The 60,948-nt window shown below is 39.8% G+C and overlaps 2 protein-coding genes across 2 annotated transcripts; both read left to right on the top strand.

Annotated features, from left to right (window-relative positions):
- Positions 1-15,494: 15,494 nt before the first annotated feature.
- LOC149383239 (agamous-like MADS-box protein FUL-L) lies at positions 15,495-17,834 on the top strand. Its single transcript, XM_089628640.1, has 8 exons — positions 15,495-15,967; positions 16,061-16,145; positions 16,405-16,466; positions 16,570-16,669; positions 16,767-16,808; positions 16,925-16,966; positions 17,079-17,167; positions 17,526-17,834. The coding sequence occupies exons 1-7, from the start codon at positions 15,783-15,785 to the stop codon at positions 17,127-17,129; spliced, it is 567 nt and encodes a 188-aa protein (XP_089484766.1). The 5' UTR covers positions 15,495-15,782; the 3' UTR covers positions 17,130-17,167; positions 17,526-17,834.
- Positions 17,835-47,198: 29,364 nt separating this feature from the next.
- Positions 47,199-48,143, top strand: LOC149383238 (uncharacterized). The gene has a single exon (XM_089627721.1). The coding sequence runs from the start codon at positions 47,199-47,201 to the stop codon at positions 48,141-48,143; it is 945 nt and encodes a 314-aa protein (XP_089483847.1).
- The last annotated feature ends 12,805 nt before the right edge of the window (positions 48,144-60,948 follow it).

The raw sequence follows: 60,948 nt of genomic DNA, 5'->3' as shown, positions 1-60,948 counted from the left end.
CTTCATAAAGTCCTCCTCAAGGAAACGAGCATTCGTGCTAACGAAAGTCTTATCGTCCTCGGGACTATAGAAAGTAAAACCTTTGGTTTCCTTTGGATATCCAACGAACAGACACAATTCTGACCGACTAGCCAACTTGCTAGTCTTTTGTCTTAGCACGTGTGCGGGGCAACCCCAAAATTTGATGCGGCCATGATTCACTTTACGGCCAGTCCATCGTTCATAAGGAGTACTAGGAACCGTCTTGGATGGAACTTGGTTCAGAATATAAGCAGCTGTTTCGAGGGCATATCCCCAAAAGGAAGGAGGGAGTGATGAGTAACTCATCATTGATCTAACCATCTCCATAAGAGTTCGGTTCCTTCTCTCTGACACTCCGTTTTGTTGAGGTGTGCCAGGTGCGGTAAGCTGAGAAGCGATACCTTCTTCTTTAAGAAAGTCATCATACTCTCCAGACATATACTCACCACCTCAATCAGATCGAAGAGTTTTGATCACTTTGCCAGTTTGCTTTTCCACTAAAGCCATAAAGACCTTAAATACGTTAAAGGTCTCGGATTTGTGTTTGAGAAAATAGACAAAACCATATCGCGAGTAATCATCAGTGAAGGTAGCGAAGTATTCGTATCCTCCACGTGCTTGTTGGCTGAGCGGACCACATATCAGAATGTACTAGTTCCAGCAACTCAGTGGCTCTTCGACCCTTATCGGAGAAAGGTCGCTTAGTCATTTTTCCTTCTATACATGATTCACAAGTAGGTATTGAACCTATTGCAGAGGCTTGGAGTGGACCGTCCATCACAAGTCTCTTAATCCTATCTAGACTGATATGACCAAGTCTTAAGTGCCATAGGTATGTTGATTTTGTTAGATCGGAGGATTCAGAAAGTTTGATCCTCTTTGGCTCCCTAATTAGATCATTATCTATTTCGGTGTCTAAGATGGAAGGTTGAGTGGGATAAATGTAAAAAAGACCATTCTTCATACATGCATCAGTGACAAAAAGAATTAGAAAAAGAAATACGAATTCCATTCTTTATAAACTTTAAATAATAATCTTGCTCTAAAAGTTGAGCAACAGATATTAAGTTTTTCCCAAAGGAAGGAACATAATAAACATTATTCAAATTTAAAGTGCGATCTTCAAAAGATAGCGTCACGGATCCCACAGCCTTCGCAGACACCACGCTCCCATCACCCCACTTGAAGCAGAAGTCGCCATCCTCTAAGCTTTTGCTTTTCTTAAAACCAGTTAAGGAGCAACAAATATGGTTAGTAGCAGCGGAGTCAATAATCCACGATGATACATTATCAACTACTAAACAAGCTTTAGTAATAAATACAATACCTTTTACTTTGGTTTTGAGGTAGGCAGGACAGTTCCTACGCCAGTGACCAGGCTCATTGCAGTGGTGGCATTTGTCATTAGACTTATCCACCTTCGGAGTCTTTGGTGCCTTCGTCTTCGTTTGAACCTTAGGTTGTTCTTCTTCTCGGCCTTGCGAGGTCTCTTCTTAGATCCAGAGGTGGAGGCAATAGCATGTACCTCTCCTAGAGCCCTCTTTTTCTTAGTGAGTGCCTCAGCGATTTGAAGTTCCTTTATGAGCTCGGTAACAGTGTACTCTAGCTTGTTCATGGAGTAATTCAACTTGAAGGTATCAAAGGTTTCGGGGAGAGTTTCTAAGATCATATCTATTTTGGTCTCCCCATCAATCTCAGATCCAAGGATCTCCATTTCGTTTAGATAGCTAATGATCAACATCATATGATCTCTAACGGGAGTCCCAGCCTTCATGCGACAGTTCATAAACTGTCTGACCGCTTGTTGCCTAGCTTGACGTCCTTGCCCTCCAAACATCTCATGGAGATTGTAGAGCATATCAGTGGCAGTTTCGTAATCACGATGTTGTTGTTGCAACACATTGTTCATCGATGCCAAAATATAGCACATCGCAATCTCCTCGGATCAAAGCCAGGCCGCCAGGGCGTCTTTTTCCTCTTGCGTCGAATCTTCATTCGTTTGAGGACAGGGGGTGGTGAGAACCCATTTGTGCTTGTCGACAGTAAGGACTATGTCGAGGTTACGTTTCCAGTCGACGTAATTGTCGCCTTCGAGTTTATTCTAGGAAAGAATGGTTGAGAGAGGGTTGAGAGACATATTGCCTATAAAAGTTGAAACAAGTTTATGATTAGTCTTTGGTTTAGGATTTAAGTTTTATTTAAGACTTTGATAAAATCCAAAGGTGTTATAAACCAAACGATAATTTACTCCCTCAAGAGAAGGCCGCAAAAAATCTCCATTTATAAGTAAATGACACATCATTAATGCTTAGCCAAGATGTCAATACATCAATTTTGACTAGCCACCTTTTAAATTGGTTTGATCACTCACATCCTTTCGCAGAGCCTCAAGGGAGGATTACTAGGGATTGAGCCTAAGTGTGCAACCAACCACTTAGTCCAAAAGATCAACTTTGAAAAACAATCCCCCAAGGGGAGGCCTTGTCATCATCGTCTCACTCTCGGACGTAGCTCATTGAGCAATGATCGAAGCAAAAACGCTTTGGAGTACTCCTATTTAAGAGAGGGTCGCAAGAGCGGCTCTTAGTCTCACGTTAATTGCTTCTTTCATTAGTGTTGGGGATCGTGGGTTACAAACAACAAATATAACCCTCCCACTTAGTTTTTGGAGTTGGTTCATCGACTCTTGTAAGTTCGGAAACGGATTTCCTAGTTAGAGAGCGACAGAGCGGACAACTAGAAGAGAATCCTAGATCATCATGTTCAGAGCAGTGTTAGTGCATAAAGGCACAAGCTACATACTCGATCTTTTCCTATTTTCTATTTCGGGAAAGTGCATGAGGGAAGTGTGAACTTCAACTCACTCGAACACTTGAAAGTTTGAGATTACACATCTTTTTATTTTTCGGCTTGTCTACAAGGAGACCTCCCAATCAAATTTTCAAGAGCATATACATTTTGAACATATGTGATATAGATATAGTTTTGAAAACATTTTGAAAATTTATTTGATTTGGATGACAAAATATTTTTCAAGTTTGAAAGCGAAAACGGTTTTTCAAAATTCAAACTAGTTTTGTAAAAATTCAATTTCAATTAAACTTTCAAAAATCAAAACATTTTAATCTTACACATCATGTTTATAATCTTATGAAAAACATTTTTGCTCAAGAAATTTTTCTCATTAGAGTTCTATAACTCATGGTAGTGGGGCTGAAAATCCGGAATTCTAAAAAACTGCACTTTCGGAACAGCCGCGCACCTCGGAGTAAAATCGCCATAACTGGCGGCTCCGATGTCCTTTTGACCTCAAACTGGTGACATTGGACAGAGGACAGACAGAGCTTTAATTTGATTCAAGAATAATTAAATTTCGATTTTTGAACAGAGAGTTATGCCACTTTTACTGCGGGTTTTACTCCAGCTCGAAGAAAAAGAAATAATTAAAGCTTGGTCCTTTTAAGGTGCGAAAAAGAATCGAGTATAACCGAACATTTTAGGATGTTGTTAAAGCTTTTATTGGTGTTTTATTAGCAAGGTGATAACACGATATAAAAGAAATAACAACATGCATAAAACGATTCAAGTAAATAAAAGAAACTAGTAAGACAAGAAAACTAGTCAATATAAAAAATTAAAAACTTTTAGAACTGATTCTAATGTGTTTTAATAACATCCCAAACTCAGAAAATCAACATGATTTTTAATTTAAAGGCAAGAGCAATAAATTAAAAAAAATTTAAGAAAACAATTCTAACTTGTCACAAAATTAGTAAACTTTCGAAAACGATTTTCAAGCTCATATTTTTAAATACATGTACATGCATAACTTTGACCATAGCTCTGATACCATTTGTTGGAATTGATCTAGGGTTTAAGAAAAAGTTTAACGCTTCGTTATGCGGCGGAATTTTAAAAATTTTCTTTTTCAAGTGAAACAATTTTTACTAACCTAGACAAAGTACAAGCACATGTAAATAAAACTATTATGAGCATAGAAGTTTACTAACCTTTTTAGACGCTTGAATGTTGAGAAGCTTTTGGAAAAAGGTTGCAACGTTCGTCTCCCCTCGCAGCACGTCTCTCTTCCTTCCTCGCCAACTCGAGCAATCACGAAAGTTTCTATCACATGAATCACTCGAGAAATAAGGAATTAGTGAGTGGGCACTTTTAAACACGACTACTTAAGAACGAGTCTTGAAGTCGCAGAGCTAAACACTAGGTCAAATGAGGACCTAGGTGCCAAAACAATAAAACGAAATTGACTAGAGAGAGAGAGAGAGGCGGCACAAGGTCTAGAGAGAGAGTCTCTCAATCTCTAACTTATGCGGAATGAATGAAATGAGAGGAATGAGGTGGGGTATTTATAGGAAGAGGATTACCTTCAAAAGGTAGTTTCCTCATACCCCTTGCACGTCCAAATGAGCTTCTAGAAGCTTTTGGATTTGTTTCCTCATTTGCTTTCTCTCTTAGTTGGCCGAAATTGCACTTTCCTTCTAGAGGAAATTTGTTTCCTCTTTTTTCTTTTGGCAAGTATCTTCATACATTAATGCACAAAATAAACTCTCTTTCCCACTATGGCATGAACGAAATTCAGCCTTATTTTCCTTGGGTTGGACGAAATTTGAGCTTCTAGAAGGAGCTTCTAGATGTTTCTTCATTTTTTCATGACAACATAAGAAAAGCCCATTAAGAATTTTCAAGTAAAATTCTATGAAATGAAATTAATCCTCAAGGCCCAATAAACTATAATGGCTGAGTGTTTTAAGTTTCATTTGTCATCAAATGACCTTGTCAAAAAATTTATTGACATTCATTTCGTCCTATGTCCAAAAGGACAGAAATACCCTTTTGACAATTTTCGTAAAACTTGTCTCGTTCTTGTTTTGACTTAGCTTCTAGTTTAACTATTCCTACTCGATATGATTTGTGACAGAGACCTCATGGATCCAAATGAACAAAGCTTGAGCTAAACACTTGGACTCAAAAGTTCACAAACCTTTTCCAAGTTTAGCTTAATGTCAACTGACTCCACTAAAGAGTTGACACTGAAAATCTCTCGGTTCAAATGAATTTATTTTCTACTCAAGAATTCAACCTAATTGTAATGAGTGGATCCACATAATATTATCAGTGTTTACCCTTCATAAATATCATCAGCTAGTCGGGATTTACAAAATTACCATTTTACCCTTCTAGCTGTTATTTCCTCAACTCCTTTGTCGCTTGTGAATAAGTTAGAAACAATGTATTGACGAGGAGCTAACAAGTCACATTGTTTCATCCAAAAGAGTCAAGACTCAATTTGGACACTGGCCAGTTCATTTATTCACACTCCAAGAAACAAAGCAAGAGGTGATATACATTGCATTTCAGCAATCTTGTACAGGAATTCCATATCTATGAGAACTTCACAAAGTTACTCATGACATTCTCACAGCTTAGTACTTCACCAATAGGCCCTGTTCGGAATCACATAGTGAGTCCGAACTCTGACTTTCTCAAATGAGAATACGTAAGTTGTGAAATGGCATGTCTCATTTCAGGATTAAGGTAAACACGATGCAATTCATATGTAGTGATTTCGAGACATAAGAGGTTAAATGGTTTGTTCTTATTTTGCCTCTAGAAGTGCACTGGTCAATTCAGTACCTTCGGTAGATACCTAGAAGAACTATAGAGTCTCGAACTCTCAATGCCCCATAACCAGACATCATGGATTCTCTTAACAATCGTACTGAGGTCAATAGTCCTTTGACCCTTAGATTGCGAATATATCGTTTTAAGCAAACTACGAAGAGTTTGTTCATGCAAATCTACATTTGTCTCTTCGTAAGTTGTTTAGTTTGTTTATGGACTAAAGACTAATGTTTTATCATAAAGCTTCAGACAAGGAAGATTGAATGAACGTTTCAACATTTATTAATAAATAAGCAGTTACAAGCAAGAATCTTCGTAAGAATATATGACATCAAATGTACATAAATACACACTACAACTCTTCTTGTGGGCACCATTGACAACATTATCTTCCTTAGCAGCCCTTGAATGATTTGAATTGATCTTGGGCACATAGACTGGTCAATCCATTCTAAAAACCCGCATCCACAATTTTATAAGACAATAAACATTTAATTCTGAATTCATTACAAATTCTATTAAAAACGGTTATTAACATCGTAACACATTCAGTTCGTGACACATGTGTCATGAAGTGAATCTAGTTCGTGATACATGTGTCACGAAGGGAATCCAGTTCATGATACTTCTGTCACGAAGTGAATCCAGTTCATGACACATGTGTCACGAAGTGAATCCAGTTCGTGACACTTCTGTCACGAAGTGAATCCATTTCCTGACACCCTGGAAAAATCGGGAAATCAACAAAAAAATGCCATTTTTGACAAACAAATCACATCCAAACAGAATGGAACCTATTTCAACATGAATCAAAACAATTAAACATGTTCTTATATGTTAAAAATAGGAAGAACTTACCAAAATATGTTTGAAGAAGTTTTGGATCTAGGATTTGCAGGAAACCTCCTCAGCACAAGAAGTAGCAGAAGAAGAACCTTGGATTTGCAGGAAACAAACCGTCATTTGGATTTGAAGGCAAAAAATGGGTTTACGATTATTGCAAAATGGGTTTAGGATTCAAACCTTGGATTTTCCGGAAAAAAATCATCATTTGGATTTCGGAGAACAAGATTCCGGCGACCCGGACTCCGACGACCCTCGTGAAGAAACCTCCGGCGACCCACAAGCGGAGAAGGAGTGAGTGTTTTTTTTTCACACGGTCTGAGTGAGGAACTGAAGGCTAGGTTCTGAAGAAAAAAAATGCAAAATGGAGTTAGTTTATTCATTAATGGTCTTGAGGGTAGTTGAGGAAAAAAATAAATTCTCTCACCTATATATTTGTAGTAGTACTTTTGTCAATTTTTTAGTTTTTGACTACATTTGGTAAGTGAAATTGAGATGATATTATTAGTGTCAATTCCCCTAACAAATATTTGAGAGTTCATCTACCGAAATGAGACAACATAGTACGGGAGAGAACAGTGTCGTTTATTCTAATACTTATTGTTAGCATTTGTATTCTATTTCTTTGGTGGTTGGATAATGAGGTCACATTTTGCCTCCGCAAAGCTGAACTCCATGATTCACGAACTAGGTTCCATCTCCTCCAATCAAGAAACAATTTTTTTTTTTAGCAATCTACTATAGGGAAAAAGGCAACTATTAAGAACATGAATAAAAACCAAATATATAGCCGAGTGTCAAGCCCTGATTAGTTTCTCCAAATGGTTATATAATGTTATCATTAATACCGTTTGACATAATTTTTCTTAATTTTTTTTTTAAGTAAACAAACTATTGTTAAATAGTTGTAACTCAGATTTAGTGTTTGGTAAAATATATATTAATATTTGTAAGTAATAATTATTCATATAAAATATAATTAATAATAATAATAAGATATTTTATGGTATATAAAAAATATATTAAAGTGGGTGTTTATAGATAGTAAAAAATAAATTTTAAATTTTGGTGACTTCAAAAAAATTATTTAATAAAAGCATATAAAGATAATTATAATTTAAAATAAGTTTAAGAGAAAATACAAACAAAAAACAAAAGCTAAAATACAATACAAAAAGCTTCAAATTGTAATTTTTAATTTTGTAGTTAAAATATTCAAAATCACTTTTCAATTTTTAGATTTTTTTTTTTTTACCAAACACTTAAATATGATTTAACTTTTAGAACAAAAAACAAAAAACAAGCTTAATAAGCTAAGTTAAACATACCCATTATTCGAATTACTTAAAATTCAATGCTAAAATAAACTCAAAATTCAAATGTATAATCTTCAAATATAGCATTATGCTGTTATTTCATTATTTTTTTTCAACTAATCAGTCAACCGTAGAACTAAGAATGTTGATAAATATAGCTAAATACAACACCATGCATTCCGAAATTGTTATATTGCTGCTACCACTTTGAGAGATAGAGCTAAAAACTATAAAGAAAAAAATATTTATACTCATTCGATTTATGGAGGGTTTTGTCTTTGTCTTTTCAAACATATAATTCTTAACTAGCTAAACCAGTTAATCATCAGGGCAAATGCCTCTCTAAAATTTTGAAAATTGTAATATTCGCCTCTAAGTTGTTATTAATCTTTATATTTTTTTTAGCTTGAATTTATATATATATATATTTTTTAATTTATCCTCCTATTTTTTTCCAAAATTACACCTGTTGACTGTAATTTTTGGGATGATTTGGTCCATCCATTAGTATTTAAGAGTATCATGAAAAGTCATGAATGGTTCCAAATTTAGTGTGATCTACTTTGTTGTTCGGCGGAATCTCACACACAATGTGCTATCATATGATTATAGCATTGAATCATATTTTGAAGTTTTTTCTTTCTTTGTTGGAAGATATATATGATATTTGTACTCTTTGGTTGTTATATTCGTTATCCATTGAAAAAAATCTCGAGCTTATTATATAAAAAAAACTCATTCGTCTGATGATAATTATTTGACATGTCAATAATCTAATAAGATATTAAAATAATTACTACGTAAAATAATGAAGTTTAATATTGAAGTTTTTGCTAAACTCGCTTATTGAGTAATGTTTATTAATTATCTCATTTTCTAGCAAATTATGAATATATATCGTTTCGGGATAATGTCAAGATTTTTCTATGTTTAAAATTGAAGCGTTTGGTTTTTGTTATTTATTTACATAAGAATTAATGTTTTTAAATTTTTATTGTCCCTCCTTAGTCCTTAGATTGAACAGGGAATTGTTGCGGAGGATATAGATATTGAGAATTCATTGGTGAATGATTCATTTGTTAGGAAATCGGGGGCTGAACATCATGAATCAATCAGGAGATATTGGAACAATGGAGGAATATATTGTGATGTATATTCAGTTTTGCCAGATTTTTGGAGGTTCATATAGGTGGTGGTGGAAACTTAAGCCGGTTTGGTGCTTTTGCAATATATAAATTGGAACAAATTTAACCAATTTTGTGGAAATTGTTACCGGGAAGCTGGGATTTTGTGGTTGTTCTAAAATTTTGGGTGATGAAGGTGTGTTAAAAGAACTTCGAAGAGCAGACTACATTTACAAAGTATAAATTACAAACTATGTATATATATATATATATATATATATATATATATATATAAAAGTATGATTTAAATCTATATTTTATATATTTTAAATCTATAATTTATATATTAAAACTATATATATATATATATATATATATATATATATATAGAGTAAGAATCGAAATATCGTTACCGTTACCGTTCTGATTACTGGTAACCATTGGTATCCGAAAGGAATAACCGTGGAAAGCAGAAAAGGAAAAAAAAACTGTACCGTTGAGAATACCGAACTGTCGAGGAATACCGTCAAATACCGTACTTACCGAGAAGAATGTAGTGAATAAATATTTTTAAAAAATTCATATATAACATAGGATAAAAATAGAAAAAATCTACAATACTAGCTCAACAAAAATCCAACGCAAACTTAATGACATAGTTCAATACAAAGTACAAAATCAAAATAATGATGATATTCATGTTAAAAATCAGTTAATTATACATAAAATTTCATATTCTACAACTAATTTAACAAAAAAGTCAAAAACACATTCAAATCTAAATCCTATTTTCTAATGTAACCAAAAAATTGAAAAAAAATTGGATACAAACTCCAATTAATCACAATAATGAAATTAAAAACTATAAATTTGAACTAGTTATGGTGATCCTGCTACTGTGAAAAAATATGCTAGACGTGCTCAATTGGGAGAAATTTTTGAATTAGATCGTGCTACTTTTTAATCCGATAACTAATGAACCAATAAAGGTTATGACCCCAAAGAATAGCAGCATTCAAAGACATTCAAAAGCCGTAGGATGAATAGTGCATTTAAGACCGATGACCGCAGAACAGAATTAACTCGCCATAAAAAAACTAACGACAAATTTCGTGAAGAACACTAAATATCATCAGATTTTAAGAGTTATCGGTATTTGACCACTTATCGGTAAGTTTTCGTCGAAATGAGTGAAAATTTACCTAAAGACAACCGGAAAGTGGACGGATTCCTCGGAAAACACCGAAAACCGGAACGATTTCCTCGGAATCCAAGAAAAAAAAAACAGAAAGTGAACGGTTTTGTACATACCGGTACCGGGACTTTGAAAAAAACGGTTTCCGGACCGGTTTCCTCGGAATTTCAAATTGTGGAACTGTGAAGGAAAAAAGTTGAAATGGGATGTATTTATAGTATAATTTACGAGCCCCAATGGGCAAAAACGATCAAATAATAAGGGCCGTTGGAATGCCTTATCGCCCACATTTAGAAGAAGGAAAAAAAATGAAAATGCATAAAGCATGACGGCACAATTTGGAAGTCCCATATCGTAGCGTTGAGTTCCAGTTCCAAAACGGAATAGAATTTCTGAGCGAGCAAACTCACCATTACAAAATTTTGGGGGGTCCCCTTTCGGCGGTCAAAACCAAAAATTTAGATCTCTTCTAGTTTCGACTCCTATAATAATCATATGCTTAGTTCTCTATAAAATATTTACATGTAATATACTTGATTTGTATATTAATTAAGGCAAAGTGGTAGAGTAGCCAATCAAAAACTCAATTTTGACAAGTTAGCCAATGTTTAGTTTATTTTTTCGAATAATTAATAAACCACATTAACCGACTTGATCATACTATTATACCCACATATACACTGCAACTGCATTCAACATGAAATAAAAGGGAAAAAAGTCATCATCATAAACCACATATACGAAACTTGAGATTTGACCTTGCTGTTGATTTTGCTCGCCCTTCACATTCGCCGCCGCAAACAAATACCGATCCGAATCCGCCGTAGTATGAAACAAATTTACCAACACAAATAAACAATGTATACAACGGAGAACACTAAATAAATATAAATATGCATAAATTAACACAAATTTACATACATATATTGACATTAACACAAATAACACAAAAATAATAAGAACAAACAAATTTTCAAATAGAGGATTACCATTTTCAAATTTTCAAATGAGACCAATGAACAAAGAAAAAGAAGAAGAAGAAAATTCGTTTTTTAAATTAATAAAGAAAAAAAATGAGAGGAAGCAATCACTTGATTGGAGCAGCGAACTTCTTCATATTCTTGCTCTCGATTCCGATCCTTGATGACGAAATCTAGCTAAGCAGCTGAGCGAACAACACGGACTGCCTCCGATTCTTGCCGTGGCCGATCATCGTCATCGGCCTCCCGTGATGGCCGTCTCGCTACCCGGATTTTCCGGCGCATGATATCACGACACTCTCCCTGATGCGACTCTACCTCTTCATCATGTTCTTTGTCGCCTTGGCACTCCTCGGATCCATCCTCTTTGGCTACGCCATCACTGACAAAGGTTCTAGCCACTCTGTCCCCGACCGAGCCTACTGGGACTATTATATCTCCGATTACTCAGGCTGTCTCGAGGAGAGAGTTTCTGATCTCTCTAATCGGGCAAAAATCGCGCGTGGAGATTTGCCATGGAATTTTGCGGCGGCAAGACGGAGGACAGATTTGGCATGAAGTTTTATACAATCCTTTAGAAAAGGAAAAAAAAAATCAATTTTCAACAGAAGAAAATGAGAGAGAGAGAGAGAGAGAGAGAGAGAGAGAGAGAGTGAAAGAGAGAGAGAGAGAAAGAGAGAGAGAGAGAGAGAGAGAGAGAGAGAGAGAGAGAAAGAGAGATGAGATTTAATATACAATCAGAAAATGTTTTCATTAATTATTTTTACTTTAAGAAAAGGGAAAAATTGTAAGAAATTTTTTTGTTTAATCGCCACATCATCAAAAATGGCTATTTAAACAAGAAATTTGAAACGTTGACTAATTTGCAATTTTAACGTTTTAAGTGGATTAGTTCGTGTGATTTTTCTATTAATTAAGTTATTGTTGACGCTTTGACTATTTTGTAAAACTTTAGTCATTATTATTTTATTACTCATAATCGCACTTTTTTAGGGGTGGAGAGGTTTTAATGAGGTCTTAATGTTTTTAAAAAAAGCTAATTGTATACTTATTTTATTTTTATACAAGCAGTATGTCACGCGTGTTGCTACATAATAATTAATATATTTTAATCAGGAGAAAGAAATATCTGGAGACATGTTCAGAAATATGTAGGTTTGAAAAAATGAATCCAAAGTTTTAAGGAGACACTTTTTTCTTTCTCGTCAAAAAAATTAAATCATGTAGTTTAGAATGAACAGTACTTTGTGCTAGAGTTCACTACTACAAATTTCATTTTCTGGTGCGGAAGAGTATCCGGTGCGAGATGTTGTACCTAAATGGGCATTGGGTGCGACATATCGCACTGAATACCTTTCCAGAAAACCAAAAATTTCGGTCATTTTAAGTGATATTGGGTGTAACATGTCGCACCTAATGCTATCCGATGCGACATGTCGCACCTAAAAGTTTTAAAAAATTTAGACGAGCTTAAAATCCCTTCTCTTATTTTCACTGTCCTGAATTGATTTTTGTTTTAGTATCCGATGGGACATGTCTCACCTAATGCTCATTTTTAGGTGCGACATGTCGCACCCAATATACTCAATAGGTGCGACATGTCGCACCTGATAGTATTAGGTTAAAATTACAAACTACCGCTCTTTCTTCTTCTTCACATAGCCTCTCTCTCTCTCTCTTATTCTCTCTCTCTCTCTCTCTCTCTCTCTCTCTCTCTTATTCTCTCTCTCTCTCTCTCCTCTCTCTCTCGTCCCTCTGCTCGCCGCCCCTCCACCACGCCGGAGCTCGCCGTTCACACGTCGTCAAACACGATCTCCTCCTTCGACACCTCCGCGCGCCGAGCACCTCTGCCGCCCAAGACCACGACCTCTTTTGATCTCCACCCTCCAACAGAGCACCTCCGCCATCCAAGATCGCGACGGCCGTGTCTGCCCCGTCATAGCGCCAGTCTCGCCCTTGCCGCCCCTTCTCATCACCTTCGTCGGCCTCAGCCTTCGCCGGTCTCGTCGTCGCCGGCCCCAGCCCTTGCCGGCCTCAGCCCTCGTCGGCCTCAGTCTTCCCCGGTCTCGCCCTCGCCGGCTAGCTCAACCCTCACTGCAAATTTGTAATTTTTTTTAATTAAAATAACGCGTTAGTCGCAGCTAATACTCGTTTTTTGAGATTTTCTGAAGCCAAATATGAGTGACTTCTGGTGCGACATGTCGACCTTAAAAGTGTCGCATCTAATATGCGACACTTTTAGGTGCGACATGTCGCACCCGAAACCTTTAGCGACGGATTTTTGTGTGCAAAAATGTCGCACCTAAAGTCGTATCCGAAGAATTTTCGGGTGCGCATTCTGAGCATCCGGTGCAATGCCTATATTTGTAGTAGTGATTCAACATCTTCTTTTTTTCTTTTTTATTAAAAAAAATGTGCAATGTAAAATGAACAATAACATATGAGAGGGTATATAATAATAATAATATCTTTTGAAAGTAAAAAAACTATTGAAATAAAACTGAGTTATCTCCTCTTGTCCCATATATCATGTCGAAAGACTCAAAACTGAGCCAGAATCAGGTACGAGTAAGAGTTATTTAAAATATATATATATATATATATATATATATATATTTCTTAAAAAAAAAAACTATCTTTGGGTATCAAAAAGAGGATTTTTCAATCAGCCTAGGTCTCTTGTCCCATATATCATGTCAAAAGACTCAAAACTGAGCCAGAATCAGGTACGAGTAAGAGTTATTTTTATTAAAAAAAAAAAAAAAAATTTATTTCTTAAAAAAAAAAACTATCTTTGGGTATCAAAAAGAGGATTTTTCAATCAGCCTAGGTTTCCAATGTATGATAACATGAAGTGGGCCATACAAATAAGAACTTAAAAAGTATTCTTCCTATCTTGACTTATCTTGTCTCTAAAAAAATGTCAGAAAGACCCACTATGATGCTTAATAGCTAATATTTCATTTTAGAAAAACAAATTATTCATCTATGTTTTATTTATATTTTTCATCGTTTCTATGTTTTATTTTCTTCCTTTTTTTTTTTTTTTTTTTCCTTTGCTGTCTTTTAGTTCACTTTTAGTGATTCAATAGAGACATGATGGGATTCACAAATTTTTCATTTGTGCTAACAAACTATTCGTTAAAGTCCAATCGCAGCATTGTGAGATGTCATATAAATCAATCAGGACACTAGAGTCGTGTCGATTTCTTATTCGCGCTCACACTGTCCTTTTTCATCTGACCTAGGACGCGTGTCGATTTCTCACGCATTCTCATCCCAATCCATGTACAATTTCATAAGCATACACCTTCATAGTCTTCTGATCAAAAAAGAAAATACATTGGCATTTTTAAGGCTGACTGTGTTGATGATAGTTCTATCTATGCATATTATACATGCTAATTGTTCTTGCATTTTTCATCAATACTTTCTTCTTTCTGGTTCTTAAAATACTCATATACAATGTATATTTTTCTTCCTAGTTTAAGCTGTCTCTAATTGATACATTTGTATGTAACTTTAATTAAGATAACTGCAATTTTTATCTCATAAAATATTATCACTTCAAATATTAATAAGAAAATATTTTATTTTCTACTTCATTTCTCGCCTAAAATTAAGCACTTTTTTTGTTAGTTTACTAAAATAGTCACTACTTGATCTCTTATGTGTATATAGGAATATATATATACATATATATACACATGTAAAAGTTCAGATTCTATTCTATTTCATCAGTATATATACTTGTATCTTTCAAATTCAAGTACTAATAAAATGTAAACGTTTTCTTCTCCATTGTTGGCGTCAAGTTTAAGCCTTTTTTAATTGACTAATATAGTCTGCAACTACTTATTAATGCTCATATATTTATATATATATATACATATATACATCTATTTTTATTTACTCATAACGCATTAAAATGAATACTATAGGGCAGGAAAAGTTGCTATAAGTCGTATAGGGTACGACCTTGCGTTTTAGGATGTTGGAGATGATAGTGAAATCTGCAGTGAAATTCAGGACAAAAATAAACCCTATATATGCGTGTATATTATTTATAAAGCTGTATACGGACACACACACACAAATCCATGTACCATGCATGTATATCTTACATATAAATATAATTATGTATCTCCGTGTCACTTTTAGTAAATAAATATGTGCGTACTTAAATTATTTTTTTGAAGACTTTAGTTGAGTCTCAGTCCCACACGGTTTGATTTCCACCAGACAATCTAAATTTGCATCAGTAACGATGTTACTAAACTTGACCATAATTAGAGAGATAAAAAGAATTTCCAAAGAATATATATATATATATATATATATATATATATATATATATATATAAGTCTGTGTGTTAGCGAGTGACTTATCGCATAGACATACATATATAGTACTACAACAAACACCATCCTCCAACTGTGGAATTATTAATCAAAATATGAAGAAGAACAAGAAAAATAAAACATCTTTTATATATATGTATATGACATCAACACACACATGTATATAGTCTTTGCCTTTTTATCCCTCTCTCTCTCTCTATAAGCTCATAAGCATACATAACCACATAAACCTAAGACTTTACGTTATTATAGCCTGCAGAAAAAAAAAATTTAGAAATAGAAAGAGAAAGAGAAGGCAAAATATGGGAAGAGGCAAAGTTGAGCTTAAGAGAATAGAGAATCCGACAAGCCGTCAAGTGACGTTTTCGAAGCGGCGAAATGGCCTTCTCAAGAAAGCCTGTGAGCTCTCCGTTCTCTGCGACGCTGACGTGGCTCTCCTCATCTTCTCTCCCTCCGGAAAACTATTCCAATACTCTAGCCATAACGAGTTAGCATATCTATTTATATATATGCATTTTATTTTGATTTGCATAATTAATGAGTGTTTTAATTTTCAATTGTGATGTTCATTAATTTGTAGTATAAATCGAATCATAACAAAGTACAAGAGCGAAGTTGGGCTGCCTGTAGGTTTTGCTGATAGACACAGCTACAGAACCATAGAGGTATTAATTAATTATATATTTATTTTAATTCAAATCTACAGATATAATATTTTATAGTGAATAGGATCTTGAAAGCTATTGATTCATAAACTTTGTGACAAAAAAAGATAATAAAACATGTAAACAAATTTTATGCTTGTTCTGCTCAAAGTAGATATAAATATATCGATTGCTTTTTTTTTCTTTTTTTTAGTACGCTATTTAGTACTATTTCTCTGTCTTATATATATTGAGATCTTATTTCATGGTGTTGATCAAGTTCTGGAATAATGAGATGGAAGAGCTTGAAAGATCGGCCGCGAGTTTGGAGGAAAATTTGAGGCGAGTGTTAATATGTTATATGATCACATATAATTTTGGAGAACTATTTTAATTATCATAATTTTCCTAGTTTATTAAAACTAATTTTTATTTATTATTTCAGGCACTTGGGCGGCGAAGATCTGTCGACGTTGGGCTCAAAGGAGTTAAAGCAGTTAGAGAAACAACTCAAGATTGGAGTGGAACGTGTTCGTAGCAAGAAGGTATTACCGGGAAAATATTAATTACCTAAAATATGTTTCCTCACTATGTATATACTACATGTATTATTCATTCCCTAATTAATTATTTGATTAGCAGAGAAGGATCGCCTCAGAGGAGATTAACTTTCTGAAAAGAAAGGTGAGATCTAAAACAACATCTAATTTCTGGCACAAGTATAGTCATTTAGATTATATTGATGAAAAAAACAACAAGAATTTTTTTCCTAATAATATTTCCCGTTTGTTTTTTGGCAGCGGAGAGCCTTAATAGAGGAAAACGCTCACCTTCAGAAAAAAGTGAGTCTTGAATTTGTATTACATATTTTTATCCAATTACATAATGTAAGTTAATTCATTGTAATGTTATTATAGCTTGTAGATAATTCACATGTAATTGTCTTAATTGTAGCTTAAGTTGCTGGAGCACCAAGATGATGACAATATTGTCAACATAATGTGAAAGACTCTTTCTTTCTCATGCCAAATTCAAGTTTGAAGGTATAATTAATCAGCCTACTTGATAACTGAAATGCTTATATAGAGTTTATTATATATATATATATATATATATATATATATATATATATAAATGTGAAATACTCTTTCTTTCTCATGCCAAATTCAAGTTTGAAGGTATAATTAATCAGCCTATTTGATAACTGAAATGCTAGTATATAGAGTTTATTGTGTGTGTGTATATATATAAATATATATATATATATACACACGCACACAATAATTACGGGCTTATGCCATCAGAATTTTCTATCCTGGAGATTTCACTTTATCATGCTATATCAAATAAACTTTCGTTGATTCAATCGTATTGCTTAATATATTACTTCTTGAAATGCAGAGTTCGCCAAGATCACTAAGTTGATTTACGACTCAAGTCATCTGCACTAAAATATTTCACGGAATTTGTGTGTGTATGTACGCAATATACTTTATATATATATGTACGTATGTGTATGTACATGTATGGATGTGTGTGTGTATGTATGTGTGCGGATGTGTGTATGTATGTATGTGGATGTAAGTTTGTGAGGGCACAAATAAGAACATGATATTTTAGTTCGACAGTGAAAAAAAAGTCAGTTTCTGATCATTAGTTCTATTTGATTAATACAATTTATAACAAAAACCATGAAGATATCAAAGTTGGCTCAATGATCAGAGAAATTAAAAAAAAAAAAAAATTATTAGCATAGTATATTCGCTTTATTATTATTCTATATATTGTAAAGTTATTTTAGTCATTTCATTTTTTTTTTTTATTGTTTTAGGGTTATATATTCAGACAATTTGTATTTTCTCACTATCACGTTATTATTCAGAATCTCTATTTTATCTTTGAATCCCTAATTCCTCATTATATCAGATATCTCCTTGAATCCCTAATTCTTAATATCTATTTTAATTTTGTAATTTTCTTCCAACTTGCAAATCGTGGTTACATTATCTCCTTTTAATGTTTTAATTTTCTTTCCAATTTCTTTTCATGTCATCTTGTTTTTTTTTTTCAGCCCAAAATTTTCATTATGTTTATATATATGGGGACAAATATTAAATAATTTTTTATTTTATTTTATGGCTATTTGTATACAGAAATAAAATTAAAGACAATATTTAAACATTTTTGCAACAATATAAACAGAACCACGCTACATATATGGCTCAGTACTATTCATTCCCACTCCAAAACTATATATTATGGAGTGGGTTATGTCGCTCAATAGTAGCGCAACTGTAGAAGTACAGTACAGTTGGAAGTTGGAGATGGCCTTAAGATGCTTCTTAATCACTAAAATCTTGGATGTATTTTTGGAATAAAAAAAAATTAGGACCAAAGTGCTATCCATGAATAAATATAGAAAATGTAACTATATATAAATATACTTGAGCTGTGAAATATATAAATACATATACGATAAATATATATATATGCATATATTACTATAATTACAAAATTTATATTTGTACCATCATGTATATATCTCAATGTCATGTCTGTAGATGACGAAAAATAACTATGATTAGTGGTATAAAACTGATATACATACATTGAGATATATGAATTTTATAATATTAGTAATAAAAATTGTAAAAAGAGAGGAGATAGAGAATAAAAATTAAAAAAGATAAGAAAAAGAAAACAGTAACTAAAAATAAACGGCGTTCTAAAAATATGGTCAAAAGTAAACCTCTTTTTTTGGTTTTAGCCAATGTTTGTCAAACTTTATGAATATAGTCAAACAGACTGATAAGCAAAAAAAAAAAAAAGGTCTGATTTGCCCTTATCTATTAACAAATTCGTCACTTTCTCTCTCATATTTTTTTCCTACACTTTTTTTTTTCATAAAAACTTCGAAAAACCATATCCATCTCATATGAACTCGAAATTGAGTGATTCCAAATCCTACGGATTCGTGACGCCAAGATCTTGAAAAATAGATCTATTGTGTTTGATGAAAAATCATGTTTAATACCATAGATGTAGAAAAATCACATCACTGCCTAAGACATGGAAATAACTGAAAATTTTCGAAAATCATTTGGAAATAAATGGAAATGTAAACATGATGTATTAAACATGATTTTTCATCAAATACAATGGGTCTAGTTTTGAAGATCTCGGCGCCACGAATCTGTAGGATTTGGAATCACTCAATTTCGAGTTCGTATGAGTTATAAATGGATTTTTGAAGTTTTGATGCAAAAAAAATGTTTGAAAAAAAGTAGGAGAGTGAAAGTGACAAATTAAAAAACAAGAGAGAAAAAGTGATGAATTTAGAAAAATAAAACATTATATTTATTTAAGGACAAATATGAAATTTTAACACATTACTTTAGTGCCACATAATATAATTGGCTATTTTTCTAAAACTCTCTAAACGTGAGCTAAATCCCAAACCTTGAGTTTAAGGTGATCTAGTTAGTTACAAAATTAAAAAATAATTAAATTTGTAAAATATGACTCACATGTCATTAAATTTTTGCCTAAGTTTGTAAATTTTTTGGATAAACGATTGTTCGGTCCGAAATACCCTCGCAAACTCAACAACTACGAAATCTTAGAAAACAAATTAATGTTCACCTTACCTTGTCCACAGACACGCCGCAACCCCTCTTTCCCGAATAAAAACCCTTAATTTTGACCGAACAAGAGAGAACGTGAGTGGGAGATTTGACGGCAAGCATATGTAGTTTTGGTTTTGACGAGTGAATGTGAGTGAGAAATTTGGCATTTAAGGGCAACTCTAACCCTAATACTAAGTTTTGTGTTGAAATCACACTATTTTTGTGTGTTTTTAGCACCATTTTTTTTCAAATCCAATTACAATACTAAAGTTCACACTAAAAGCACTACTCTACATTACTATATTATTAAAATCAATAAAATAGTATAATCACTACTACAAATGTTGGATTATACAACCCACTTTCTACAACGCTTAACATATGCGTTGTAGAAACTAAGCGTTGTAGAATCCAGGTGTTTCTACAACGCTTTTGGAAAAGCGTTGTAGAATCTAGGTGATTCTACAACGCTTATGTAAAGCGTTGTAGAAGAACTTAAATTTCAGATTTCCCACAACGTTTACACAATCCGTTGTAGAATCGTCGCCGCGGCACTATGTGATTTTCGCCGCGGCGAAACCTTTCTACAACGCTTTAAAAAAGCGTTGTAGAAGGATGGATCCCGCCGTGGCACGATTTAAACCTCGCCGCGGCGAATCCTTCTACAACGCTTTTTTAAAGCGTTGTAGAATCTAGTCGCCGCGGCGATAGTCATCTCTCGCCGCGGCGACATAATCTCGCCGCGGCTAGAAATATACTCCGCCGCGGCGACAAGGATATCGTGGATAAGCGGTTTTTTATGAAACTGCCTCGCCGCGGCGATGAAGGAATCCCGCTGCGGCGAGGTGATCCTACAACGGTTATAAGATCCGTTGTGGGATTTTCTCGCCGCGGCGAAGACATATTCTCGCCGCGGCGAGGTTTTTAGGTTTTCACTATATAAACCCATTTTTCAGTTTTTTTTTTCTCATTCTCCTCAAAATACAAATGCGAGACAACCATTTCGGCCGAGTCTGTCTTAATTTTCTCTTCCAAATTCCCTCGCCACGTCCTCGCCGCCGCGATTTCTCGCCGTCGCCTTGTCCTCGCCGCCATTCTCGCTCGCCACGTCCTCGCCGCCCAACTCTCTCGTGCCTCTCTCTCTCTTGCCGCCTCGCACTCTCTCTTTAACATAGTAAGGTATGATTTTCTAAGTTTTTAAGGTGGTTATTGATTTAATTTCGTGTTGTTGATATGGATTTCGTGTTTTTGAATATATGGATTTCATGTTATTTCCCCGAGTTGCATGTTGTGGTTATTGATTTAACAAAATTAGTGTTATTGATTTAAGGTGGTTATTGATTTAACAAAATTAGGGTTTTTTATTTTATTATGAATGAATTTGAGTTAGAATTTGTGTTAGTTAGAATTTGTGTTAGAATGAATTTGAGTTAGAATTTGTGTTAGAATGAATTTGAGTTAGAATTTGTGTTGGAATTGATATAGAATTTGTGATTGTTGTGACATTGTTAGTATTTAAAATGGTTATGTTGATTGTAGATGTCGACATTGTTATCCTCGTTTACCGTAGAACGAAAAACCTCACCATGGTAGTACCATCTTTGATACGAGGTCATTATTCCATATACAAACAAATTGGTCCGAACGACATCAATCGAAAAATGTCTATGATTTCCACATTGAATACAAGGACAACGCATAGATTTCACATCTACCATGTTCTCTCTAGCAAAATCACAAAACTCATCTACACCTTTACGATATATCTCGTTTAATCTATTCTCTCACATCCACTTTCTCATCTTCATAGAAAACCCTAATTATATAAAAAAAAAATAAATAAATAACTCATTCTAATTAGTAAACTAACAAGAGAACAACATTTGGAGCAAATTAAAGAAGAACTTACTAGATTTGGATGTATAGATGAGACTTGTAAATGAGAACGGAGTAGAATGAGTCGAAAAGGTGCTGAAAATCTTTTTCGAGAGAGGTTATGAGAGTTCTAAGTGAAAAAAAGAGAAATGAGAGTATATAACATCAGCCTCGTGTTTCTCGTCGCGGCGCGAATATGACTTCGCCGCGGCGAGGACTTTCTACAACGGTTATTATAAGCGTTGTAGAAACAACTCGCCACGGCGGAAATTCGACGTCGCCGCGGCGACTTCCAACCAGTAAATTCCCGCCGCGGCGATGTATAGTCACCGCGGCGGGAAATACATTTCGCCGCGGCGAATAACTTACCGAGAGGATGCATGTTTGAGATTATGATCTCGCCGCGGCACTGTACCCATGTCACCGCGGCAAGATATGTTCGCCGCGGCGGGAAATACATTTCGCCGCGGCGCGAAACTTACCGAGAGGATGCAATTTTGAAATTCTGTTCTCGCCGCGGCTAGGAATATTTCTCGCCGCGGCGTAACTTTTCTGGATTTGACTCGCCGCGGCGAAATTACATCGTCGCCGCGGCGAGACTTCTACAACGGTTGTTAAAAGCGTTGTAGAAACAACTCGCCGCGGCGGAAATTACACGTCGCCGCGGCGAGGATATTTAGGTTTAGGAATTCTGTACTCGCCTCGGCTAGGAATATTTCTTGCCGCGGCGTCACTTTTCTGGGTTTGTCTCGCCGCGGCGTGGTATACACGTCGCCACGGTGAGACTTCTACAACGGTTATTATAAGCGTTGTAGAAACATCTCGCCGCGGCGGGAATTACATGTCGCCGCGGCGAGGTTTCTACAACGCTTATAATAAGCGTTGTAGAAGCGTTTTAAAACCAAAATTTTTTATTTTTTTCAAACGTCCCGCCTATTTTTTCAGACTTAAGCGTTTTTTTTTTCATTGTTTCATTTCTAAGACTACTCTACTCCTCTCTTATTCTTCTTCTCTCTCTACTCCTCTTTCTCGCCGTCGCTCTCTCTCTTCTCGCCGTCGCTCTCTCTCCGGCCACCACCCTCTTTTCTCGCCGCCCCTCTCTCTCCGGCCCTCATACTCTCTTTTCCCCGCCCCTCTCTCTCCGGTCCTCACCCTCACTCATTGCCTCCGCCTTGACCCCACCCAGCCTCCACCTCGCCCCTGCCCCGCCTCCACATCGCTCAACCCCGCCTCCACCTCGCCCAGCCCCGCCTCCACCTCGCCCCTGCCCCGCCTCCACCTCGCCCAGCCCCGCCTCCACCTCGCCCCTGCCCCGCCTCCACCTCGCCTCTCGCTCGCCACGTCCTCGCCTTCACCGGGTATGTTATTTCCCAACTTGTTTTGAATTTAATTTGATTTATGTTATTATTTAGTTAGAATTCGGTATTTATTCGAAGTTAGGAAGAATTTGTATTGGATTTTAGTATATTGGATTTGAATTCGTTGTATTTGAGTTTGATATTGATTTGAAGTTGTATTTAAGTTGGAATCGGATTGGATTTGAGTTAGAAATTGAGATTATGTTTTGAATTTTGTATATTAGATTCCATGTCGTCCACTACTACTACTTCTAGCGGTAGTGCTAAAAGAAAAATTAGAAGACAACTAGCGCTTAACTCCGATGAACAAGGAAAACGAAGAAACACTCTTATGGGTCGGGTTAATAAGGCTAAAACACTTGGTAAAAAAATCCCGGTACAATTTGATGATAAAGGGCAACCAATCGGTAAAGAGGGTGATGAGTTGTCGAGTTACTTTGGCGTGTTAGCAAGAGAACACGTTCCACTTTCGATGCGTGATTGGAGATGTAAAGACAACGCCCAAATTAAAGAACGGATTTGGAACGAAATGCAAGAAGGATTTACGATTCCTATATATAAGTATCACCGAAGAAGATTGGATAGCATTTGTTGAGTATAGACGAACCGAAATGTTCAAACAAACATCGGAACATGGGAAATCAAATATCGAAAAAGTGTGTACAAATCTCGAACGGGCCGAAATGGATATTGAAAGCTTGATCAAGAAAAGGTTAGATTCATTTTTTTTCTTTTAGTTATTCCAAATGTTGCAATTATTTTTAATTTATTATATAATTACTTCTTACTAGCATGACGATACGGGGGAATGGCCTACGAAAGAGGAACTTTGGATTGACTCGCGAATGAAAGACGTAGATAACTACAAGGATGAGAAAGACAAATTGATGGGAGAAAAAATAGCCATGTTTGGTATTCCTCTCAAAAACAATTTTTTAGTTTTTGAGTTGAAAAAAATTGAAAACATGTTTGGTTTAAGTTTTTGGAAAAAATTTTCAAAAAATTTTGAAGTTGTTTTGGAAAAAAGTAAAGAAAACTGAAAACAAATAAAATGTGTTTTTGAAAAAAAATTTCTTCTCTTCTCTCCTCTTTCTCCTCATCTTCTTTTTTCATTCTTTCAAAAACAAAAATGAAAACTATACCAAACACTTTTTTTTTTTTTTTTTTTTTTTTTTTTTCAGTTTTTTCACTTTCTCAAAAACAAAAATGAAAACTGTACGAAACAGCTTTTTGAAAACAACTACAAAACAGTTTTTCAGTACAACTACAAAAATTATAAAACAGAAAACAAAAACTTTTTGAGTTAACTACCAAACACGTAAGTTCTTTACCTTTATAACAATTAACCTTGTAATTTTATTTTCAAATAATTTTATGTGTAGAAAACGTTATCACAACAAGCATCGCAAGGGACATGGTTGCCGGAATCGGGAAAGAGCGTTTTGCAAGAAGCTTTGGGAACGTCGCGAGTTTGCGGTCAATCCAAACACATGTCGCGTTTTAAGTACTTTGTTCCTCCAACGCCCAACGAAGAAGTAATGAAGATGCGTCGGGAAATGAGCGAGTTAAAGTCTTTGGTAATGAAGGCCTTCGGTGGAAATGGTAGCATTAATGTCGAGTCACCTAGTGTCGAGCGTGTGGAAGAGAATCTCAACGCGAAGGTTGTTGATGATAAAGAGATGGCAAATGTTGAAGAACACGTCAATGAAGCGGTCTCTTTAGGTATGCTTAATTTTTTTTTTTTATCTATTTATTAATAAAGATAAATGTTTTGGTATTAAATTATTGATAATATTCTTGATTCGCTTAGAACACGACGATGTCGATGATCGTCCGAAGATCGATCCTATTGTTGTGGAAAAACCCAATAGTGTTCGTGCTAGTTGCTCATTGAATCCAACCACCCCGGTGACACCGACTTCGGATGAAAGCGTCGAGTGTCTTCTTTTCATAGATGATGTTCTGAAAGGAGGCATGATTCATGTTGCAAATGGGCGAGCATACTTAAATGGCAGCGTAGTTCACTCATTACCTTTGGAGGAAGGGAATGTACGTTTGACCGTTTTGGGGGTTTTGATTAAAAAAGAAAAATTGCCAATTCCAACCGAAGAAGCTCAAACCATTGAAGATGCCATAGGAGGATTTGTCTCGTGGCCGAAGAGATTGATCGAAATGGACACGGGAATAGAGAGTCGCGGTCCGGTTGTCAAACAACTCTCAAAGCTCGGTTTTAAGAGTGAACCTAGCATCGATGATGCTAAGAAGATTCCGTACAAGATGATTAATCCAAAGTTTCGATTGCTCGCTCAAGATGCCAACAAAGTAATGTTACCGGAAGGGGATGTGATTATGGTCAATGTTAGTCCAAGTCTCGCGGCTATCCCGATTCCGGTGTCATTTGAAGATGTTTCCGACTTTTTGCAATACTTGGAAATTGGCGCGGGGAGCATAACGGTCTATATGGAGTAAGTGTTTTCTTTATATGCGTTTTTAATATAAATATTCAAAATTTAGTGTTTTGATCAATCAAATACTTGTTTGTCATAGCTATCTACGCTCGAGGCTAGAAAAGGTGAAGAAGAGTCGAGACTATTGTTTTATAAATCCGGGCTTAAGTTCGTACATCGAAAACAACGACGAGGACGCTTATTTGTCAAAACGAGTCAAGGACGTTGGAAACATAGTACGAAAATGCAAATTTTGTGAACTAGCTTTGATGCCGTACAATAAAGGTGCGCATTGGATGCTCGTTGTCCTCGACCCTTGGAGAGATAGTGCTATGTTCTTCGACCCGTTAAGAAATAAAATTCCAATCGATTTAACTCGATTGATAAAAATGTAATATTTTGATTTTTTAAACTATTTTTATTATAAATCATTGTAGAGGTTTTTTCTCTTATGATTTCCGTGTTATAGGGTTTTTGTGGATTTCAAGCTCGAGCACCAAAACGCCCATAATAACGGACAGTCAACGTACATCAAGGCTTGGAACGCTCCGAGACAAACCGGAAACACGGAATGCGGGTATTTTGTTATTTCGTATATGCGCGATATAGTCGCAGGAGGTGTAGGAAAATTAGAAAGTAAGAAAAACTATACAAAAGAGGATTTAGAGAGAGTTAGGGAAGAATGGGTAACTTATGTACAAACATTTATTCATTGTGATGATTATTTAGTTTTTGTATTCAATTTTGGATGTAAATATTTCTTTTGAATGTTTTGAAGATGTAGATATTATTTTTTGGATTGAAGGTTATTTTCAGGTGCCATATTTTTTACACCGGGTTTTAGTACGTGTAAAAAATGATTTCGGCTTCAAAATGAAGCCTTCGCCACGGCGACTTAGACATTTCGCCGCGGCGAATAACGTTTGCCGCGGCGAAAAATAAGAGTCGCCGCGGCAAAAAAAGATACCAAGAGCACATTATTCATACATCTAAACCTCGCCGCAGCGATGTTTTGGTTTCGCCGCGGCGATATACAACACGCCGCGGCTAAGATACAACGTCGCCGCGGTGGGTTTTTTGTAAAAAATAATCAGAAAGCTTCTACAACGGATTGTCAAACCGTTGTAGAATCCCCTCGCCGCGGCGCAAAACCTACGTCGCCGCGGCTAAGTATAATTCCCGCCGCGGCGACATGATTCTACAACGGTTTGACAATCCGTTGTAGAATGATGTCGCCGCGGTGCGGAACGTACTTCGCCGCGGCAAACAACTCGCCGTGGCGAAATATAATGTCCGCCGCGACGAAATGATTCTACAACGGGTTGAAAATCCGTTGTAGAATACCTCGCCGCGGCGAGGTATTTGAAAATATTTAAAAATTACACAATGGATTCAAACCGTTGTAGAAGCTTCTACAACGCTTAAATATCCGTTGTAGAAGCTTAGTTTCTACAACGGATAATTAAGCGTTGTAGAAAGCTGTTGGATTCTACAACGGATTTTTAAGCGTTGTAGAATATTCTACAACGCTTGAGAAGCGTTGTAGAATAATTCTACAACTGTTTTTAAGCGTTGTAGAATCCTAGTTTTGTAGTAGTGAATAAAGTTGGTTTGGTAGTAGAATTGATAATCAACTAAAGCTAAAATACTAAAAAAAAAATAAAAAAATTGCCGTGTAATACAGTAATACACCAAATTTGATATAATAATGTACATATACTAAAATATAATGTTGTATTTGCAGTGTGGCCGGATAAGATTTTGCACTAGGAGTTGGTCTTAGAACAACAGGGCGATGATAATATTCCATATTTACATATACTTTAACGGCATCGAATTCTAAGTCAATGCAATTAAATTATATGTGAATGTGAAGCATTATTAGGAAGAAGAAAAAAAAATCATATAATCGGTATGGAAAGGTCATGAGTCCATAATATTAATAATAATAAAAAAAAAATTAATAACATTAATGTAAGCTGTAAGAGTTAATCTAATGGTTTTGTATATAATACATGCACGGATGTACCCGTGAAGGGGAACAGATTTGTACGATCCCATTGAAATCTGTCTATAATTTTATTTTATTTTATTTTTTTTGGCGGGGACAGAGACACGATGGCACTAGTGTGCGAGTGTACGTCAATTTGTTACTGGCATGCACCACAATCCCGATTTTCATTAGCACAATTTTTTAATGCAAATTAATGGTATTATGTTTTATATATGTTTTAATATAATATGTCGTACACTGCATAAAATGATGTGTATTTTCAAAGCATTGAACAAAACAAACCATATAAAGCTCATAACACACATACACAATATGTACATATATATATATATATATATATATGTATGTATATATAAAGATTAAGCATAAAACATTCATGAAAATAAAGTTCGTCAACTTTAATATATTGAGCTTCCACTACATATATACAACTACAAGTACAATAATTAATTAGTATCTGTTACAGCTACGGACTTAATCGTCCCAAAAGACAAGAAAATTATAGTAAAAAATTGGAATATAAAGACACACACGTGCGCGCGTGTATATATATATATACATATATATATATATATATATGTATATATATATAAAGAAAAGACTTATTAGAGAGCAATGAATATTTATATAACTAAACAACCCTTCCAAGCCTGAAACGTTCTTGGACAAGTAAGATATAACTCGCAGCTTTGGCATCAATAAATTCATCGTCATGACCTCCATATAAATTATCCACGAATGCGTTCGAAGCTTTTGCCGCCGGATTCTGCAGATTCTTGGCCTTGTTCAAATTTTGAACGAGTGACGATGATGATTGTGTTGACTGTTTGACTTTTGTGGTCATGTAACCTGAATCCATTTTGGTATTCAAATCAAGACTATTTTTTTTTCCCTTTTCGTTTATTGAGAATTCAAGAAGAGATAGGTTGCATAATTGGACAGGTCTCTTTGCAAAGTCTGTATTTATAGTAGGTCTATACTTGGTTAAAAGTGGTCCATTATTGAACATAAGAAAATATGCTCATATCTTTCTTTAATTACCTTAGATTAATTAGGTATAAGTTAAATCCATTGTGATGAGAGAGCTTTTGAAGATATTTTCATATATAAAGTGGTATGACAAGAAAAAAAAAGTAGCTCTATCTAGATATTAGAATATATCAGCTTATTTTAATTTTTTTTTTATTTAAAATAAATTAAAAAATAACTTGTATGCGGATTTGCATTGGGCATATTCTTATTGCTAGATAATTCAATCCTTCCCTCAAGTTGAAATTTGAATTTGAATTTGAATTTATTTGATGATATATAAGACAAAAGGTTGAAAGTTGAAACTGAATAATCAAGAGGAGAAAAGGTACCTCCTTATATATCACTTCCAAATGCTTATCTTATACATAAATATCTAGAAAAAGAATACAATTTTTTTTTTAACTTTATCCTTCATTTTTTTTTTCCTAATATTCCTTTTGGGGAACAAAATATGTATATCTTCGTAATCTTACTTTCAGAATCAAAGATTATAGATCTCTGTCAAAGATGCTTTGAAGAAAATATATTTCATGTTACTGTGAGATATTCTAAAGGGTACATATGCAAGTTGGCAAGGAATCTCTTGAATGCTATTCCACAAGTTGTCAATAAAAAGGTCACCTTGTTGAATTCATCGAGTAGAGAATCGAACATATATATCACTTGAATTGACAAAATAAAAAATTATAACAACTTTTCATACTATACTTTATTTGTCACTTTCTTTTTTAAACTTTGAACATAGATTTGCTTAATTGAGTGTATCAATAACGATAATCCATCAAATTGAATTAGTTTATCTTAACAATTGAAGATTTGATTATAGTAAAAAATGATAGTTAAAATAACATAAATACAATTAGTTGTAACTCCATGGTATCAATCAATCATGGTACAAATTTTCATAAAACTCAAATTCATAAGTAGGCAATTAATAATGAGCTAGAAACAAATTCAATGACCTTAATTATATATTATATAAAGTTAGATTAAAAATCGCCGATCGGTAACCCCGGGAATTTGAACTACTGCAATATCCTAAGATAAAGTTTGATATGTTTGTTTACTTATTTCTAGATATGTTTGTAATTTACTTATTTCTAGATTAAGACGAGCGTATTCTTTGAAGTTTGATATGTTTTTTTTGTTTGAAACCACAAGTTTGGTATGTTTGTTTACTCAATTATAGATTAAGACGAGTGACTTTCTTTTTAGTTAAAACAATGGCATCAGCTAAAATCACGTATCGCATAAGGGGTGAAACCTCTCTAACCTTACGGGACTCACATAATTCAAAACTATAGCCAATTGATACAAAACATGGGGAGCTATGTTTCCGGTCCTCGGGCTCCAAGAAATGAATATTTTCAAACTTTTTTAGCATCATATAAAACTACTTATACAAGTAGATGAAGGGTGAATTGGACTCGTTTTGTTTAAGCTTAGACAATCTAGAATGTTTTCATTATCTCCCTTAACCCCGATTTGATTACTAATACCAATTTTTGCCAAATATTATTACGAGGTAAATAGATCGAATGTAATGTGAAAGTACCATGGAGTTTCATTTCAAAACCGTTTGACAATGAGAGGAGTAACTCATGTTATTTATAAACTATTTTTAGTTTCAATATTTTTTTCAATGTGGATGAATAACACACCCTCTTAAGATGACAGTTCTTTGCATTTGCTCATCTTGGACCGAATCAACAACGTTTCATGCTTTCAGGGATATGTGATTTAGCAACGACACTGTCACTTTTATTCTTTGACAAAAAAAAAAAAATTGACACTTATTCTCGAGAAATTCATCATCAGGAATGTGACAACAGCGAATGTCTCTGGATATTAAAATTTAAAATTATTGTTGAGAATTTTGCAGCGATATTGTTGTCCAATATCATGAATGCTAATTCTCAATCATTGACAACTTTTGAAAATAATAATTTTTACTCTAAATTTGTATTAATTTTGCCCCAAATTTAATTAAGTCACTACTACAAATACTATTTTCCGGTGCGGAAGACATTCGGGTGCGACTTTTCGCACTCAAAATTCGCACCAAATGAGTCTTTCAGGTGCGACTTGTCGCACCCAAAACTAAACCAGTATATAAAAATTTTTGCTGATTTTTTTAAACTTTCGGTGCGACTTTTCGCACCCAAAAGTCCGTCAAAATTTTTGGGTGCGGCTTAGTCCCACCCAATTCTTCATCAAAACTATTTAGTCGCACCTATAGTCTTAAAACATTTGAGCGGTCAACTTTCCCTCTCTTTTTTGTGAAATACTATTAGGTGCGACTTTTCGCACCCAAAGGTACTATTGGGTGCGACTTTCCGCACCCAATAGTACTAATGTCTTAAATTTTATCGCGGTCAAATTTCCCCCCTCTTTTTTTGAAATACTATTAGGTGCGACTTTGTCGCACCCAAAGGTACTGACAAATATCAAAGTCGCACCCAAATTCTAGGTCAGGATATAAAATAATTTTTCACTGCGATTTTCATTCATTCTCTCACATTCCGAGCCTCTCTCTCTCTCTCTCTCTCTCTCTCTCTCTCTCTCTCCCTCCCTCTCTCTCTCTCTCTCTCTTTCGCTCTCTCTCTCTCTATCTCTGAGTTCTCTCCTACCACCACCACCAGTCCACCGAGCTTCTCTCTCCACCGAGCCTCTCTCCGACCACCACCGACGGATACCACCACCATCGAGCGTCCTATGGTGAGTTTCCTCTCCCTCTCTTTTTTTTCTTCCTCTTTAATTTCCGGCCAGCCGCAAACTCTGACTCCTCTTTTTTTCTTCCTCTTTGCAGGTACCGCCCTTCGCACCCTCGACCTCAGCTCCAACGCCTTCACCGGCAACCTCCCTCCCGGCCTCTGCTGCCGCGGCGAACGGCCTCTCGAGAACCCTCGACCTCAGCCCCAAATTTTCTAGGGTTTGGAACTTGAATTTGGGGCTTTTTTGGAAATCAATTGACGTTGGCCGTGTGTTTTTTACGCTGGCCGTGAATTTGGATTGGGTTGTGTTTCGGCCGAGGGATTTGGTTATTTGGCCGAGGGATTTGGTCGCCATTTTTTTTTTTAATTTTTGGTGACTTTTTAGGTGCGGAAAGTCGCACCTAAATGTCGCATCCGAAAGTCAAGACTTTTGGGTGCGACTTTTCGCACCCAAGACTTTTAGGTGCGGAAAAGTCGCACCTAAAGATATCTTTGGGTGCGAAAATTGACTTTTGGGTGCGAAAAAAGTCGCACCCAAAGGTCTTTTTTGTACTAGTGAGTTTTTAAATTTTCCTTCCTTGAACTGTTTTAAAATTTGTCGTCCGTTATTGGAATTTCTTGCGCCGTCACTATTTATGCTATTTAACATAAACACAGGTCCTCGCTAATTCCCCACTTTATTGAGTGAAACTCATGACTCAAGGATCCCATAAATCATTTTTGGTTGAGAAAATTACTACGGTAATCATTGTATCTCACACACAAAAATTCCATAAGGCTAAGTGACATGTGATAATGTTACTCATGCAAATTCTAAAAGTACGTATAACTATTGCCATGTCCCTAATTATCCAATACGGGATGCATTGATTGTAAGCATAATTTAAACGATCCTAATTAACAAAGATCTTAGAACTAGATGATTTTCACAAAACATTAGAGATCGAGAAAACCTACATCGATCCATGACAAGAACAACGGAAGCGGTGGCAGAATCACCGGAATTCGTTTCTCTCTCTTGACTCATTTAGCCTTGATAGCTTTCTTTTGATGGTTCAGGAAAACTGCGTAATGGGTTGAGAGATGACCAATCCCTATGATTAGCTTTATATAGACCCACCATTAGGGTATATAGGGAAATTACCTTTTATTTATTAACCAATAGAATTTATCTTATTTATTATTAAACCCTAATAGGTAATATACTCGAGCCACATTATTTCCCACATACAAAGCCCACTAATGAGCTTTAGGAAATATACGGTCTAACATTCTCCCACTTGGCCCATGTGTCGTACCATATAGCTTAATTATAACCGTAATTGCGCATAGTATAAGATAAATTCATCATAATATTGGTCCCATCATAAAGTTTCTATCAAGTATGAAAACTAATAAGGATCATAGCGGTTGTACGTCAATTTGTCGGCATAGTCCCTTTCATGTATCACAATACTAGCTTCACACTTGACATGACACATAATAAGGTATTCATAATGGTGTGAAAATAATGTATTTGTCAGAGGCAAAACGAATCTTGATCATATAATGTATTCATGTATATACAAATCATAAAAGAAAACAACATTCATTATTCATATCAAAAACAAAATAAACGAGCTCAAAATTTCAATCGCATAAAACATAAAAATAACATCAACGATGACATCAAAAGATCTCCATTCTTTCGACATTTTCAGTAAATGCCTTTGGGGACAATTCTTTTGTTAATGGATCTGCTGCCATAAGCTTCGTGCTAATGTGCTCAATTGACACCCTCTGTTTCTGAACTTCTTCTTTAACGGCAAAGTATTTTATCTCCATATGCTTAGCACCTTTAGAATGCATGTCGTTTTTCCAAAAGAAGACTGATGCGAAATTATCACAGTAAATTTTCAGCGACTTAGCAATAGTGTCAACAATTCCAAGTCCCGAAATAAAGTTCTACTGCCATAAACCAGAACGGTAGCCTCAAAGCATGCTACAAACTCAGCATCCATAGTGGATGCAGCAATAACAATCTGCTTTGCACTCTTCCATGAAATTGCTCCTCCAGCTAAGAGGAACAAATAACCAAAATTGGACTTTCTGGAATTTACGCATCTGGCATAATCTGAATCTGAATATTCAACCACTTCGAGTTGATAAGATCTTCTATAAGTGAGCATACGATCCTTCGTTCCTTGCAGATTCCTCAATGCTTTCTTTTCAATGATCTATTCCTAGATTACTTTGATACATACCCAGCATTCCGACAGCAAAACTGATGCCTGGCCTGGTACAAGTCTGTGCGTACATCAAGCTTCCAACAATAGATGCATAAGGAATTTGTTCCATTTTTTTGTGTTCCAATTCATACTTTGGACATTGATTGAGACTAAATTTGTCTCTCTTCTGAAATGGAACAACACCTGCAGAGCACTTGTCCATTTTGAATCTCTCAAGAACTTTGTTAATGTATACTTTCTGAGACAATCTCAACCATCCTTGTGATATATCACGAGATATCTCTATTCCGATCACATAAGATGCCTCACACATATCTTTCATTTCAAAGTTCTTAGAGAGAAACTCATTGGTTTGACATAATACACCAAGATCATCAAGCAAGATGCCATCAACATACAAAACCAGAATTATAAACTTACTCCCTGATCTTCAGATATATTCATCTGTCAATGGTGTTTTCTTTAAATCCAAAAGATGTGACGGTATCGTTAAACTTGAGATACCGTTTTCGAGAAGCTTGTTTAAGTCCGTATATTGACTTCTTCAATTTACATACCATATGTTCCTTTCCGCCAACCAGAAAACCTTCAGGCTAATCAATGAGCACTTCTTCATCTAAATTCTCATTCAGAAAGACAATTTTCACATCCATTTGATGAAGCTCTAAATCATAATGAGCTACCAGAGCCATAACAATCCCCAGAGAGTCTTTTTAGGGACATTTGAAAAATGTCTCATTGTAGTCAACACCATTTTTCTGAGTAAAACCTTTGGCAACGAGTATGGCCTTGTGTCTTTCGATATTTCCATTTGAGTCGAGTTTGGTCTTGAAGACGCACTTGCATTTGACTCGTTTACAACCTTCAAGTAATTCAACAAGGTCCCAAACTTCATTGTGGTCCATTGATTCTAGCGCTTCTTTCATGGCATTTAACCACTTAATAGAATTATCACTTTCTATGGCATGTGAAAACGAAACTAGATCATTACCAAGTCTTAAGTCGTATACCGACTCATGTAGATAAACCACATAATCATCATAAATAGGGATCTACATTCTCTTACAGATCTTCTTAATGCGACTTCTTGTGGTTCATCTAGGATAGGTTCATTTGGTACAACATCATTCAGTGTTGCTTCGTCGTTAATTTGTTGTTCTTGCAAATCATTATCATGGTCATCATGAACATGAATGAGAACTTGAGAAGAGGATAGAGGCAAAGGTACTTGTACTCTAACTTCTTGAATTTCCACATCACGTGGTTCCAAACTCCCACTAATTTCACCATTTTCAATGAACCTAGAATTTCCAGTTTCGACAATTCTCATAGTATGGTTAGGACAATAGAATCGATACCCTTTAGATTATTCTTGATAACCAATGAAGAATCCACTGATTGTTCTTTAGTCCAGTTTCCTTTCATGTGGATTATAAATTTTTATTTCCGCTGGGCAACCAAAAACATGTAGGTGCCTTAAAATAGGTTTACTTCCCGTCCACAATTCAAAAAGTGTCTTAGGAACTGCCTTATTGGGAACCCTGTTCAATAAATATACATCGGTCTTTAAAGCATGCATCAACAAAGATTTGGGTAAAGAAGAATTGCTTAACATACTCCTAACCATATCCATTAAAGTACGATTATGTATTTTTGCTACACCATTTTGTTGTGGTGTTCCTGGCATAGTGTATTGAACACAAACACCACGGCTTTCTAGGAATTTAGCAAATGGACCAGGGTGATGTCCACTTTCATCATATCTTCCATAGTATTCACCACCTCTGTCAGACCTCATAATTTTCACATTTCTATCTAATTGTCTTTCAACTTCATTGACAAATACGTCTAGGGTATCTACTGATTGAGATGTTCATGCAACAAATGGACATATCCATAACGTGAAAATTCGTCGATAAAAGTGATGAAATACATTTCTCCACCAAGTGATGGAACGTCAAATGGCCCATAAATGTCGGTATGTATAATTTCAATGTTGGATTGGTGCCCACAAGAAGAGTAGTAGTCATAACTTATATACATTTTATGTAATAAAGTCTCACGAAGACTCTTGCTTGTAACTAGTGAATAATTAATAAAGAGTTGAAACTTTCATTCATTCTTCCTTGTTTGTTTAAAAGCTTTATGATAAACCTTAGTCTTAGTCCTTAAACAAACCTAACAACAAATGAAGAGTCAAATATAGATTTGCATGAACAAACTCTTCATGGTTTTCTTAAAACAGTATATTCACAATCTAAGGATCAAAGGATTATTGATCTCAGTATGATTGTTAGGAGAACCTATGATGTCTGGTTATGAGACATATAGAGTTGGAGACTCTATAGTTCTTCTTAGGTATCTTCTGAAGATACTGAATTGACCAGTGCACTTCTAGAGATGGTATAAGAACAAACCATTTAAACTCTTCTGTCTCAAAGTCACTATATATGAATTGCATCATGCTTTACCTCAATCCTGAAACGAGACATGTCATTTAGCTTACATACTCTCATTTGAGAAAGTCGGAGTTCTAGATTTACTATGTGATATAGACAAGACCTATTGATGAAGTACTAAGTTATAAGATGTCATGAACAACTTTGTGAAGATCTCATAGATATAGAATTCATGTACAAGATTGCTGAAATGCAATGTATATAACCTCATGCTTTGTTCCTTGGAATGTGAATAAATGAACTGACCAGTGTCCAAATTGAGTCATGACTCTTTTGGATGAATCAATATGATTTGTTAGCTCCTCGTCAATACATCGTTTCTAACTTATTCACAAGTAACAAATGAGTTGAGGAAATAACAACTAGAATAATAAAATGGTAATTTTTATAAATCCCATCTAGTTGATGATATTCATGAAGGGTAAACATACATAATATTCAATGGATCCACTCATCACAATTAAGTAGAATTTTGAGTAGAAAATATATTCATTTGAACCGAGAGATTTTCAGTGTCAACTATTTAGTGAAGTCAGTTGACATTAAGCTAGAACTTTGAAAAGGTTTGTGAACTTTTGTGTCCAAGCATGCTAGCTCAAGCTTTGTTCATTTGGATCCATGAGGTCACTACCACAAGTCATTAGAGTATGATTTGTTAAGCTAGTAGCTAAGTCAAAACAAGTTCAAGTGTTGTACTAAACGAATTTTACGAAAATTGTCTAAAGGGTAATTTTGTCCATAAGGACATAAGATGGTATAAATGTCAAAATAAGATTTTGGACATTGTCATATGATGACAATGTAAATTGATCCATACGACCAACAATAGTATTTGAACCTTGAGGATTGAATTTCATTTTATGGAATTTTATGTTAAAATTCTACATGGGCTTTTCTTATAATGTCATGAACAAATAAAGAAATATCTAAAAGCATGTTTGTGGGTACCAGAATACAACCCTATAATTTGGGCCTTTCCCCAGAAGCCCGATTCGATTTTTGGGTCTCGATTGATTAATAAGATTTAACCAGGCCCAGCCCGCTCGGATCTAGATCACACGGACAGAACCGGCCCTCAACATCCACCCCGTCAGCTCGGAAGAAGCGGTCTTCAAGCTGACCACCTCGTGAGTCCGGAAGAAGCGGTCTTCATACTGAATCATCGTGAGAACAGGCCAAACCACTCTGCACGTAGCACCGCAGAATGCTCCAGACCGACCACGTGTCCACCAGATCAACGACAAAGGAGCAACGATCTCACCTACAAATAAAGGACGAAGTAGATTTCGCATACACGTGATTCTACATTTATTATATACCATTAATATTCTATATTCCCATAAAATTCTGCTACTTTGTACTCGATTGTGATCAATAATAAAAGAAGTTATTTTCAGTCTATTTTCCGCTATTATTTTCGTTACTCATCGTAATTTCTTTGAAATTCAATTCTAACTACGACGAATTCTTGAGATCCACATCATATAAATAAAACGATATACTAAATATAATATATATAGTTTCGTGATTGTTGAGGAACAGATTTCGACATCAACAATTTGGCGCCGTCTGTGGGAAAATTCGAAATCGAGAATTCTAACCTCGAAGAATTGAGTTAAACTCAAGTCGCGAAGTATGGCTAACGAAAATGAACAGAATGAGATGAATCGAGAGGTTACCTCCGAGATCAAATCTCTTCTGGAAACTCTGGTCGCTAGGTCAACCGAGAATAGAGAGTTCCAGCAATCCACCAGGACTGCCTTGGAATCACTGGCTGCCGAACAGGCCGCGCTCAGAGCCGCGTACGCAGCTGATAAGGCTGCAGCTGAAATCGCGAATTCATCAGTCCGTCCTGCCGGCCTAGAGGTAGAAGATCGAACTCTCCCGACGGTGACTAGTTTGGATTTCTCTAGGATCCCGGTCACCCCGTCAGGGATAGGATCTTCCTACCCAGTGTTTCAACCAGGGATGTATTCACATCCCGGGATGATCAACCTGACCTCCTTGCCATGCTCCAGCAGGATTCCTCCTCCCCCGGGAGGATCGCTACCTCAGCCCGCACCTCGTCCACTTGGTGCTGATGAGAGGGTAGTCCCATCAGCCCAACTTTTCGCACCAATATTGATCCGCCTGCAAGCTCAGACAAAGCTCCAGCACAAAATCAGCCCATCACTAGTAACGCCGCTGCCGTCACTTTTGTGACCCCAGAAGGATCCGAGCTCATGACCACCAGGCCCGAGCTAACCGAAATGGAGCTGTTTCGCAAAATTGTAGATGACAGATTCCGCGCTGTTCACTCCAAGATGCACTCTGCCACCAGGTCGGCTCCCGAAATTGACCGTCTAGTGGCTGAAACGGGACGAACTCCCTTTTCAAAAGACATTAGTAGGATCAAGATTGGAGATGCTGGAAAGGTCCGACTCCCGAAGTACTCTGGTACGACCAATCCTAAGTCTCACATGACAGCTTTCAGAATTGCCATGGGTCGAGCTCATCTTTATGAATACAAACTCGAGGTAGGGTATTGTCAATTGTTCACCGAGAACCTAACCGGGGCCGCCTTGGATTGGTCCTCCAGGCTTGAGGAAGGTTCAATCGGTAGTTTTCAAAAGCTATCTACCGAATTCCTTAAGCATTACTCTATGCTCGTCGAAGACGAGGCCACCATGGCTGACCTATGGAACACCCAGCAGACCAGCTCTGAGACCCTCAAAGATTACATGACTCGCTTCCAAAGCATTGTTGTCGCATGAAAATGAAAAACTATTGAAAACCTCGGGCGGTTCGATCCAAGGCCGGACCAAGTGATCGCACCCGGACCAAGAGTGTGAACTCGATAGTCTCGAGCTAGGGTTTTCTCCAATCAACCCGCCTCTCGAGAGAGGTAGGGGGTGAGGAGGAGGAGTGACCGTGCCTTGGTTGTCGGCTGCCTACGTACCCGTGCGTGGGATCAGGTCAGAACGTAGTTCAAGCGTGAAAGACGCAGTATGAGGCGTAGAACCTCGGCGGAAAAGCGTGCTCGACGAAGGAGACGGGGCGCGATGAGTCCTCGGCAGCGTCTCAGAACCTCGGAGATCGCGTACGCGTCTAGCGTGTTAGACACGCGATGGGAACTCTAGTCGAGAACCCTAGGGGCGTGCTTGAGCACCGGAGAACGTTCGATCAGAGGGAGCAATGTCCGGGAATTCTCCGTGAGTGCTTCGGAACCTCTGAGAACGGGGGAGAGAGAAGAGAGACTGCTTCAGGCCAAATATGGCATCCAGAGAAGCAGAGAAGAGTAAGAAATCGAGCGTGTCGATTAGAGATGAAGGGATGATTTTCCCCTCAATGGGAGGGGGTTTATATAGGTGTTTGAGGACCCTAAGGGGGTCATTCGGCGTCCATGTGGGACTAGGAACGCGTCTCTTTTCAAGAAGAGGCGCACAACCCGCTGCGTGTGGCGCGCGGTGCCAAAACCCGCGGCGCACAACTTGCGGCGCACGACCTGCGCAGCGCGCGACTCTTGGCGCGCGGCGCGCGGTGCCAAAACCCGCGGCGCACAACCTGCGGCGCACGACCTGCGCGGCGCGCGAGACTTGGCGCGCGGTGCCAAAACCCGCGGCGCACAACCTGCGGCGAACGACCTGCGCGGCGCACGGTGCAGAACCCGCAACGCGCGCTGGGCTTCGTTTCTGTGGGCTTTTTGCGACCGTCTCGCTTCCGGGCCCGTTGAACTATTGTGGGCATGGTATTTTGGGTTATGACACAAATGTTTGTTTGACGGATAGAAGTCGAGTTGGTGCTCGACTCGAGGAGCGAAGCTCGACTCGAGGCTCAACTCAAGGAGCGATGCTCGGCTCGAGGAGACCGACTCGAAGCTCAACTTCAAGGAGCGAAGCTCGACCCGAGGAAACCGACTCAAGGCTTAACTCGAAGAGCGAGGCTCGATTCGAGGAACCGACTCAAGTCTCAACTCGAGGGGCTAAGCTCGACTCAAGAAGTCAAGAGTTTGGGCGAGGGCTTGAAGGCTTGCCGTTCCTCAGGACCTCCGGCCTGACCATCGGCCCTTTGAGCGACGTACCTTTCCGGTGTTTCGGATTTTCCGAAAACGACCGACAACATTAGCCCCCCAAGTTCATTGCTCGGGAGGCCCCGGGCGGTGAACTTTTAGTTGTTTCCGCCAGGTGTTTGAGGAAAATAGACTTCCCAGAGCTTCACTGTCACGAAGCTTTTGTGGTTATGAAGGATATTCTCACAATTGCTAGTGCTCTCTCTCGCTTTTTCGTCTCTCTCGACACGCGTGTGTGATCGACACGTGGAGGAGGATCCAAGCGGATATGAGACGTAGCTTGACATGGGCGAGGCAGACGCATTTACGTCCGTCGCTCTAGCCCCGGAGCAAAGGGGACATGCGTGGGCAAGTGGGACACGCATTTGTGTAGAGGCGTATCGGCGTGTCGCAGCTCGTTGATCTTTTGGCGAAGTCATGCCCAAGTCTTTCTTCGATGGCATTTTGCTTGATAATATCATTAGGGGACGATTGTGTAATCGTGACCTATTAGGGGAAGATCATGGCTTCCGTCTCGGCCAGCTTGGAAGGCGACTGCACTTTTGCATTTTGCAAATGCGTGCTCATTTCGAGGTCTCGAAGATGGAGGTTGATGTTGCGGGCTGATGCTTCGAGAAGACGGAGTGGCACCTGGCGGAAGGCTCTGCCGCACCGGAGGGCTTCGACTGCTCGTGGATAAACGCCAAAAGTTTGACCACGCATCAAGCATAAGTCGGTCTCACGAGGTATCCGCCATTCCCGCCTTGGTGACGCTTCTTCGTTTGCGTTCGGAAGATCGGCCCTTATTCCTCAGGCGCGAGCGCGGGTCTCTACTTTGGCTAACCTGTTCTTCACGTCGCTCCAGGTGCTTGCTCGAGGAGCGGGACTCGACTCGAGGAGACTGACTCAAGGCTCGATTCGAGGAGCGAAGCTCGACTCGAGGAGACTGACTCAAGGCTCGACTCGAGGAGCGAAGCTCGACTCGAGGAGACTGAATCAAGTCTCAACTCGAGGAGCGATGCTCAACTCAGGGAGCCGACTCAAGTCTCAACTCGAGGCGCTAGGCTCGACTCGGGGAGCCGACTCAAGTCTCAACTCGAGGGGTTAGGCTCGACTCAAGGAGATTGGCTGGACTTTAAGGAATATGACTCTACTCGAGGAGCGATATTCGACTCGAGGAGTATGACTCGATTCGAGGAGCAAGACTCAACTCGGGGAGAATGACTTGACTCAAGGAGCAAGACTCGACTCAAGGAGAGCGACTCGACTTTGAGGAGCGATGCTCGACTTGAGGAGAATGACTCGACTCGAGGAGCGTGTCTCGACTCGAGGAAATTGACTCGTTTCAAGGAGTGAGATTCGACTCGAGGAGAATGACTCGACTCGAGGAGGTTCTACACGACCTCATTTGTTGCCTGGGACTCTTCCAGGAGGAGCTTGCTCAGCTAGCTCAGGCTGAGCGAGGTTCTTGCTCAGAGGCGGAGTTTGCGAGTTTTTACGAGAAGCTTTGATTAGCTTGCACGGAATGGAGAGTCTCCCAAGGCGGATGTGATCATGCTCAGTCGGCGGTGGCAGAGATAGCATGAATTGTGCCTAGTGTGGCGGTTCAGGTGCGTTGCGGTTAGTCATCATATGCAATGCCTTGTGGTGACTTGGAGCGCGTCATTAGAGACGGCTCTGTATGTTGTTTTAGGTATCGTAGGCACGTCGTGAGGGATGGCCTAGATGCGGCTTGTAGGTTACTTAGGTGCGTCACGAGGGATGACTTGGTTGCGCCATGCGGGCGTCTAAAGTGCGCCATGTAGGCGCCTTAGGTGTGTCGCGAGGGATGACTTGGTTGCGCCATGTAGGCGTCTTAGGTGCGCCATGTAGGCGTCTTAGGTGCGTCGCGAGTGACGGCTTGGTTGCGCCATGTAGGCGTCTTAGGTGCACCATGTAGGCGTGTTAGGTGCGTCGCGAGGGACGACTTGGTTGCGCCATGTAGGCGTCTTACGTGCGCCATGTAGGCGTCTTAGGTGCGTCGCGAGGGACGACTTGGGTGCGCCATGTAGGCGGCTTTAGTGCGCCATGTAGGCGTCTTAGGTGCGTCACGAGTGACGGCTTGGTTGCGCCATGTAGGCGTCTTAAGTGCGCCATGTAGGCGTCTTAGGTGCGCGATGTAGGCGTCTTAGGTGCGCCATGTAGGCGTCTTAGCCTGCATCTCTGGGATGGCTTATGGCGCGCCGCGGAGGCGTCTTAGCCTGCATCTCTGGGATGGCTTGTGGCGCGCCGCGGAGGCGTCTTAGCCTGCATCTCTGGGATGGCTTGTGGCGCGCCGCGGAGGCGTCTTAGCCGGCATCTCTGGGATGGCTTATGGCGCGCCGCGGAGGCGTCTTAGCCTGCATCTCTGGGATGGCTTATGGCGCGCCGCGGAGGCGTCTTAGCCTGCATCTCGGGGATGGCTTACGGCGCGCCGCGGAGGCGTCTTAGCCTGCATCTCTGGGATGGCTTACGGCGCGCCGCGGAGGCGTCTTAGCCTGCATCTCTGGGATGGCTTATGGCGCGCCGCGGAGGCGTCTTAGCCTGCATCTCGGGGATGACTTATGGCGCACCGCGGAGGCGTCTTTAGCCTGCATCTCGGGGATGGCTTATGGCGCGCCGCGGAGGCGTCTTTGCCTGCATCCCTGGGATGTCTTACGGCGCGCCGCGGAGGCGCCTTTAGCCTGCATCTCAGGGATGTCTTACGGCGCGCCACGGAGGCGTCTTACGTGCACGCTTGTTCCCATTTTATGTTCGGGTGTTTTGTTTTGATGGAGCGTGCTTTCTTTTTGTGGAGCGTACTTTCTTGAGGATTTTGAGCGTACTTACCATTGCCTATGGCACTAGCCCCCCGAGTTTCGGGTTTACAAGTGTAATCTTTGATGATTGAAAATCTTTGATAAAGTGGATTTTGAAAGAAAAACATCGAACTTTATTAATATTGCAAAAAATTTGAAATCCTAAAACGTTGGCTCGTAGGCCTTATTGAATGTTTAGAACGCAAAGAAATAAAATGGGGGGAGCGCTGGCTAGTGGTAGTACTCTCTTCAGGTGTTCCGCATTCCATAGGCGATAGATCGGTGTCTCGTCCATGTATGACCTGGTAGACTCTGTGGGGTCCCTGATGAGGACGCCGTTACCTTGCACTTGGGTGTCATGCAGGTGTCTTCATGGATTTCGCGGAGGACCTTGGTCGACTCGACGCTATCTCTGAGCTGGGAGATTGTGTTAACCGTCTTTCTAGCAGTTTTTCCATCGATTCCCTGGATGTAGCATATTCTGGCTTGAGATTGATATCCAGCCATGATGCCGATTCCATCCTTGGTAGGGAACTTCACCAGTAGGTGGTATGTTGAAGTGATTGCCCTTAGCCGGTTCAACGTGGGTCGCCCAACAATTACGTTGTAGGGGGACTCTTGGTCGACCACTAGGAATGGGACCATGTGAACGACTTCAATGCCTCCGGGAGTTCCGAAGGTGACCGGTAGATCGATGATGCCTTCGGTCATGACTCTCTCCCCAGTGAACCCGAATAAAGGTGTTTGGGTTGGAGTTGGGCGTAGCCCCCCGAGCTTCATGCGCTCTAAGGTAGACTTGAATATTATGTCGGCAGCACTGCCGTTGTCTATGAGAACCCTTTTCACCAAGTTATTAGCCACTTGGGCTTTGAGCACAATCGCGTCATTGTGCGGATGCACAACTCGCTTGGCCTCTTCGTTGGTGAAGTACATCGTCTCGTGAGGTATGGACGGAGGTTCCTCGTAGGTGAGGTTGACGTGCATAGCAGCGTCTCCTTGGGACGCGGCCCTCAGGAATTTCTTCCGCTGTTGGGCTGAGTCTCCATCTTGTGGACCGCCCATTATGGTGGTCACAACGTGGAGTTGCGGATTGGCGTCGACAGTAGCTATGGTCTGGTCGGCAGAAGCGGCTGTTCCTCCTCCCTTGCCAGACTGTGGCTTGTTTGTGGTGGGGCCCGCAGCGCTAATCATGCGTAACACGAACTCCTTCAGCTCACCCCGTTGGATCAGGGCCTCGATTTGCCTTTTGAGACTGTAGCATTCGGAGGTCAAGTGACCGTATTCTTGATGGAACTTACAATATTTAGATCTATCGCGAGTCACGGGATCTATGTTCATTGGAGCCGGGGGAGTGAACTTGTCATGCGCTAACGCTAGGATTTGATCCGGCGTTGTGTTCAACGGTGTGAACGACGAGTAGCCCTTAAAGTCTTCCGCAAGTCGCGGCTTCTGGGGCATCGGAGGTCATCTATTAAAAGTCTGACCTCCTCTGTTTCACCTTTTACGGGAGTTTCCTTGCTCGTTGCTAGGCTCGTCTCGGTGGTGAGGGCTTTGATCATTGCCCTTACGACCATCGAGGTAATCTTCGACTCCCATGAAGGTCTTGGCTCGAGTCATTAACTCGGCCATGGTAGAAGGTACACGGCCGACGATGGACTTAAGGAAGTCACTTGTGCGCAAGCCTTCAATGATGGCAGTGATTGCGTCTTTGTCGTCAAAGCGGTCGACCTTATTCGATTCTTCAGTGAATCGGGCGAGGTATCGTCTAAGAGACTCGCCATCCTCTTGCCTGATTGACCACAGGTACATCTTGGTCTTCTTTTGGACCATAGACGTAGCGAACCGTGCTAGGAACATGTCCTTCAGGTCTTTGAACGAGCGGATGCTTCCCGGCCTTAAGTTCTTGAACCACTCGAAGCCGGGTCCGGCGAGGGTAAGACTAAAAGCTTGGCACATAGCGCCGGGAGTGACACCCTGCATTGTCATCCAGGTTTCCTACTGATGGATATGGTAAGCGGGATCCGCTTTCCCATCATAGGGAGAGAGGTTCGGGAGTTTGAAATTTCCCGTGCATACCTCAGCCAATATCTGAGCCGTGAAAGGCGAGGACTTCTCCTCAACGACCCCATAAGCACTTCCGCCTATTCCGTGTTCTCGGAGATCTCGTACTTCATTTCGAAGATTGTGGATCATTGTGATCACATCGAGACCGGTAGTCGGAGTAACTCCCTGTTCGGGAGGAGTCACCTGTCGTCTTTCATTTGACCCTTGACCCGTGCGGCGGTTCCCGTTAGTTGGGGCTGCTACTGGGATGTTTGGCCGAGAGCTTAGTCGCTCTCTTAAGTCATCGCCACACTCAATGCGTTGGGCGGTGAGGTGATCCCTAAGATCAGGGCTGGTCGTACGGAGGCGCAGGCTTCGTCTGCGACGGCGCGCTCTCCCCGTGCCCCGACTCTCCGTAACATTCTCCCTTTGACCTAGTCGGTCGAGGGCCGAACGTCGGGAATTTCCCTCTTGAGAAGAAGCCGGCGCGTCGCTTATCTGGGGTAGGGGATTCGAAGGACCGGCTTCAAACACGGCGGGGTGTTCCCCGTCCTTCGTGAGAGAAGTCTCGATATCCTCCGAATCGCCAGTACCCTCGTAATCAGGGTCGCGGTCGCGGCTTTCCTCGTTGAGGTTTTCAGGACCCCCATTGGGGATCATTGTGTCATGCGCGGGTTGCTTCGCAGCCATTCGGCTGTGGTACCTCGCGTTCTTCGCCTTTAGTTGGCGGATATTCTCCTCCAACTCCATGATGCAGTCGTCCCTGCTGTCTGGAGATGGAGATGGTGAGCGGGTCGAGCTCTCTTCGTCACCATGCGCGTGAGAGCGCAAGAAATATTTTTTAGTCCCAGTGACGTTATCGGGGTTGTTAACGCCCTCAGAACGTACGGGTGGTTGGCTACTCATCGTTTCTCAAGTTCGAGAAAGTTGAGTTTGTAGAAGAAAAGAAGAAGATGAACAGAAGGGATTTCGGGCTGAATAGGTCGGGAAGTCCCCTCCTTCTAGCGCCAAAATGTTGTCGCACGAAAATGAACAACTATTGAAAACCTCGGGCGGTTCGATCCAAGGCCGGACCAAGTGATCGCACCCGGGCCAAGAGTGTGAACTCGATAGTCTCGAGCTAGGGTTTTCTCCAATCAACCCGCCTCTCGAGAGAGGTAGGGGGTGAGGAGGAGGAGTGACCGTGCCTTGGTTGTCGGCTGCCTACGTACCCGTGCGTGGGATCAGGTCAGAACGTAGTTCAAGCGTGAAAGACGCAGTATGAGGCGTAGAACCTCGGCGGAGAAGCGTGCTCGACGAAGGAGATGGGGCGCGATGAGTCCTCGGCAGCGTCTCAGAACCTCGGAGATCGCGTACGCGTCTAGCATGTTAGACGCGCGAGGGGAACTCTAGTCGAGAACCCTAGGGGCGTGCTTGAGCACCGGAGAACGTTCGATCAGAGGGAGCAACGTCCGGGAAGTCCCCGTGAGTGCTTCGGAACCTCTGAGAACGGGGGAGAGAGAAGAGAGACTGCTTCAGGCCAAATATGGCATCCAGAGAAGCAGAGAAGAGTAAGAAATCGAGTGTGTCGATAGGAGATGAAGGGATGATTTTCCCCTCAATGGGAGGGGGTTTATATAGGTGTTTGAGGACCCTAAGGGGGTCATTCGGCGTCCATGTGGGACTAGGAACGCGTCTCTTTTCAAGAAGAGGCGCACAACCCGCGACGCACACCGCGCGGCGCGCGGTGCCAAAACCCGCGGTGCACAACCTGCGGCGCACGACCTGCGCGGCGCGCGACTCTTGGCGCTTGGTGCCAAAACCCACGGGGCACAACCTGCGGCGCACGACCTGCGCGGCGCGCGAGCCTTGGCGCGCGGCGCGCGGTGCATAACCCGCGGCGCGCGCTGGGCTTCGTTTCTGTGGACTTTTTGCGACCGTCTCGCTTCCGGGCCCGTTGAACTATTGTGGGCATGGTATTTTGGGTTATGACACAAATGTTTGTTTGACGGATAGGACTCGAGTTGGTGCTCGACTCGAGGAGCGAAGCTCGACTCGAGGAGACCGACTCGAGGCTCAACTGAAGGAGCGATGCTCGACTCGAGGAGACCGACTCGAAGTTCAACTTCAAGGAGCGAAGCTCGACCCGAGGAAACCGACTCAAGGCTCAACTCGAAGAGCGAGGCTCGATTCGAGGAACCGACTCAAGTCTCAACTCGAGGGGATAAGCTCGACTCAAGAAGTCTAGAGTTTGGGCGAGGGCTTGAAGGCTTGCCGCTCCTCAGGACCTCCGGCCTGACCATCGGCCCTTTGAGCGACGTACCTTTCCGGTGTTTCGGATTTTCCGAAAACGACCGACAACAAGCATCATGGCAAAAATTCCGAACATCGATAACGATTCGGCTTTGACCGCCCTAAAAAACGGACTATGGCACGATTCTCGTTTCTGAGAAGAGATGATAGTTAATAGGCCACCTACCATTGAAGATGCGATTCACCGCGCATCAAACTTCGCAAGAGCCGAGGAAGAAATGAGTATCCTTGCTAAGAAGCATGGTATCAAGAAAAGTGCACAGGGAAATCTAATCCCCGGGAACTCGCAGGGAGTAGGACCCAACAGGAAAGGGAATGCGATCCCAAGGAAAGCGGAGGCCCCGCCAGGCTTCGCGTTTAATGTGAATGATGGAAATCGTAGCGAGGGCACTAGCAAGAAATGGACTAGGGACCCGAATGCTTATTGTGAATTCCATAAAAGCAATGGCCATAGTACGCTCAATTGTGAAACAATGAGAAAAGTCTTGGCAGAAAAATTCACTAAAGGGGAGCTGAAAGGAATTGACTTGGGACCCCCTCCTAAGAAAAAGACTTTCAACTTGCAACCCCGAGGAAACCCTTCTCCCGATAAAAGGGGAAGAAGTGATGAGCAAGACACTCAACCCGATTCACAAAGAAAACCTAGAATCGACTGTATTATTGGAGGTTCAAAGTTCTGTAGGGAATCAATCAACTCCATAAAGGCTTATCAGCGTCAGCTGAAGAACACCCCTATTAGTCTTAAACCAGAAGGTGAAGATGAAGTGTTAATCTCTTTCAAGGAAAATGAGGTAAGGGGGCTGGTCGCACCACATGACGATGCTCTGGTTGTCGAACTAGATGTATCAAACTGCATTGTGTCCCGGATCCTAATTGATGGAGGAAGCTCAGTGGACGCGATCTTCAGAAGTACTCTGAATAGGATGAACATTGACGAAACCGACATCGAAAGGGAACCAACCGAGCTGACCAATTTTAATGGCCTGGTAACACCCTCTATGGGAGTGATCAACTCCCCGTTAGAGCAGCCGGAGTTAATAAGCTCGTCGAGTTCGTGGTTATCGACTGTCCGTCTCCGTTCAATATAATACTTGGGAGACCATGGATTCACGGTATGAAAGCCATCCCGTCCACATACTACCAATGTGTCTGCTTCCCTACTCCAAAAGGGGTCGCGAAAATCCGTGGAAGCCAAGAAGCGTCGCGAATGTGCTACATGAGCAACCACAAAATAAAGACAGAATTGTTGAACGGCACCCCATAGCAATTAATGACTATCGAAACCACTATTTCCACTCTGCAAGACACGAAGGGAGGAGAGGAATGTTTGGAAGAACAAGATTCCCCTCGTCTCGAGCTAACAACCCAGGTGCAGCTCGATGGATCCAACCCATACCACCGCGTTGGGATCGGATCCGAGCTCAAAGGAAAAATAAGAAGGGATATAATATCCTTCCTAAAAAGAAACCAAGATACATTCGCATGGTCCACCGAAGACATGCAAGGCATAAGCGCCGACGTTGTGTCTCACCAACTCAACGTTGACCCCAGCTGCAAACCCATCAAACAAAAACGTCGTAAACTCGGCCCCGACAAGGCCAAGGTGATCAAAGACGAGGTGGAGCGACTACTGAAAGCCGGGTCGATTCGAGAGGTAAAATACCCGGACTGGTTAGCTAATACCGTAGTGGTAAAGAAAATAACGTTTAATGGCGAGTATGCATCGACTTCACTGACCTCAATAAAGCTTGTCTCAATGACAGCTTCCCTTTACCACACATCGATCAGCTAGTCGAAGCCACAGCTGGGCACAAAATGCTCTCCTTCATGGATGCGTTCTCAGGATATAACAAAATCCTTATGCATCCAGACGATCAAGAAAAAACGGCATTCATTACAGACAGAAGGACTTATTGCTACAAAGTAATGCCCTTTGGCCTAAAAAATGTCGAGGCTACATATCAACGACTCGTAAACGAAATGTTCTCTGAGAAAATTGGTAAGAACATGAAGGTATACATCGATGATATGTTAGTTAAATCACTCCGAGAAGATGATCACGTTGAGCATTTGGAAGAATGTTTTGAGGTATTAAATAAATATCAGATGAAACTGAACCCCGAGAATGTTGTCAATGGTGCCGACAAGAAGAGTTGTAGTCTTTATTTTGTACATTTGATGTAATAAAGTCTCACGAAGACTCTTGCTTGTAATTGCTTATTCATTAATAAAAATTTGATACGTTCATTCATTCTTCCTGGTCTGTTTGAAGCTTTATGATAAAACATTAGTAAAGTCCATAAACAAACTTAACAACTTACGAAGAGACAAATGTAGATTTGCATGAACAAACTCTTCGTAGTTTGCTTAAAACGATATATTCGCAATCTAAGGGTCAAAGGACTATTGACATCAGTACGATTGTTAGGAGAATCTATGATGTCTGGTTATGGGGCATAGGTACTGAATTGACTAGTGCACTTCTAGAGACAAAATAAGAACAAACCATTTAACCTCTTATGCCTCGAAGTCACTACGTATGAATTGCATCGTGCTTACCTTAATCCTGAAATGAGACATGCCATTCCACAGCTTACGTATTCTCATTTGAGAAAGTCAGAGTTCGAACTCACTATGTGATTCTGAACAGGACCTATTGGTGAAGTACTAAGTTGTGAAGATGTCATGAGTAGCTTTGTGAAGTTCTCATAGATATGGAATTTATGTACAAGATTGCTGAAATGCAATGTATATCACATCATGCTTTGTTCCTTGGAATGTGAATAAATGAACTGGCCAGTGTCCAAATTGAGTCCTGACTCTTTTGGATGAAACAATGTGACTTGTTAGCTCCTCGTCAATACATTGTTTCTAACTTATTCACAAGCGACAAAGGAGTTGAGAAAATAACAGCTAGAAAGGTAAAATGGTAATTTCGTAAATCCCGACTAGCTGATGATATTCATGAAGGGTAAACATAGATAATATTCAGTGGATCCGCTCATCATAATTTGGTTGAATTCTCGAGTAGAAAATAAATTCATTTGAACCGAGGGATTTTCAGTGTCAACTGTTTAGTGGAGTCAGCTAATATTAAACTAAACTTGGAAAAGGTTTGTGAACTTTTGAGTCCAAGTGTTTAGCTCAAGCTTTGTTCATTTGGATCCATGAGGTCACTGTCACAAATCACAACGAGTAGGAATAGTTAAACTAGAAGCTAAGTCAAAACAAGAACGAGACAAGTTTTACGAAAATTGTCAAAAATGGTATTTTTATCCTTTTGGACATAGGATGAAATGAATGTCAATAAATTTTTTGACAAGGTCATTTCATGACTTAATGTCACTCGGCCAAATTAGTTTAATTGGGCCTTGTGGATTAATTTCATTTCATAAGAATTTTATTGAAAATTCTTAATGGGCATTTTTTCATGTTGTCATGAACAAATGAAAAGCTTCTAGAAGCCCTTTCTAGAAGGTCATGGGCGCCCAACATAAAGAGAGAAAGGGAAATTTTTTTTTGCATAAATGTATCAAGATACTTGCCAAAAGTAAAAGAGGAAACAAATTTCCTATGCATAGCAAGAGGAATTTCGGCCAAGCAAGTCAAAGGCAAGGCAAGGGAATAAAAGAAGAAACAAATCCAAGCCTCTAGAAGGCTGCCTTGGCCGTGTGACATAAGTTGGAAGGAGGCAATATTTGTTCATGAGTATGTGATATTCTATAGAAGAGGAAACTACCTTATTGAAGGTGAGACCTCTCCTATAAATAGGAGCCTCATTCTTCACATTTAATTCATCCCAAGTTTTAGAGATTGAGAGCTTCTCTCTCTAGCTTGGCCGCCCCTCTCTCCTTCTCTCTCTAAGTTCTTTTCGTTTTTGTTTTGGCACCTAGGTCCTCATTTGATCTAGCGAGTTTAGCTCTTCGACTTTGAGACTTGTTCTTGAGTCGTAGTGTTTAAAAGTGCCCACACACTAATTCCTAATTTTCTCGAGTGATTATAGTGATAGAAACTTTCGTGGTTGCTCGAGTTGGAGAGGAAAGAAGAGAGACGTGCTGCAAGGGAGACGAACATTATCAACCTTCCGAAGGCTCATCAACGTTCAAGCTTCTAAAAGGGTTAGTAAATTATTTATGCTCATAATATTTTTATTTACATGTGCTTGCTCTTTGTCTAGGTTAGTAAAATCGTTTTACTTGTCAAAAGAAATTTTTTAAAATTCCGCCGCTTACCGAAGCGTTAAACTTTTTCTTAAACCCTAGATCAATTCCAACAGAGAAATGCTCGTTTGGAGTGTCTTCTTGAAAATTCCTAGGATACTTGGTCACGCAACGAGGAATCGAGGCAAATCCTGACCAAATCCACGCATTGCGCGAAATGCCATCTCCCCGAAGTAAGAGAGAGGTGCAAAGGCTCACGGGCCATATCGCTGCCCTTAACCGCTTCATTTCCCGGTCGACGGATAAGTGTTTACCCTTCTACCAGCTCCTGAAATCAAATGAGGAGTCGAAATGGAATGATGAATGCGAGAAAGCATTCCGTGAGCTGAAAGAATACTTGGCCAAGCCCCCGATCCTCGCAAAGCCCGTAATTGGAGAACCACTCTATCTCTACGTGGCCGTGTCACACGCTGCCATAAGCGGCGTTCTGGTTCGAGAGGATCGAGGAGACCAAAAACCAGTATTTTACATTAGCAAATCTCTTTCGACGCCGAAACAAGATACCCTGCTATGGAAAAGCTCGCACTGGCTATCGTTACTTCAGCCAGGAAATTAAGGCCGTATTTCCAGTCGCATACGATTATCATAATGACAACCCAGACCCTGCGAACTTTCCTCCACAGTCCAAATCAATCCGGAAGATTGACTAAATGGGTAGTGGAGTTAAGCGAATACGACATCGAATTTCGAGCAAGGACATGTGCGAAATCACAAGTTCTTGCCGATTTCCTTGTGGAATTTCCAAGAGATGTGACCGAGACCAACCCCAACGATGGTGTTTGGACTTTGAACGTAGATGGCGCTTCATCAAAACAAGGTTCTGGCGTAGGGATACACTTGGTGTCACCCCACGGCGAGGTAATTGAACAATCATTCCGACTCGACTTCGTTGCATCAAACAATGAAGCTGAGTACGAGGCTCTAATAGCAGGTATGCAACTAGCTAAAGCCTGCGGGGCAAAAAAAGTAAGCGCATATTGCGACTCTCAGCTGTTGCTAACCAGTTTAGTGGAGAATTCGAAACGAGAGACGAACTTATGGAAGCTTACGTGAAGGTAGTACGGGATCTTACAAAGAACTTCGAAACCTTCGAGCTCACAAGAATCCCAAGAGGAGATAATACGTCCGCCGACGCTTTAGCAGCTCTGGCCTCAACGTCGGACCCCGGACTCACTAGAATCATTCCGGTCGAATCAATCAAACAACCTTCTATCGCCATTAGCATTAACACAATAATGACAATACAAGTGGGGGATTGGAGAGACGACATCCTGAAATACATCAAAGAGGGAAATACACATGACGACAGGTCAAAAAGGCGAAAATTAAAACAAATTTGCGCTAGGTTTTGCATCATCAACGATGTTCTTTTCAAAAGGAGCTTCGCTGGACCATATCTTAGATGTGTCTCCAAGAGCGAATCAGCCCGCATTATCTCTGAGATCCACGAAGGGGATTGTGGGAGCCACGCCGGGGGAAGAGCCTTGGCCATAAAGATTAAAAGGCAAGGATACTACTGGCCAACGATGGTAGAAGATTGCGAAAAACACTCCCGACGTTGTGATAGGTGTCAAAGGCATGCCCTGAACATAAAGCAGCCCGCCGAGGTGCTGTCTTCAATCTCGTCCCCATACCCATTCATGAAATGGTCAATGGACATCGTCGGACCAATGCCTACCGCCCCCGGGGGGTTAAAGTTTTTATTAGTCCTCACCGACTATTTCTCAAAGTGGATGGAGGCCAAAGCCCTACCCCTAGTCAAAGACATCGACGTTCAAACCTTCATATGGAAGAACATCATATGTCGACATGGGGCCCCACAAGAGATTGTTATCGACAATGGTTCTCAACTCATATCAAAGAGGTTTAGACAATTCTGTTTAAACCACGGAATAGAATTAAGAATGTCTACACCTAGATATCCACAAGGCAATGGCCATGCCGAGGCCGCCAATAAAACTATTGTAAACTCTTTAAAGAAAAGGCTTGACGCTAAGAAAGGTCAATGGGCTGACGAGCTCCCAAGAGCCCTTTGGGCCTATCGATCCAGTCCTAGGCGCCCCACTGGAGAAACCCCGTTCTCTCTGGTGCACGGTGTTGAATCAGTCATTCCCGTAGAACACGAAATCCAAACCATAAGGACGATGCGTGCACGCGAGAATGAAGGCGCCAATAACCTGGCACTCTCTGATTCCCTCGACTTCATCAAGGAAAAAAGAGATCAAGCTATGGTCAGAATGTTGCAATACCAACAGAACATCGCCAGGCATTACAACAAAAACTTGCGCTTCCGCCATTTCATAGTAGGGGATCTCATTCTTAGGAAAACATTCCAGAACACGGAAGAACCTAACGCTGGAAAATTGGGAGCAAATTGGGAAGGACCCTATCGTATTACGAAAATGGTTCACCCAGGAGTTTATGAACTAGAAACTCTGAATGGAATACCCGTTCTAAGGTCTTGGAATATCATAAACCTTAAAAAATACTACGTCTAAACCACGTAGAACCCCCAATCGAACTACATCACGGCTTGATCCCATTCATTGGATACGTAGGCAACCTTGATTCCAAGGCTCAGCCCCATCAAAAATTTTAAACGCAAGGTTTGTAACGCGACAAACAACGAGTAACGGACTCTTGACTCCGCATGGTGCTCCTTCAAACGAACCACCAACCGAGTCATCAACCTTCACAGGATCAAGGACGGACCCTTGACATCCTCACAGCATCGAGGCTCTCAGTATGATTGGGTAACACTAAGATTAAAAAATGGGATCCCTTTGAATTATTGAAAAGTAAGTTGGGACAAAAATAAAACACAAACGTCTCCCATAGGCATCAAGGCCATCAAAGCATCTGAATACCTCATTAAAGGATCATTCACACGCTCTTGAAAACTATGATACAAAACAATACGTTACATAACAAATCGAGAGTATGATCAGAATACATTTCAGTCCGGTGAACATCGAGCAGCGGGCTGAGATAAAGGCATCATACTTCATAAATTCAACACATATAAAGCATAATCAAGACGTGAATTTTCACAACGCATCACCAGAAAAGGGTTAAAAAAAAGATAAATGGCTGCGAACAAAAACAGTTTCTTTGATAGCGGACTCGAACCATTTTCGGCGTAGAATTGATTACCCAATTCGTAATTTATCCTATGACCAGACCACAAGGACCGAGCTAAAAACACTTAGCAGTTCTCATACGATTCATAATCAGCGAAATGGTTCACTGGATAAAACAAACAAAAGTTGATCGAGTTGAATTCATACAATAAGTCATCCAACTCGTCAACAAAGTCGAGGGAGATAAAAGGCTTAGCGAAATCTTTTAACCGACTAAGCAACAGACCATTCATTCCGCTCGGCAGTATATTGAGCGAACTGAAAGCGCGCCTTCAGCGAACTTAATTAATATACAAATTGGGAGGAGTTCCTCATATATAACGAATTGATCTAGACTACTCCTATCGAACCTCATAAAACAAAACATACTATCATCCAGCTCGGAAGCAAGAAGTTGTCCAATCCTACATGATGGCAGTCGGAATGAAAAGACTTAGCAAAAGTTCGAGAAATCATAAACATGCATAAAAGTCAAATTAAAACTCCGACCCCGGAGTCAAACAAAAGTACAGCTCGGTGAAAACGACCCCGTGGCCGAAATCACCTGAGGTAATAATTATTACAAAAACAAAATGTGTGTAGTAGTCTTGCCCAAAAACAAATGGGCCCATAATTATTCAAAACAAAAAACAAAATAAATTGAAATTTACTGAGAACCCACTCAGGCTCCGGACTCAGGGACGTCCTGGACGACCTCGGTCTCCTCAGGAATTCCCGCCATAGTCAGGCCAGCGTTCGAGCCATACTGATCGATGTCCATCGCAACCGAGACATCCTCAAGGCCGCCTTCGGGAGAAACCCACTCCGAGTACGGGGTAAAAGTCACATCCTCCGCACCTGCGAGGTCGGGGAGAGGCTCGGCAGACAAATCCGCGGTGAATTTGGCAATATCGTCCTTCGCCTCCTGAAGAACCTCGGGGGCATCGTCGAGCTCGCCAGCCACCACATCTTCCAGCACCCCGGCCGCAGCACGGCATTGATCGAGCTTCCGCACAATCACAAACTTTTTTTCACGAGCTACGAGGTGAGCCTGGTATTTGGAGATGACGCCCCTGGTATTTGGAGTAGCCTGAACCTTGATCATTTTGGCACTCTTCTGCAACTGGGCGATGTGAGCATTAGCCCGCTTGAAGTCAGCAGCATCTCGATTGGCAAAGGCACTTAAATCCTTGTTGCTCGATTCCAGCAAGGTGACCCGGTCTTGGTACTCCTCGATCTGCGATTGAGCAATGCTAACCTGCCGCTCCTTTTCTTTCAACTCTGAACGAGCTGTTTGGGCCTCAACTCCGAGGTCGCAGAGCATCTTTTGATCAAGCCGAGCATGCTTCAGCTCGTCTTCTTTCTTCGCCAGCTCGCCCTTGAGCCCGGCCACCTCTTCTTCCAGAGCTTTCACCTCGGCACTCCGCCCCCTCGAAGCCTCCAACGATTGTTCCAGTTCACGAATCCTCTTCTCCGTCACTCGGATTTTGTGCTCATAAGCATAAACCCCCTTGTTGATCTCAGCTTGATACTTCGTTAAGACAAACACCGGATGAAATCAACAGTGGTAAAAAAAAGGAAGATAATAATAATATATAATAACTCAAGAAGAATTGATACCTTCGTGGCCGCCATGGACATTCCCTTATAGATGTTGGCACCCCTCAGAGCCCTTACTTTGCCCAAAGGCGCAGTAGGGTACCTGATCTGCCTCATCAGGAAGGCTGACGAAGTGCCATCCTCATAAATGGGATGGTTGCGCTCGAAGTGGATCACCACCTTGTTCAGCTTCGGGTCAGACCTGGGCACCTCGTCAGGGGATATGGGACCCGAAGAAGTCAGCTCGCCGGGACCAGTCACCACGCCCTTCTCCTTCGGAGCAGCAACCTTGGAGGGCGAGCTCCCTTCAGTATCCACGACCCCGGTACTCTTGACGGATTCAATTGGAACAGCCGATTCTGGCAATTGGGCAGTCGCCTCGCCGCCACTTCCCACAACCCCAACCTTCTCCTTCTTTTTTTCGTGATCCACCTCTCTTCTTTCTCCACCTCGTTGGCCGAGATGAAAACACCTTCCTTCGAATGCTTCTTTCCCTTGCTTTTCTTGGCCACATGGGTGACCTCGACTTTGGGAGTCGGCTTAACCACTCTGGTTTTCCTCTTCACGACACTCACAGGCGATTGCAATGCCACCTCGGACTCAACCAGGATGGGTTGAGGACTCATTTCAATGCGCCCCCTCAACTTCAACGCTATCAGGCGGGCCGGGTGAGCTCGCCTTACGCGTAGCCTCCTTCTCCATCGTTCTCTCTAGAACGGCCGAACTCTTGGTGGCTTAGGCATCCTTCTGAGCATCCTTCTTGGCCTGACGAAGTCTTTTCTTCTCGGCCACGTAATCAACCTCGGCATCCATGTCACCCTCCTCGTGATCCCTGCCTAAAAAAATATACGAATAAAAAAATATGAAGCATTTCAATATAAGACTTTCTGCAAGTTTAATCAAGCTTTGAGTTTGTACTCACCAGCGGCACCTCGATCAATCTCAGGACGGATCCAATTCTCCGACTCGACGAAGCGATCCGAGTTGAAATACTTCCAATCCAAACTCCCAGTTCGCAATGCCTCGAGTTTTTCCAGGAAATCGGCGTCGACCTTGGGCACTGTGATTTTCGCTACAAAAAAGCAAAAAAGCACAGGAAACATACACAAGTTAAAAAAAAAAGAGATTCTGACATATCATAAGAAGACCAATAGCTAGTGGCAAATCCTAATTCTATACCCGGAGTAGTAGCCCACTCAAGGCGTAACCTTTGATGAAACGAGCCGACTGAATGCTCATTTATCTCGAAGAAAACCTTCTCCGACCCCAGTGAGTGTCTTTCTCAGGTAACCCTTCTAAAACACCTCGACCCACGGCATTAGCAAGATAAAATGTAACTGGGGTAAGTTTGGAGTTACGTTTAATATGACCCAAACGAACCAGGTAGGCCACCGTGAGCTCGACCTCATTCTCCTTGGCTAAAGTAATCAACCCAGGGATTTTCCTAAGGAAATTAGGGCACATTGGGGAATGGATATGTTTAGGGCTTCTAGGTATTCTAAAAGCAAAGGGTCCACAAGAAACCTAACCCCACAATCCCTGAAAAATATTTCATACACGCAACAATAGCCTGCAGAAGTGTCTGTGGCTGTAAAATCGGGGCTAGGAAGAGCTAAGGCCACGTTATGAGGGATATCGTATTCGTCGAAAAATCTGATGAGTTCATCCTCAGAAACCGTGGTGGGGCCTCTGAGGTCCTTTGAAACTTCATCGAGTTTCTCAGGAGTGCTTTGGATAGACATCTAAGAAATGGGTCTAAGAAAATTTTTGAGTAACCCGGTCGAAAGCCGAGGTAAACTGATAAGGTGAACACCTAGAGAGATAAGCTCTGACTAAAATAAGAAAAAAATAGAGAGAGAGAGAGAGAGATGAAACGAAAGATACTTGATTTTGAATCTTCGGGGGATTAAAAACGAATGAATTGATTGGAATACGAGAGGCCCTATTTATTAATAATAATGGAGTGTCAATTTCGTTTCAAATTCCACTCAAGTAGGAATCTTAACTGACTCGGCCTGGAAAAAGTGAAAGTCAGTTTGACACCTGCCATTATGAACGTTATGACTACAACACGTGGACATGCGAGTTCGGAATTCAGTTCAGATCATAAAAAAAAATTCATACTAACTCGGGCCTAGAAATTTAAAGTATGCTTAATATTCGCATAAATTAAATATACTTTGGGGGACTTATTATGGGTACCAGAATACAACCCTATATTTTGGGCCTTTCCCCAGAAGCCCGATTCGATTTTTAGGTCTCGATTGATTAATAAGATTTAACCAGGCCCAGCCCGCTCGGATCTAGATCACACAGACAGAACCAGCCCTCAACATCCACCCCGTCAGCTCGGAAGAAGCGGTCTTCAAGCTGACCACTTCGTGAGTCTGGAAGAAGCGGTCTTCATACTGAATCATCGTGAGAACAGGCCAAACCACTCCGCACGTAGCACCGCATAATGCTCCAGACCGACCACGTGTCCACCTGATCAACGACAAAGGAGCAACGATCTCACCTATAAATAAAGGACGAAGCAGATTTCGCATACACGGGATTCTACATTTATTATATACCATTAATATTCTGTATTCCCATAAAATTATGCTGCTTTGTACTCGATTGTGATCAATAATAAAAGAAGTTATTTCCAGTCTATTTTCCGCTATTATTTTCGCTACTCATCGTAATTCCTTTGAAATTCAATTCTAACTACGACGAATTCTTGATATCCATATCATATAAATAAAACGATATACTAAATATAATATATATATATATTTTCATGATTGTTGAGGAACATATTTCGACATCAACAATGTTCTAGAAGCAAATTTCGTCCACCATCATAAAAGAAAGAGGGAAATTATCTTGTGCATTGATGTATGAAGAAACTTGCCAAAAGGAAAAAAGAAGAAACAAATTTATGGCATATGCCATTTGATATGGACGGCCAAGCAAGTAGAAAAGGGAAACTAATTTCCAACCTTGATATTTTAATAGGAATGAGAAATAAAGATTGTGCTCATGAATATGTGATATTCAATAGAAAAGAGGAAACTACCTCTTCAAGGCAATCCCTCCTCCTATAAATACCACACCTCATTCACAATGTAAAACACGTAAGTTTTTTAGATTGAGAGCTTCTCTCTCTAGCTTGCCCCCCCCCCCCCCCCCCCCCCCCCCCCCTCTCTCTCTCTCTCTCTCTCTCTCTCTCTCTCTCTCTCTCTCTCTCTTGTTTTGGCACCTAGTCCTCATTAAACCTAACATTTTGTATTAGCACTTTGGCTGTAAGACTAGTTCTTGAGTCATTGTGTTTAATAGTGCCCACACACTAAATCCTTTTTTAACTCGAAGATTCTAGTGGTAGAAACTGTCATGATTGCTCAGGATTCAAGAAGACACGAAGGAGACAAGATAAGTGGGGAGACGAGCGGTTCAACCTTTCCAAAGGCTTCTCAACGCTCAAGCTTCAAGCAACGTTGGTACCGAGTGAAAACTCTTTATAGTTTTAAATTTTAAATTATATGTTCATGCACTTTGTCTAGGTAGTAAAATCGTTTTACATGTTTCAAAGAATTTTTTATATTCCGCCGCTTGCTAGAAGCGATAAATTATTTTTAATCCTAGATCTATTCCAACATTCAAGGAGCTGTGAACTTCTTGTGGCTGCTTTCTTAAGTGTGTGTTTTCCCTTAATTAATGCACTCAACATAAACTCCTAGATCGGTAAAATTCAAATCAGGTAGGATATCATTCTTCACCAATCTTTCAATTCTTTCTTTGGATATATGATCCGAACGTTTATGCCACAAATAAACAGATGATTCATTAGATTAACCACGTTTAGTACCAATATTATGATGCACCATTAAAATAGAAAATGGTATCAAGCTTTAGTTTGTACAAACTATCACAAAGAATACCAGAACCCTAGAGGAGATTTTGTTTGAATAAACTGAAACATCCATTCCCAAGATTAAAAGAGTACCCGGTTTTATCGTGTGAAATCCCAAATTTTTAAGCTTAATTAAAACGCCAAAAAAAATTTGTGTTCGAATGACTTTAATTTTTTTTTCTAGTAAAGTAGTAGTGTATGATTTATTTATGTGTTAGTTTTTGAAGTTTTATTTTTTTTATGTGTGCGTTAGAGTATTATTGAATTTTAATATACTCTTTAAAGTACAAATTATGGATATATATATATATATATATATATATATATATTGTATGTAAATTATATTATAACTAAGTTATGTATATATACTAGTTTTTTAGCCTCGCGCTACGCGCGAATGATTTTAGCATATTATAAATGATAATAACAAGTAAAATTTGTAGAGGTTAATTTGTGTTATCAAGATCTGTAAACAATGGACACCAAAGAAACCGACAATTAAGAAAAAACCCTTAAAAATCATAAACGAATAATAAAATGTAAAAATTTATTTTGTACATTGATTAGACTTTCATGGGTAAATAAGACTTGCGTTCGCTTTTCAATGAAATATGGAGACACATATAAGGTGAAGGAAAATAAATATCAAAGAGAAACTAATAAAGAAAATATAAAACTAACATACACTCAAAATAATGTATGTTATTGATATAGGCTACGTTTGGTTGGGATTAAAAAGCCTTGTTTTTGTTTTTAGAAAAAACAAAACTGTTTATCCAGTGATTGGCAAAACTGTTTTTACAAAAAATTTCAAAAACGTTTCTAGATTTTGTACATGAGATAGAAAAGCTAGGATTTTTAACTTTTAGAAAAAAGTGTTTTTAATTTTGCTATATAAATTACTGTAATATCATCGTAAAAAATATTATTTATATATATGTATATAAATAAGCATATCAATAATTATTATTTAATTATTAAGAACATGGCTATTTTAGTTTTTTTACTATAATATATTTATTTTACCAAACGCTAAATCAGTTTTTGTTACCAGAAACAA

The sequence above is a fragment of the Urtica dioica genome, chromosome 10, assembly GCF_054948205.1.
Source record: "Urtica dioica subsp. dioica isolate 48M chromosome 10, U.dioica_male_clone48M_v1_H2, whole genome shotgun sequence".
Classification (NCBI taxonomy): Eukaryota; Viridiplantae; Streptophyta; class Magnoliopsida; order Rosales; family Urticaceae; genus Urtica; species Urtica dioica.
Note: the sequence above shows the minus strand (reverse complement) of the source record. Positions and strands in the feature narration are given on the sequence as shown.

What these genes read in the sequence shown, in the direction of transcription:
- LOC149383239 (XM_089628640.1), top strand. Translation starts at nt 15,783, where the DNA reads ATGGGAAGAGGCAAAGTTGAGCTTAAGAGAATAGAGAATCCGACAAGC. An exon ending in CAATACTCTAGCCATAACGA is followed by an intron (nt 15,968 to 16,060) that starts GTTAGCATATCT and finishes ATTAATTTGTAG; the next exon opens with TATAAATCGAATCATAACAA. An exon ending in AACGTGTTCGTAGCAAGAAG is followed by an intron (nt 16,670 to 16,766) that starts GTATTACCGGGA and finishes TTTGATTAGCAG; the next exon opens with AGAAGGATCGCCTCAGAGGA.
- LOC149383238 (XM_089627721.1), top strand. Translation starts at nt 47,199, where the DNA reads ATGATAGTTAATAGGCCACCTACCATTGAAGATGCGATTCACCGCGCA.